Raw genomic sequence first — 72,089 nt, forward strand, 5'->3', positions numbered from 1 at the left:
CTTGGCACAACAAAGATTTTGATAAACTAAATGCACGTTATAATGTCCTTCCTCCTCTTAGATTAGTTCCAGTCTCTGGTGGTGACCGTACTTGCCATTGGAGACCCGACACTCTCTTTATTTACACAGATGCCCTTAATGATGGGTTTAGGTTTCCTTTTTACCCTTTTATTCCTCATCATTTAGCTGATTTACAAATCAACCCATGTCAGCTTCCTCCAAACGCTTGGAGGAACATTTTATGTTTTATGGTCTGCTGCCTTAGGGAGGGTTTTCCCCTTTCCGTAGCTGTTTTTAGGAAAGTCTCTCAGTGCTATAATAGCTCTTCCAGTATTTGTGGTTGGGTCTATATTAAGCAAAGGCCCAAAAGTAAACATATCTTTAACAGCGCCTCCATTCCTAACAACAACCAAAATTGGAGGAATAGTTTTGTTGGGTTACGTTGGGAGAATGGTGACTGGGGCACACTCTTCCGATCTTCCTTCGGGAAGGTCAGTGATGGTAGCCTCAAATTCATTCACTTAACTCCTGAGGAAACTATTATTTATAATGGGCTTACTCTGGACAACGGCACTACTACCAGCTGGACTCTCTTAGAGGAGTTCTCCCTCATTCACGTGGGACTATCCTCTGTTTCTCAACAGGGTATTTTTCTTCCCTTATCATCTTTATTTCATTTCATGCATTATTAACATCACTTATTTTGTTTTTTTCCTTGTTTTACAGCTGCTAAGGAGATTAACGAGGACAATGTTCCTCCTGTTGAAGAGACTGCTAGGATGAAGAAAGCTCGGCTCGCAGGCCTAGACACCCGGGGAAAGGCGACAGAGCCTATCTTCTTGAGAAAGCACAAGGAGCCTATGGGGGAGGCTTCAACTGAAGGAGCTGAGGGCCATAATGCTCCTATCACTGCTGCTGCCCCTGTTGCTGCTACAGGCGCCTTTCATCCTCTCTGGGGATTCCGTCGAGGGGATACCGTGGTTGGTTCCACGAAGCATGCTTGGGATTGGTCCTACCATAGCATGATTCCCAAGGACTTTACTGACGTGGTGGCCACCCCTGACCTTGAGAGGATTAAGCTCATGGAAGCTCAGTCTCTGGCTTCGGTATGCCTCTTCTTTTTTGAACTTATCTTTCATTCTTGTAGCATTTTCTTGCCTTATACTTTGTTGATTGCTTTGTTTCAGTCTAACGCCTATTTTCAAGGTGCTGTGAGGCAAGCCGAGTCATACAAGCCGGCTTCTAATAAGGCCGATAATGCCCTTAGGAGGCAACAGAAGAAGTATGATACCCTGGAGAAGAAGCTCAAGCGCAAGGAGGAAGAACTCGGAGAGTCTAACGCCGAGCTGGTGGTACTTTGGGCGGAGAAGGATAAAGCTATAGACAACTATCTGGACTCGGAGGAGTTTGCCCAATCCATAAGGATTAGGGATGATTCAGTCTTTCCCGGGTTTTTTAGGACTGGTTGGGACACGGCCCTTGGGACCGTGAATGAGGCTTGTCCTGATATTAACCCGGCGGACTATGTCTGCCCTGATGACGAGGCTTTACTTTTATTAATTGTGATATTGATTACTTAATTCTTTCTGTTCAGGTGTAAGATAAGCGGCAAAAATAAGCTCAGTGAATTATTTATGCGCTGTAGTTGGTCCATTTTTTGATTGTGAAGTGTTTGTAATCTCTTTTTTGATAAAACTGTTTCTATACAATTTAGTATTAAAGTATATTTTATTTTTGATACAGAGGAATTTGCTGAATCAATTTTGCATGACTAGCATATGATTCTTATGCTGATAATACACTTGGGGCAGGAGGTGGAGATGATAAAGAATTTAAGGGATCTCAATTGGATTGTATTTTTATTAAATAAATGAAAGAGAGTTAAGTTGTGTTGAGTTGTTCTAGTAGATAACTTACGTTAAATCATTAATGAAACTAGTATAATGTATTTCTTGGATGTGAGATTATGTCTCCCTGTTCTCATGATTTAATGTAACTTATTACTCTTTTCTTTTTGTTTTAATTATTATAAGTTATAAGTATGCTGCAAATCATAATATATACTCGCACCTCTCAGGGAACAGATTGTACCTGGAACATAATGCAGAAGGCACGGAGCGAAGGCAGACTATTTTTGTAACATCTATGACCAGGTGAAAAGAATATCATTTTATAAAATAAATTTGCATTTAATATGTGATCTGTAAATTACTAAATATATTTGTAGGAATCTAAATTTTTTATTTGATTAGTATTATTTAATTTGTGGATGAAATTTGGAACAATGTGAGTTTTATAAGAATGGTTGATGGTGATACTTTAAATTATTATTAAAGATAAGTTGCACTTGGGGTTTTAAACATACATGTATGGGATGGCATACATACATGTATATAAATTTGATTCATAATGATCCGTGCATATTAAAAAAAGATAGAAACTGGGATAAGTATTAAAAAAATAATTTCATATAAATAGAATTATTGAGTTAAATTGGAACCCGGAGCCCAGGAATTCCGTGTTTCAGAATTAAGTCATGTGTTTAACTAATAATTTGGAGGGTTTAAGTATTTAGTAATATTTGAACCAAAATTGTATGAGTTAGGGGTTCAATAGTATGATGGACATAATGATTTGTTAGTGACATAATAGTATGCGTTTAAAGATCTAAAAACTTGATATAATCCATTATAACGGTTAGTAGTGTGCCGGTATATTATTTTTTACAAGGACTTCTTAAATTCACTTAAACTTTTATTGTTAGACACTTAAAATTGATGCGGTTATTGTTAGCATGTGCAGGAGCACTTCTGTTTATGGAACTTGTGGGACTGGTTGGATGCTTTATAACTTCATACGTTAGAACTTCATGCTAACTTCATGAAGTTAAAACTGAATAACTGATCCTTAGGCTATTGGATAGTGATAAATTGAGTCATAATCAGGTTAATGATGTCAAGGATTTCTTGGATGACTATGTGGAACATAATCAGGTCTACCTAAGCCAGCTTCTCTACTTTTGCATTATAATTTTTTTAGTTCGATTGTTGAATACTTTTTTTGACATTCCCTGGTATTTTTATCATTTAAATTTTTACATAGCATTATTAGAACTTTGAAACACGTGCTGATTTAGATTCAGTCGTTTTGAAGAACAGCTGTCCAATTATGTTGGCGGCATAATAAAGCTTATTATTATTTTTCTTTGCACTAAATTTTAGGAGGACTTTGACGAGTTCGGTGATGTTGATGAACTTTACATTTCTTTACCGCTGGAGAAGGTGGAGGCTCTTGAAGATTTGGTCACGATACCCCCTGGACTTGTGAAGCTGGAATTTGTTGACGAGAAGATGCAAGATAATTCTTACTAGGTAAAGGTATCACAAAATCCTTCTACTTTTTGCATAAACTGTTAGCTTAATTATGTCATTGTTCATGTATATATTTACCAGTATATTTTTATATCAATTTATCTGCAGAGTGGTACCGAGATTGGATACGATGCTAAAGCACAAGAAGTTTTGGGAAAGGTTAGAGGAAGGTATGTCTACCACTGTAATATGCACAAACAGGATCAAATCGATTCTGTTTCCTTGCCATTTCTTTCATTCTTTTTGAATCTGTAAGAAGAACCAAAAAGTAATTTGTATAAAGAGACAAACAATATTTGTTTTGTCCACTTATTTCCCTTACTTTACAGAGAATTAATTTTTTTAATAACGACGTGGAAGCTGATGGAATTGGAATAATTTTGCAACTTGGTTTTTCATGTTTCCGGAGTTCCAAATTTTAGCCCCTCCCTCTGAAACACATAATAAATGGTTGAATTTTATTCCATGACAAATTCTGTATTTGGGTCCATTTGAAGTTACTTGCATAGTTGTTATACCTTTCAAATCCATTTATTAGTGTTACTTATTTACCTTGAACCAATTGAAGTGCACGCTTATGTTTCTGAAATTATTTGCTCCTCAATATGATGTACCTTTTCTGGTACATAAGTACATTCTTTAGGGGAAGACCAATTGTAGCATTGCAGGATAGGATATTTTTACTAACGGAAGGATTTAATTCTTCAAGAATAACATTGCTATATTATAAACTCCCTCTGGTCCTTTGTATAGGTAGTTTGACTTTTGACATAGAACTCAAGGTAAGAACACACAACTTTTTCCAATTAAAAATATCTAGCATTTATTCATAGAAAAATTACAAAAATAATAATTTTAATTATGTGGTCTAGATACTTTGAAGTGTGTATAAAAAGTCATACAATCTGTAATAAGGACCCAAGGGAGTACATTTCATAAAAACTAGTTTCTCTCTTGATGTACGTTTTACATAACGATCAAATAAGATGTTTTAGGAGTGGAATTTTCTTGTCGACCGCACTTTAAATTTGCTACATAGTAGGTGTAATGTTGGTTTTTTATGCCGGTCGATTGAGAAGATATAAATTTTAATTCCAGTATATGCACGAGTATTAGGTTATTTTTGACATGTTCTTAAAAAAATTAATGTGACTAAAGCTTTTCATATGTAGACATGAAAGTTGTGTGTATTTGTCTTGGACTTCATTCTTTTGGGCCTTGTATGTAGACATTCTTGTGTGGTGTACTGGTGATCAAAATTTCCAACTTTGTAAATATACTATTAAATTTATTCTATGTATCTAACAACTCTTCAATTATGTGCCTGTTGACAGCGACTTTCGACACGAGAAGACAACGAAGAAATGTGGTAGCTATAGAGGAGGAATGATACATATGTAATCTCACTCAGTAAAGTTTAATTATTCATACAAAGATTAATGCCCAACACTTTGGCTTCCATCATTCTAATTTTGTACCTCAATGAGGGGTTTTTCTTGGGTATACTTTGTTTAAATTTGTAAAAATGTAAAAATCTTTTCAACAATTTTTCCATCTAAAATTGATCGAAGTCCAGATGTTTGTCCAGATGTTTGTTTATTCTTGCAGTTAATACAGTTTACTTTTTTTTCTACTATTAGGTCTTTTCATAAGAAGTGTAAATTTATGCACTTTGTCTATAAACTTCTTATATATCACTTTTAATGAATTAATACTGATGTCAAAAAAAACAATTGTACATCAATTTTAATGAATAAATTCTGATGTCTCAAAGCAATTATACATCACTTTTAAAGAAGAAAAACTGATGTCAAAAAGTCAATGTACATCGCTTTTTGATAAAAAACTGATGTCAAAGACTGACATGTTCAAGCCTAAATTGAACATAGATATCACTTTGTTTGGGATAAAACTGATGTCTATATGCAAATATAGACATCACCTTTTACTGAATAAATCGATATTTAATAACTAATTTTACATCACCTAAAAGAAAATATATGATGTCTATGTGGCAAAAAACATAGCTCATTATAAGTTTAATCTGTTGTAATGGGTGTAATTTATTAATTAAATTATTTATTTCTAACATTTTTTATAAAAAACAATGCATGGACATCAGTCAGTTTGCCAGAAACGATGTCTAAGCAAGTAAAAGACATCGGGTTATGGCCGATGTCTAGAATAGACATCACCGACATCAACATCGGTTGCCAAACAACATAGACATCGGCCAAAAACTGATGTCTATGGACATTTTTCTTGTAGTGTAATGATTCTCTTAAGTCGCTCGAGTACCCTCGGCTCCACCATTTTTAATAAATTCACCATTACGAGTTTTAAGGCGATTCTTTCGCGAGTGTCTTACCAACTGCCTAACACACTTAACATAATTGTTTCATACTCTAATTAGTCATTTAAGGTCTTTAACCAAGGTTTCAAAGTAAGGCGAGGGGTAATGATTCGTTCGCGAAACGTCGTTACTTAAAATGGCCGTTTCTCCTAAACCGTACATCAGAATCAAACGAACCACATATCAAAACGAAGCTCGTAACATGAACTATCTAAACATGGCAATGGTCAAAACCTAGCAGGGAGTTCTCGGGTCCTAATGTTATGAACAAAAGCAGTCTAAAGTAAATCGGACATTACGACGACAATGTTTACGCGATTTCCCAATTTTATACCATTCCAATTCAACCACCAATCAATCCCAATTCATTCATACAACCAACATCCATCCACACTACATCATAACAGCCCCAATCAACTCAACATTAACAATTTATACTTATTCTTAAACTTGAATTTAAACTATACTTAAGTCCTTTAACCAATCAAAAAGATTTCAACATTCAATTCACTACCATTCCAACCCAAACTCTAAACCAACATGCATCAAGCTACTCTTTTACCATAACAATCAAAATCATCCTAATATACAAGTAAAGCTAGGGTTTGGAGATGTTATACCTTCCTTGAAGTGATTGGAGTAGCTAGGAAGCCTTAAGAAGCCTTGAGATGTCTTAGGGATGCTTGGATCTTAAAGGAAAAACAAGAAAAATCAAGTTAAAAATCTTGAAATCACTATTCATTATCTTCTTCATTGATTTCTTGGAGAAGATTGTGAATGATTTGGAGGCTTAAACTTATAGAATAGCCATAACTATGCATAAGGAGTACTAGATAATTATCTTACCAATTTAGGAAGCTTGGAACTTGAATTTTGAAAATTCTTCTCCTTCAAATGAGAAAAAGCCGAGAGCAATGTTGACGAATGAAATGATTTTGTGTTTTTGATTTGTTTTGCCTAGCTTGGTTGATTTTCTTTTGATTTGTTTTGGTTAGTTACCTTTTTAACCTTGAACTTTGTGTGGTTATCATTCATCCACACCTCCTTCCCCCCTATGTCATGCTTATGTCACCTTGTGATGTCATCATCCCTTACTTGCCCTCTTCTTATTGGGTGGATGACCTCATCATCCCTAACCTCCTTGATTAACTTCCTAATTATTTGTCTAATGACCGTTGATCTGTTATACGGTTCGCTTAACTTTCGTTCTCGTTTCTCGTTTGAGGGATCATACCCGGGATCTTATTACTTGGGTTTCCTTAACCTTTCTCAATACATTATAATCCTTTTATGATCCTTTCTTATAATCCTTTAATTTAAATCATTTTTATCTTGTTACCTTATACTCAATTCTTTCCGTATCTAGTGGATTTCCGGGAAAAATCAAAGTGTTCGGAATTGGATTCTAACGATCTTTACATACACTTATATACCATATAGAGTACTAATAAAATCTCAGAATATCCATAAAAGAAACCCTACATAGTGTGGCATGAACAGTTTTCTTATTCAGCAATATCAGCAAAAACACTATTCATAAGGGTTACAAAAAGTTCAAAATTTTGGGGTTATTACACAACTCCCCTCCAATTCCAATGAAGATTCACTTATCAAGTGGACAACAAACTATCAAAACCATAGTTTCTACAGTGAGTCAAACTGTAACACCAGTCACAGGAGTTACATCACCCACCATACCATCCATTTCCACTCAAACCTCAACAAATCCCAACCAACCATCCACTCCAACACAACCTTCGCACCTCTTAATGGCTGCAAGATGTTCAAGCTCAACCCATCACCATTAATGATCTGCTAGTGGACCAGCTTGCAGACCTGGAAAAATATAACCCAACAGCTCCTCACAACTGACATGTCTAATCAAGACTATCCAGAAATTTTGTTGTCATACAAGGAACATGTTGAAGATCAACAGACCAAAATTATATATGAAGCTGAGCAGGATAGGAATGTGGATGCATGGTTGTCCAAGGACTTCAGCATAGACATGGATGAGGCCTTTGCTAGATTCAGGGAAGTATATGTCACCATTTTGGGAAGTAATGCCAAGGTCCTCACTCCATAAGAGGTGTATGATGTCATCACAAAAGTTTATAAAGCACAACTGAAAGCTTTCTATTTTATTGGAAAAGCATTGGAGAAAACTCTGGATGGTCATCAAGAAAAAGTGAAGAAGCTTGTAAGTGACAGAATTGATCAGCTGGTGTCATCTCAGATTAAGATCAAGAACAAGTTCAATAAGTTTGTTGAGAAAATGGCCATATTTAGCTTAACTGGTGTAGAGACAAGTATCAAAAATCTCAAGCTATCATTTCTGACCATGCATGAAGTTGTTCAACTATAAATATTAAGCAACAATAACACAAAGGTCAAGTTGGAGCAGTTTCACAAGGCCAGATATGAACCTTTAGCTTTAATGATGGAGGAAATTAGAACTGCAGTGCAAAACACTTTTGGTGCTTCTCTCTCCACAAGCTCACAGACAGCTCCTTCTACTTCAACAAATTTGCAAATCCAATCTCTTCAACATCAAGTCACAAAACTCCAACTTCAAATGCTTCTCTAACCAGTCAAGTCTCTCAACTTACTTCCCTTATCCAAAGTCAATAACAGGACATCAAGTCCTTAATAGACTCCCATAAGTATCTTCAGATGCAGATTATTGTGTCATTTGGAGCTATTATGGGTGTTTTGATTATGGCCCTTCATAAATCACCTCAATCAGTAAGGGCCCAGATCCCTCAACCTTCAACTTTGCCTACTACCAAGCCTAAGGGGGAGATGATGGAGCTTAAGCTAAAATACAGCCAACAATTAAGTAAAAATAAAGATGATATTGACCTTGAAATACTCAAGATGGAAGCTGAAGGCCCTTGCTTTGACAAGGAGTTTGCTGAGTTTCTAGAAGTATTGAGAGTATCCCTCAACTTCAATCATTTTTCATACAAAAAGGCTATGGACAAAAATATAAATTTTCTGAGGGTGGTGTTGGTGACAATACAGAACTTAAAAGAAAAGAGGGTAGTTGTGAATGTCAATGATTCAGGAGTGTACAGGTGTATGCAGGTGTCCCTTTCTTTCCTAAAATCAAGATGGGCATCAGAGCTGGACATTTTTATCAAAAAAGTCAAAGTTATGAGTCCAGAGGACACTCTCATGTTGTATGAGCTTAAAAATGGAAAAATAGCTGCTTTTTCTAAAGCCTATCTACAGCCAAGTAAGGAAGTGGCCTACATCTGTCCCAACACAAGAAGATGCAAGCACTTCCAGCTACCCAAATCGTATGTAATGGGGAATAAAAAGTTGATGACGATCTTGGAGACAGACTTGAAGACAAAGAAAAATAAAACTCATGAAGATGTTGAGATGATAAAGATTCTTTTCAAATATTTGAAGAATACAGAAGCCATGCTACCAAGAACACAAATTAATAAAAAAGATAACTTGGATGATGATGAGCAGAAGAAAGATGAACATAAATCTTCTAGCTCAAATCTAAGTCAATCTAGAAAAGGCAGTGGTAGTCATGTGGATGAGAAGAAGAAATGGAAGACAGAAAAGAAGGGAAAGGAGGATAGCAAGAAAAAGAAGAGAGATGGAGGATATGGGAGAGAAACCAGAAAGTCGCCAACAACCCAAATATCCAAAACCCTACCAATCCAAAAACATAAACACCTAGCCAAACACAATCTCAAACTATCCAAACCCATTAGCCCAAGTACCTGTATAAACAAACTGTAAATTCTTAACTCAAATTCACTATCACGGCAAGCCAAACCTTTCTAAAGAAAATTTCCAAACCACCTTCATTCAAGCCTCCCACTAAAACTCATTTCAAGTCTACATGAAGAAAGCCAATGAAAATTCAAGTTGAAACTGGTGCACTTTGGGATTTCTTTAATCAGGATTACTTTCTACCAATTTCTAAAAATATTTTAGATGATGACTATGACAAACAGCTAGCTGAAGAAATAGTCAAAGTCTGTTGTCTCTTTAGGAGAAGTCAGGATCTACTTCTAAAATGGCACATTTAACTTATTGAATACAAAAGTTATTGAGAATTATACAACTGCAAAACTTGAGAGGATGATAAGTTTGATGAATGCAAGGGATTCTTTTACAAGGATGAGGAAGGCTGAGTTGGTTGGGAGATTGAGAGAAAGAAATATAAGACATGCAAGGAAAAAGGCTGAAAGGGAGATGATTGAAAGAAAATATGCTCAGGAGATTGAGATGTTTGAGCAAAGGTCAAGTGAACTGAAATCCAAATGATTGAGCAGGGTGTATCCTAATGGTGTATTTCTGCAAATAAAGACTCATAAGTTATCAAGGTACAAAATTAATTACATTGACAGTTACTCTTGGATAAATGGCTCAAATTAGGTAAAGCTCTAAGAGGAACATAAATTATTGAAGAACTTGAGATTTTAGTTAGACTCAAAGATCTTATTAGAGAACATCCAAACTATGAGAAGTTCAGATAGTCATATAACTCAATTCAAAATGTAACTACAAGAATGTATAAGAGTTGTACTTTGTAAATTTGTCTTTCTCATTTTATTTAATTTTAGCATGAGGTTAATCTTGTTATTAGGCATGAATTTGTGCGAAGTAATCTTCTCACAAATTGAGGGAGATTATTGTGCAAGACATACATGTACATAACAAGACTAAGTCATCTTCACAACGCTAAGGATAAGTTGTATGATAATCTAATTTTGTATTCTGTAATTGCATTACTTGAGTCTGTAAAAATGTTAAGTAGATTAGACTAGAGGATTTTTCTATGAACAGCCTTCAAACTAAGGAATAAACTCTGAAAGAAAATCAAATCCTTATCATGCCTCAGAGAGCACTACAAGAAAAACACAATCAGACAACACCGATTAGACAACACTCGACCAAAAAAGTGTTGCCCGAATTTTTCATACAACAGTTTTTTTGCAACCAAAAAATTGGCGTTGTCTGACGTTGATTACTACAAGCGATAAAAAAATGTTGTCTAGTAAAACAAATCAGACAAGTGTTTTTAAAATTAAGATGTTGTGTGAATGGGAAGGCTTTAGTATTACTACAACGCTTTAAAATCCGTTGTCTAGTTGATGGAGACAGACAACCCTTTCTAAGGTGATGTTGTGCAAATGAGTAAAATCGTACAACGATTTTTAAAATCCATTGTCTTAAAATGATTGAGATAACGTCTTGTTTAACGGTTGTGGAAATGAGACAAGTATTTTTTTCTACTAGTTAGTTAAGCTCGAATCACACAATGTACAAATTAGGTGTTGTCTAAATGATACTTGATAGACAAGTGTTCTACATATATTATATGTCACCTATATCAGACAATAGTCTAATTCTTAAAACCGTTGTCTTTCTTACTAAATTTAAAAACGTGTTGTACAACAAAATATTCAAATAAATCGTTGTCTAGTTTATTACAATAAAAATAGTAATAATTTCAGAAAAAATAATTTCCAAACAATTCATTTTAAATTTTTTAAAAACAAAAAACTCTAATTAATTCCACTTTCATCTAGATTAAATATTTAAATTTTATATTACAAAATGGTTTAATTATCTACTTTATATTTAATAAAAAATTAATCACAAGTGCTTCAAGTTTACATTGTTAATTGTTCAATCCAAACAAGTGTTTTTCGAAAAAGCACGTTATATTAATCTACCTTATACAAGTATTTTTAAAATAAAACACTTGTAACAGTTAGACAACGGTTATCGATATTTATAATCTGTTGTAAAATATGTAATACTACAACAATCTTAAAGAAAAAACTGTTGTAGAATTCCAACAACGACATTTCCTAAAAAATACTTATGTAAAGTAACTTACCACAACATGATTTTAGAAAAAAAACGTTGTCTATATTTTTACTAGTTTTAAATTTTTTTTGGAAAATTTATATGCCACCGTTAATTAATTTATACGAGTAACCAATAACTTACACTAAATTAATTTGTGTGTATTAAGATTTCAAATATACCTAATAATTACAACCTACTAATAACATAATACCGATAACGTGTATCAGATCGTTAATAACGTTAAATAATAAATATTTATGAATAAATAAGCTAAAAAATGGGCACATTTTTACAATGGTTTTCTTTCTCAGACGTTGTCGTATAAAACTATGCACAACAGGCTTTTTTAAAAATACCATTGTGTGATTCAACAACGGTTTTTTTCTTGAAAACCGTTATTGACATTGTTTTAAAATAACCTTTTTTGGTTATAAACCGTTGTATGAATTTGGCACTATTTATTTGGTTGATATTACATCCGACAATTGTTTTATATTAAAAACTGTTGTATGACTTTTGTTAAGACAACACATTTTAAATTTCAGACAATAATTTTTAATGCCATATATTTTTTTGACTTTATTAATATATATTCCTTAAACTGTTGATGTTAATATATATTGTTTTTATTCACTTAAAAAATATTTTAAAATTTTCAAATATATCTTGCTTGAAATTATACCGAAAATGTAATTAAAGTGGTAGTTCCTAAATATTAAAAAAAATACCCCTCCCAACAACGAGACTCGTTCCCGATTTACATGATTAATTTTTTAAAATATTTTTTCGACGATCCAACCGTACGGATGTTAAGATATATCGATTTTAGTCATAAGAACAAATTATTAAAAAATTTGAAATTCATTTTGCATGCCAGGATTAGAAAAATCTGGTAAAAGTACCCCTCCCGACAACGAGACTCGTTCCCGATTTACAGGATTAATTTTTTAAAATGATTTTTTGACGATCCAACCGTACGGATGTTAGGATATATCGATTTTAGTCATAAGAAAAAATTATTAAAAAATTTGAAATTCATTTTGCATGCCAGGATTAGAAAAATCTGGTAAAAGTACCCCTCCCGACAACGAGACTCGTTCCCGATTTACAGGATTAATTTTTTAAAATGATTTTTCGATGATCCAACCGTACGGATGTTAGGATATATCAATTTTAGTCATAAGAAAAAATTATTAAAAAATTTGAAATTCATTTTGCATGCCAGGATTAGAAAAATCTGGTAAAAGTACCCCTCCCGACAACGAGACTCGTTCCCGATTTACAGGATTAATTTTTTAAAATGATTTTTCGGCGATCCAACCGTACGGATGTTAAGATATATTGATTTTAGTCATAAGAACAAATTATTAAAAAATTTGAAATTCATTTTGCATGCCAGGATTAGAAAAATCTGGTAAAAGTACCCCTCCCGACAACGAGACTCGTTCCCGATTTACAGGATTAATTTTTTAAAATGATTTTTTGACGATCCAACCGTACGGATGTTAGGATATATCGATTTTAGTCATAAGAAAAAATTATTAAAAAATTTGAAATTCATTTTGCATGCCAGGATTAGAAAAATCTGGTAAAAGTACCCCTCCCGACAACGAGACTCGTTCCCGATTTACAGGATTAATTTTTTAAAATGATTTTTCGATGATCCAACCGTACGGATGTTAAGATATATCGATTTTAGTCATAAGAAAAAATTATTAAAAAATTTGAAATTCATTTTGCATGTCAGGATTAGAAAAATCTAGTAAAAGTACCCTTCCCGACAATGAGACTCGTTCCCGATTTACAGGATTAATTTTTTAAAATGATTTTTCGACGATCCAACCGTATGAATGTTAAGATATATCGATTTTAGTCATAAGAAAAAATTATTAAAAAATTTGAAATTCATTTTGCATGTCAGGATTAGAAAAATCTGGTAAAAGTACCCCTCCCGACAACGAGACTCGTTCCCAATTTACAGGATTAATTTTTTAAAATGATTTTTCGACGATCCAACCGTACGGATGTTAGGATATATCGATTTTAGTCATAAGAAAAAATTATTAAAAAATTTGAAATTCATTTTGCATGTCAGGATTAGAAAAATCTAGTAAAAGTACCTCTGCCGACAACGAGACTCGTTTCCGATTTACAGGATTAATTTTTTAAAATGATTTTTCGACGATCCAACCGTACGGATGTTAAGATATATCGATTTTAGTCATAAGAAAAAATTATTGAGATATTTTCCTATCAACATGGTAATTTTTTTAAATGATATTTTCGAAGATCCAACTATATTGAGATATATCGATTGTAATCATATAAAAAATTATTCAAAAAATTTTAAATTTATCTTGTATGATTTTATAATGAAAATCGAATAGAATTGCAACTCCGAAAAATAAGAATCTTTCTTGATTAAATAATTAATTTCTTAAAATCTTTCTTGGTTAAATTTTCATTTTTCACACAATTTTTGGTTTTCCCCCCTTTAATTTTCATTTCCCCCTCCCTTCTAATTTTCATTCCCCCCATTACCTCTCCCCTTCCCCTTTAATTGATAAGAACAATATTTCTTTACACATAGAAGGTTTAATTAAATCAATTTGAATTTAATTTAATTTAATTTAGTCGATAACAACGATATGAACGAAATTTAATTTTTAATAATAAATATTATTAAATTAAATTGAACAAATTAATTATTTTTATTAATACATTTTGGTTCAATATAAAAGTTAGTATAACATTTTTTTACATTTTTTTATCATTATGAAAAATATACATATATGTATAATTCAAATTATTATACTCGAATATATAAATTACTAAATATATGTTTTATTTAAATATTATAATAGATTATTAAAAATATTATAATAGAATATTAATTTAGTACTGGTTAAGTTTGCTTAGGTTTACTTTCCCTCTTTCATTTCTCAATCACAATTTTCATTTCCCTCTCTTTTCAATCGGAGCTCTCATCTTCGGGAGGAGACAGGTCTCTCTCTCTCGCACACACAGTCTCTCTCGCACACACAGTCTCTCTCTCTCTCTCTCTCTCTCTCTCTCTCTCTCGCACACACACAGTCTCTCTCCCTCCTCTTTCTCTCACACACTCCCCTCTTTCTCTTTCTCTCTCTCGATCTCTCCTCTTCCTCCCTCTCTGTCTCTCTCACCCCTTCTCTCTCCCTCCCTCCTCGTCTCTTGCTTGATTTATCTTTTTATGTTATACATGCATTAGTGTGTTTATTAGTGTATTTCCCTGTGTTTTAGTTTATGTAATTATTGGGTAAGATATATATGCATAGTGATTTATGCCTACCAAGTGTTTGATAATATGTGATTGTGATTTTTGTGTGAGTTTTGGACTTTGTATTTTAGTTTATGCCATTGTTGTGTAAGATATATATGTATAGTGATTTATGCATACCAAGGGTTTGATAGTATGTCACTGTGATTTTTTTGAGTTTTGGACTTTGTGTGAGATTTTGGACTTTGTGTATGATTTATGTGATATTTGTGTGAGTTTTGGACTTTGTCTGAGATTTATTTGATATTGAGTTTATTGTGAGTTTTTGACTTTATTTGTTTTTAAAGTTCTTACAAGTTACATTAGGCTTTGTTGCTAATTTTTTAACTATCTGTTATGTGAAAAAAAAGATCCACACTACGCAGAAAAAAGAAGGGAGCTGAATGAATACCCTCACTGCATCTCTTGCAAGGGTTATACTAACCTTGAACAAGAAATGGTTAGTAATATACACTCTTTGATTTTTTACAAGAGTCATATTCAAACGGGTTGATGTTTCTTAATTTTGATATCTCGAACATGGTTATTCATGGAGTCGCAAAGCAATCCTCAAATGGAGATAGATCGGTCAGCTACCTGGGTTCGTGCGTGACAGGATAAAGATGGAAACTATAAGGATCCTAAAGTTAAAGAGATTGTTGAAGAGATTGTAAGTTATTCATTTACCTTTTAATTAAATTTCCACATTACCAAAATATTTGTGGTCACCCTTTGATTTTTGGTTAAATTTTCAGGCGGTTATGAAACGGAGAATCAGTGAATGGTGACACCACTGTATTATTTCTGTAGTTTCTTGTTTAAGTATATACGGTTTCTCTGACACGGTGACACCACTGTATTATTTCTTCTAGTCAATTGCATTGGGAGACCAGAGAACAGGTCTAGTTGTGGATTACATTATGAAGGTAAGTAAGCGTGAATCATTTTGTTTTATATACATGCATAGATTAACCAAGATATCAAGAACTAGACATTGGACTCAAACTGCATTCAATCACTGACTAGACTGCTGTTTGGTTAGTGACTGAACTAATGACTTCTATGCTAACAGTTACGAGAAATTATAGCAACCATTGCTAGTTTCCAGAAAACAGTTTGTAGAGCCGTGTTTAAGGGTTTTTGAAACTATTTTTAGGTAATCAGCTAGCTACAAAGCAGCTGAACTATTTACGAAAAAAGAAGCATAATTATGGATTACTTTACAAATCTATGTGCCCTGGTTTACAAATTGCCTTTTGTATATGTTTGTGGCTTCCTTTTATTTGGAAATTTTGAGAATCTAGCATGTAGTTTGTCAATCTTATTTTAAGTGAATTTTATGTGTACTTCGACTTTCTCTACAGATTGTCGGGATAGATGATTTGAAAAAGGAGGTTGACAAAAGAGGAAAAGATGAAGATGTTACAAGCAGGACCTCCCAATCTTCACCAAGATCAACTGCGAGGAAAGGTGGTATCTTTAGAAAGCAGGACATTGACAGTCTCTTCATGGAAGTGAGCCAGGTGACACTATGGGCATTTGTTTATTTTCTATTATGTCTTGGTTTGATTTCACTTTATATTAAGAGATCCAGTTCTTTGTTTTTCTTATAATGTAGGAAGGAAAAGAATATTAACTTAAGAGTGGTTGTCGATTTATTTTGAAGATTGTTTGTTTTCTCCAGATTGGGAAATTGCCTATCACATGCTGTGATGATATTGCAAGGACAACATAGCTCTTGCGGAAGACGTGAAGAGAAGCTGAAAAGGCCAAGTGAGCTCTGAGTAGCCAACATCAAATCCTTGTAGACTCTATATTTTCTTTAATTTGTAGTAGAAATCTTACACTCATGAAAGCAGTGATATCAATATGCTTTTAGCTTTTGTATAACTATGTTGTTGTGATTTCCGATCACGGATTAACTTTAGAACTTTTTTTTAGATTTGCAAAGTTAATTTCATTTGATTACTTGTTATATTTTGTGTAAGACAACGCTTTTAAGAACCAAGCTTCATTAAAATATCATGTCTTTAATACTAAAACAATGCTTTCGAACACAAAACTTCGGTGCAAAATTAACTCTCACAACACTAGTAAACCATTGTCTATATAATATTAAGATATTGTATCAAAGGTATTCATGCAATACATTTGGACAAATAAACAGTTGTATGTATCTGATCATGCCATACATTAAAATCCAAAACTGTTGTGTGTAGAAATTTATTACAAGAGTTCTACGAGCTCAATTTCATTTTTGTTGTCTATCTGAATACACAACAACGTTTATACAACAATAAGTGTTGTAGGATTGGTTTTAATGTTATACCTTACACAACGGTTTTCTGAGTTTGTGAGAACCCTTGAGTAATGTAGCTTGTTACGACGAAAACAAGCAAAAAACGTTGTCTTTTCTGGATGTAATACAACGGGCTTAATCCATAATCATTGTCTGTATAATCTCAGACAATGTTTTTTAGCCGTTGTCTGATCCAACTAACAGACGGCGGCTTAATAGTCAACGGAAAAATAGGGTATCAGACAACGGACATAAACCGTTGTTGAAGCTTGTTTTCCTTGTAGTGGAGAAGTGTAGCAGTTTGGATTTGAATAATAATATTTTAGGAAAAATGTTCGAAGTCAAATTCTACAAGTCACAGATCAATGAGTATCGAGAAGTATGTCGAGAAGTCCAAAATGACTTGTAGAGAAGTCACAAGAAATATCGATAAGTCAATATGCATGTAGAGATCTCAGATATTGACAAGTCAAAAAGTTCATGTAGAGAACTGGAGATATCAACAAGACATTTCTTCATATAGAGATCTAGAGATTTCGACAAGTCAAATCTTCATGCAGAGAACTAGAGATATCGACAAGTCAAAAGTCTATGTAGAAAACTGGAGATATCAGCAAGTCATTCGACATGTAGAGAACCGGAGACCTTAATAAGTCATTAACACATGTAGAGAACTCAAGATAACGATAAGTCATTTTACTTATCGGTATGTGACATCTCTACAGAACAAAAGAGATTTCGACAAACTATCTCATAATTCAGAATGCAGACAAATTGAAGATTCAAGATTATCAGTCAACAAACAATTCTATCACTGAATTGGAAAGACTACAAATACAGTTTGAAGAATACAAGATCAAGGAACAAGATTCATTGGTCAAAAGAGGGTCACAGAACTATTAAATCTTGCACAAATTTGCTAACACTGGAAATGTAAAATATACAAAGTAGATTTAAAAACTGTGTTATTCTATTTTAATGCAAGTTTTGTAATACCGTGCATGTTGATCTATAATTTATAAAGCATGTCAAGTGTCCTTTGTTTAAAATATAACAAAGAGATATAGGAAAAATCTTGTATTCGCTCTCAAGATTTGTAGCTAATTTCTTAATTTAAAGAACACAAATTTGTAACAAAACAAATTTGATTTTAATAAATCAAGTGAATTTTTAATATTTGATTTATGTGTTCTGCATTAGTATTTTATCTTTACAAATTTATATATCTTTCTTGTTCTAAATAAGCAAACACTATCACAAATTAATTAAGTTAACCTGCTCTGTGTTTCATTACATACGTGACATTTTATAAGAAAATAGACCCTGTACAATGCAATTTTATTCACACTCTCTCGAAATATTTTTTAGTTCTACCTCCTGATTACTTATTCTCATTAGAAAAACCGCATGTATAACATAAAAAAAAGTAATAACAAATGTCGGTTTAATTAAACATATGAACATGGTAATGATTTACTAAAAAAGTACACAACATTGCAACTACTGATTGAAGAAAAGAAAAACAAAGAAAGCATTGTAACAAATTATATTACAGTGAGCTAGAAATTGTGTAACTCAAGCTCCCCAGTAAAACTCTCGGACCACCACTGCGACAATTTATGGGATTTCTTAGTCTTTGTCTTGTTCAAATTTGTCACAAGATAAGCAGTTGGAAGCAGATGATATGGTTCTGTAGCTAGTGAACGTGATGCAACAATACTCATCACAGAGACTTGTGTTCCCATATTTCCAACTGTAGAAGCACCTATACTCACCATTGCCTTTCTTTGCTCAAAGTAAGCAACATACTGGGAACAAATTGGATCCTTTGGATTCACAAACAGGTACGGAGTCCACCCCGAAAGCTTGATAAACGGGTTATCGACTTGCGATGCCTGGTGGCCTATTAGGCCTAATGATAATCCTGCCCTGATTACATCCCCAATAAGTCGAGCCCCGAACTTTAATATCTTGTTCTTGATTAGTAGCTCCAAAGGTATTGATAGTGAACTGAATGGCGGATTGAAAAGATATGTTTCCAGGAGAAATCCCATTTTTACCATGTTTCGTCCAACTAATAGTGCAATAAGTGAGCCTAAAGAATGTCCTGCTAGCCATACATTTGCAGCACCAACTTGATCAACTAGTATTTTCACAACTCTCAAGGCCTTTGCAACTCGGGAACTGTTTTGAAGTTTATGCTGAGAAAATACGTAGTGCAAATCCAGTTTAATATCTTGTTTTATTGTGCTCCATTTGATTACTGTACCTCGAAATGCAAGCACGTATTTGCATGATGATGTGTTCAGGGGGGATTCAAACTTGTAGATAGCTCCGAATATCGAGGAATCGGAGTCATCTATGAGCACTTGGGGCTGTGATTGGAAATTGAAAGAACTCCACCATGGAGGTGCTAGAGCATAATGGCCTTTTCGATTGTGTTGACGATCTTCTTCCAGAACGTAGACGCCTTGAACTAAGCTTGCAGCAATGGATCTTCTGTGCTGTGTGTTATCCCTTCAAATTTGTACATGCAACCTTTTGTTAGTACATGTAATGTAAGTTACAAATTAATCAGATGTGAACATTCTATAACTAAAACACAGTGCAAGAATGATGTAGAATAATATTTTTGGGTTAATTTGATCTACCAGTTGGTTGCACTTAAGTGTACAGGTACTGAATATTTGAACTTATCTTTCCAGGATGCCATTGTAACCAAACCAGGTCCTTTTTTCCTCCTCTTCCGCTTGTTTCCCTTTCTTCTCAATTACAAAGCATAAATGCTTTTATAAGAAAAAATATTGGAAGAAAGAAAGAACAAAGGAAAGAAAGTATGTGACTGTGAAACTAATTAATCTGGGCCGTTCAAACTTTCCGCAATAAATCATTGCGGAAGTTTCTCCAATATTTCATTGTATTTTCTTTCCACCTTTTTTTCCACATCCACCTTTTCTTTCCGACGACTTGTGTACAATTTCCCCTCCGGCTGCTTGACTGCTTAATACAATGTGTAACATCTAATACAAGCCAAGTCTGTCTTTATGCAGTCAACTAGTATTTTAAGGTATTATGGTGTCATTATCTTTGTACACTGTTTCCATACTGCATTTTATCTTTTTACTCTGTTTTTTTTCATTCTAGATTAGTTGGTAGTACAAAATCAAATCCTTCCATGCAGCCGCTTTGCCACGTAGAGGAGAGAATGGCCTTGTTGCAGTTCAAACAAGGGTTTGAAATCTTGAAAACAGCCTCTCATGCGCCTTCTGCTTATCCGAAGATCCTATCCTGGAAGCTCCAAGGAAACAAGTGTGGTGAACATTACATCTATGGTACCTGCTTCGCTAAACAACTTATTCTTTCTGTCATCTCTTGGGCTCAGAGGGTGTGGTTTAGAGCAAGTCCAACAATGTCCTACTAGATGCCTTATAAATATAATAAAATATAATGTCCTAGTGATTTAAGACATAAATTTTGCATAATAACTCGAACAATATGTCTTATATTGGTGCCATATTATTAGTATAATATTATATTTGAATTATAATTGGAGGAAAAGAAAAGATGAGAGAGAAGAGATGTGTAAAAAAAGAGGGAAAGAAATTTTTTATTGATATAAATTAAATAGGTAAAAATGAGGCATTTTATTCATGTCCTAGTGTTTTAAGGCACCACTTGTTTCCCTTTCTTCTCAATTACAAAGCATGAAGGCTTTTATAAGAAAAAATATTGGAAGAAAGAAAGAACAGGAAAAGAAAGTATGTAAATTATATTAACAAGTTGCAGTACCAATTATTTTATCAATATAGATACATAATAATAGACTACGACTTTAAAGGCCAGTTGATCTTTTTTTTAGGTAATTTCATGCCAATTTTTAATAATTTTCATATTTATTTAAAAACTAGTTGGTAACCCGTGCTTAGCATAGGCCGGAAATTTAAAATAATAGAATCTTATTATTATTTGCATAAAACTTAAATTCATAATCAGTGCAAAATACAGATTTAAATATAATATATAAAATATTGTTAAAATATATAGTTAAAAAAATCGAAATTAGATGTAATTCTAAAATTTCACGGTATAGTTTTATAATTCTGCATGCACCTAATTATTATTTACTTATATAAATGTGACATGTTAACTTACTAATATGATTATTTTAAAGTAAACTGACGCTTAAAAGTTCAGCAATAAATAAAAATTGAAGGAAAATAAAATTTACAGAGAATATCAGTTGAGATTTTATTACATAAAATTTTAAAAATAGTTGTATAATTTTCTACCCAGATTTAGTACCTAAACATGGTTTCCTATTAGTATATTAGTCCAATAAGCCGTGCTAAACATGGTTCATAGATAGTTGATAACCCATGCTAAACATGGACCGAGATTAAAACTATCGAATTAATATTTGTAGAGAATTGTTCATAATTCGTGCAAAACACGAATTAAAATTAATATATTAATATCAATATTAAATTGGTACTTGCAAAAAAATAATTATATGGTTAAAAAGAATCAAATCATTAATGAAATTTTCCACTATAATTCTAGTTTTGCATTGTTTTATTTGATATAGAAATCTAAATATTAGTTTTATTTTTGTGAAACGAATTGTATCTCTATCTTATGAACCAAATATATGTTCTTTAGATAATTTAATATTAAATAATATAATTCGATAATTATTTTAGCCTTTTCAATATAGTTTATTTAATATTACTTAATTATCGATAAAAATAAATTTACAAATTAAAAGTAAATAGATGCTATTAAAATTAATTTAATATTATTTAATATAATCTAAATACAGCCCATAAATTTGTTACTGTTAAAATATATTTTTTAATTTAAAGTAAGTAAACGCTGTGATGTACAGTAATAAATACAATCATTAAATCAATAATTTTCAGTTTAAAAGTTAATAAATGTTACTAAAGTCATTTGCTATTACTTAATTATTTTTAAAATAATATTATAAAAAATAAAGTTTACCAAGAATATAAGTCAATTCGTATTAATAATTTACTTCGTGGGTAGTAATTTTTTTCAAAATAAAAGTAAATATATGTTATTTTACTTAATTTAACTAAATCTTGCTGACAACCATTTTAATTACTCCTTGATTCCATCTAAAATAGCTTCTCTTTCGAGACTTTCACGTCTTAATCTCTCATCTTCTGTATTTTCTGGCCACATTCCTTCAGAAATCTTGAAATTGTCCAACATGACCTCTGTTGATTTCTCATCCCAGGAGAATCTTTTGAAACTCGAGACACCTCAGTTTAGAAGCCTTGCTGGAAACTTGACAAACTTGATAGAACTTAATCTCAGTATGGTGAACATTACATCTATGGTACCTGCTTCGCTAAACAACTTATTCTTCCTGTCATCTCTCGGGCTCAGAGGGTGCGGGTTGTATGGTGAAATTCCAGTTGGCATCTTCCTGCTGCCAAACATACTAATTCTTGATGTTGGGAGAAACCGTAAGCTCAGCGGTCATTTGCCTGAAATTTTTGATTCTAGTATAAAGCTTGAGGAATTAAGGCTTGACTACACAGATGTCTCTGGCAAGCTACCAGACTCCATAAGAGAACTCAAATCTTTAAGGATTCTAAATATCAACAACTGCCTTTTTTCAGGTTTTATTCCAGCCACAGTCAGTAACATGACCACACTAACTATATACCGGACTTAAGCAGAAATAACTTTTCAGGAAATGTTCCATCCCTTGCAAGCATATCACAACTCTCTTACCTATCACTTGCTCACAATAATTTCACTAACAATATATCAGCATCCTTTGCAAATCTTACCGCTCTAACACATCTTGACCTTTCTTACAATCCGTTGCAGGGATCAGTTCCAACATCATTGTCAGAGCTTGAAAATCTGGAATATCCTAATCTTTTTCATGCTAATGTCAGTGGAATTGTGGAAGTAGATATATTTCTTACCTTAAAAAAACTAACTACTCTCGAACTTTAGCAGAACACTTTTTCTTTAGTAGAAAATAACAAAACCAATATTACTCTTCCACAATTCAAGTGGTTAAATATCAAAGTGGTCATTCAACTGAAAATCATATATGAGTTTAATCATCAAACTTTACGGGTTATCATTTGGATCACTAAAGTAATAATAAATATCAAACAGATACCTCAAAATATGTGCTCGAAAATTAAAATTTATTTTATGGAGTTCTAAACATTTTTTTAAATCTTATTACAACCAAATGAAAAGTTATGAATTTATAGTATTTAAGATGATTTTTTGAGATTTTTAAAATTTATCTACTAATTATTTTTATTTAAATAAAGCAAATGACTACATAATTAAAAATAAATAGTAGATAAATTTTAAAAAATCTTATTATATTATAGAAAATACTAGAATTCATACATTTTCATTTGGTTGTAATAGAATTCAAGAAAAATATATAAAACTCCATAAAATAAATTTTAATTCTCGAACACATATTTTGAGGTGTATGTATGATATTTATTATTTATTATAACTTTAGTGATTCAAATGATACCCCGTTAACTTTGATAATTAAACTCACTACAAGAAAAACGGGTAAATACGACCGTCCAAAAACCGGTCGTATTTAGTTAAATACGACCGGTTTTTTGACCGGTCGCATTCGGTCGAGTCATATTTAGTAATCGGTCGAATTTAGTATACGGAGCGGCTAAATTCGACCGCTTAAATTCGACCGAATGCGGTCGAATTTGTTTTTCACCAAAAAATTGAAAATCCCGCCCAAAAATTTGAATTTTTTGAAAAAATTTGAAAAGTCCGCCTAAAATATAAATTCGACCGTATATGATTGAAAATATTGTTCTAAATTCGACCGTATACGGTCGAATTAACGAGCACCAAATTTTAAAAAAAAAATCTCGCCGGAAAATTTTCAAATTCAGACGAGCTTCAAAAAATTCGGCAACCATTCCGATAACTCCGATATTGCCAAAAATTGAATTTTTCGGTTTAATTTTACACATCAAATTAGTCTACATCGTTCCCACAATCCGAAAATGACCCCAACAATAACATATCAATGATATAATTCATTTTCCGATCAAAATGGTAACTTTTCCGGCCAAATTCAAAATCATATTAATCTTTGTGAAATTCGACGCTTAATATCACAAAACAAAGCTAATAACGTATATAATTGATTATCAACAATTATATTAACATAAAACAATTATCAAGAAAAAAACAATGAATCAAAAATCATACCAAATTCGATTTTACACAAATTTCAAGTTTGCACTTCGAAATTTTCATATACATACTCCTCCAACTTTCCTAAACACAAACTCATAATCAAAAACGAAAGTAAAACACAAAATTTCAAAGACCCACCTAATTTTTTGTTCGGAAAATAAAGATAAAAGATGGATTTTGGGATGCTCGTGTTTATATAAGTTGTAGAAAAATAGAAGATAAGGGGATTGGTAAATGATGAAAAGGAGGTTGACCGGAAAAAGAAAGAAATAAGCCGGAAAAAAAAAGAGGAAAGGAGCAGGGGAGGGGCGGGGGAAGGGCAGGGGAGGGAAAAGGGGGGAGGGGAGGGGTGGGGTGGGATGGGTTTTATTTTAGTTTATTAATAGTTTAGTTTTATAAAATGCAAAATCAACCTTTAGATTATTTTTTAAGTGGTTGAATTTGGTGCGTTGGATCTAAATCACGCGGATCGCTGACATGGCATTAAATTTAACTGTCATCGGTTGTATTTAGGAGTGTCAATTTATATTTGTTTCACTTAGTTTTACATTATGAAAATTAAAATTATAATACTATGATTATTTAATCATTTGATTATTGTTATGCCCGCTTTCGGTCATGGGCCCTAAACAGGTCCCTGTGGGTGTACTAAATAGCTGGACTCTCGTGTGTGGGCTAGAACCATGGATTTATATGACTTGGGCCAGCACATGCGGGCTGGGCTCATAACATGCGAGCTGGGTTCACATGCGGGCTGGGCTCGTAACATGCGAGCTGGGTTCACATGCGAGCTGGGCTCATGACATGAGAGTTGGGCTCAAACATGCGAGCTGGGCTCAAGTGAGGACATGCGAGCTGGGCTCACACATGTAAGGTGAGCTCACATTTGTCATTTGGGCTCTCATATGCGAGCTGAGCTCGGTTGTGCCCACGCGAGGTGGGCTCAGGTGCCTTCGTGCGAGGTGGGCTTAGCTTCCCACACGCGGGCTGAGCTCATGAGCCCACATCTTATAGAAACAGAGGTAAGATTATATTTATTGTTTGAAGGCGGTGCGGGCCGAGGTGACCAGGCCGGGCCGCATCGAAAGACTTTGTGTGCAACATGGAAAGTGACTCATAGATGACTGAGTTGCTCGTAGATTTCGGGATCGACACGGGTTGTTCCTACAATCACGGGAAGGATTGCGGAGATGCCGCGAGATTGTAGGAAGCGTGTGGAGCCGATCGAGATTTACGTGACTAATTGGCTGAAGGCCTGACTTTATCGTGGGCTTGGCTACACGGGCTGAAGAGTCCTAACCCTAGCCTACGTGACTTGTTCCCCAAGAACTACGTGAGGCTTGATCCCTATAAATAGGGTACGTAGGCACTTGTATGAGACATGAGTCGACACTTGACAGAGAATAACAAACCCTATTCTTTCTTAAGGAGTCCACATACAAGCTCAGCCACCACCAAACAACCTTCCTCCGCCCTCAAACACCGTCCTTGATCTTTGTTCCGCCCATTAACCTCCACAACATTGTTATACGAAATTCTCCCTATAACATTTGGCGCTAGAAGGAGGGCTACGTTCATCTTAGGGAGAAAGATGACCAAAGAAAGCAAGCAAGCAACGACACCAGGGAGCGGAGGCAAGAAGGACCCTACTTTCGAACACACGCCCCCAGAGAATCAGGCGCCACCTCCACCAATTGCAACCGTGGACGGGCAGGCTGTGATGACGTATCTCGAAGGGCTGGCCGATCAGATGAATCAGATCAACGCCTGAATGTCAAAGGTAGAAAGAAGCTCGGTCCGGAACGCCAAGCGTAAGGCACGCCGCCTCAAGGTCTCACAGCGTAGCTGGAAGGGCAGAGGCCCTCAGAAGAAGCTGATCCACGATTTTGATGACGTGGAAACCGAGACCAAACAGAAGAAAGAAACATCACGCGAAAAGGAAGATATACCCCGAGGCCATGATGAGCGGGGCAGCCAGATCTCTACGAGATCGGGGCCGAAGCCAGCTTCATCTGAGGAAAGGTCAACTAGCGTGCTAGACCGAGTGGGTAGAAAACTAAGCGAACATGACCTCAGGCTCAAATTGGAGAATAGTAAGAAGGAGAGAGAAGAGAAAGAGCCCGTGGATAAAAGAGGCTCAAAAAGGGAACGGGCAACGACCCCTCCGGAAAGACGTCAACGCACCTCACCCAGAAGGGAGGAGCGACATAGACGCAGATACAATCGTGAAGAGGAGTCGCAGGACCGAGCTGGAGGAGGGGAACGCCGCGAACGACCTCAGGGCTCACATCATTCGAGTAATGCGGGAGGTGACAGAGAAGGAGAAGTTGTTAGAGTAAGGGACCTGAGAAGGATCTTAGATGAGATGGAGCAAGAGAAGAGAGGGCCCCCTGCTTCGGCTGCCCCCTCTCCGTTTACGGCTGCTATCCGATCATCCCCCCTACCTCGGGTGTTTAGGCACAACCCCGACCTTCTATTCAACGGCGAAGCCGACCCGGCGGAGTACCTTATTCAATTTAACACTGAGATGGAAGTCTATCAGGTGCCGGAGATGACCCGTTGCAGACTCTTCGCGGCGTCACTCAGAGGTAGTGCCCAACAATGGTTCTCCAAGTTGGGACCGGCTAGCATAAGAACGTGGAGGCAATTGGAGGACTTGTTCGTCAGACAATTTCAGTCGACCCTCCACTATTCGCCTCATGTGGCCACGTTAGCCAACATCAAGCAAAGGGAGGGGGAGCCCTTGGCAGAATACTTTCGTCGGTTCAACGCCGAGGTCCCCAAGGTGAGAGGAGCCAGTGAGGAGACCATCAAAAATTTCTTGATAGCAGGGCTGAAAGAAGGATCGAAATTTTGGAAGAGCCTCCAAGCGAGTGAGCCGAGGACCTTGGCCGAGTTCTATGAGCAAGCCGAACCCTTCAAGAGGGTAGAGAAATCGATGAGAGAGCTGAAAATCAGCGAAAGCTATCGAGACAAGAGGGACCGATCCTCAAGCCCTGACGAAAGGAGGAAGACATATCGGCGTAGTTGGAGCCCGAAAAAGTCTGCCCGTGGCAAAGAGACCACAAAAGATTCGGGGAGGCCTTATACAAGCAAATGGCAGACACACACTCCTCTGGTAGCCTCTATCGACCACATATATGCTACATATGTGGGGAAGGGGGTATTCAGGAAGGCAACTCCTCTCACAGACTACAATAAAAGAGACACTTCAAAGTATTGTGCATACCATGAGGCCACCGGACACGATACAGCTGATTGTAGACAACTAAAGGATGAGATCGAGACTTTGATTAGACAAGGGAAGCTTACGGAGTGGGTTGTCAAGGAGGTTCGAAGACACAGGACGGATTATCATACCGTCCCTCCTCCACCCCCAGAAGACAAAGAAAGGGTCCCTCGGGCTGGTAGTATTCATATTATTCTAGGCGGGTCTCACATTGGTGGAGACAGCCGGAAGGCGATGGACAGATATGCCCGGGAAGCAAAGGACAAGCCGCTCACCAACGTCAATCATCTAAGCCAAAGGCCCCCGGAGCTCTTTGAAAGGGAGGTCGATGATATCGTATTTAAAGAGAATGATGCAAAATGGGTGCATTACCCTCATACCGATGCCCTAGTCATAAAAATGAAGATTGGGACGGTGAATGTTCACCGAGCAATGGTGGACACCGGGAGTTCGGCTGATGTTTTGACTTATGATGCCTACAAAAAACTGGGATTATTGGATAGAGAATTAACCTCAACAGGTGGGCACCTGTACGGGTTCACGGGAGACTCGATCGGAGTGAAAGGGACAATTCGGCTCCCGGTGACCATAGGAGAGGAGCCTCATGTGGCCACCCAGATCGCTATGTTTACAGTCGTAGACCAGCCTTGTGCCTACAATGTTATAGTGGGCAGACCCCTTATGAGGGCAATGAGGATGGTGACCTCGATCCATCATATGACGATAAAATTCCCAACCCCCACGGGGGTAGGCATCTTGAAGAGCTGTCAATACGAATCCAGGGTCTGCTACAACCAGGCACTCAAAGCGGCCGAGTCAAGAAATGCCTCAAGGGAGGTAGCTGAAGCAGGTGAGTGCGACATCCCCATGGAAGAGGCAGAGGGCAGGAAAAGAATACGTCCTGAGGGCCACGAGACTTGTAATTTGATCTCAATTGAGGAGTTGCCCGAGAACTACTTCGAGCACATGGGAATTCATGTGGAACCACGCCCAGGGGCCTTACTAATGGAAGCATCTCAGCCCATCATGTTGATACAAGAGGGGATTGTAGAGGAAGCAAGTGATGAAGAAGAGAGCCCAGAACAAATCACTGCAACACTTAGGAGAGGGAAGTGGGCACGCAAAGAAACAACAATCACTATGGACCCATCCGACGGAATCACTCGAACTGTAACTGCGACCTCTGAACGCTTGATAAACCCGACCCAAGCTCACCAAACCGAGCTCAAGGATGCGGAAGGTTTGGCAATCACGGAAATGGAAAAAACTAGCGAAGCTCGAGCAGATCTAGACCCGAGAATGCCCTCAATGGTCGAGAGGGCCGGGGCCGCAGAGGACACAATCCCGATCTTGGTAGACCCAAATGATCCCTCCAAGGTACTCAGAATAGGCTCTAACCTAAGTCCTGACTTGAGAGAGGATCTAGCCCGCTTCCTAAGGGAGAATTTGGATGTCTTTGCATGGTCACACTCCGATATGATAGGGATAAACCCAAATGACATATGCCACCGGCTCAACTTGGACCCGAAAAAGAAGGGGGTTAGGAAAAAGAGACGGCCGATTAGTGGAGAGAGGGCAGAGGCCCTCAGAGAAGAAGTGGATAGATTAATGGAGGCAGGACTTGTGAGAGAAGCCTTCTACCCCGTGTGGCTGGCCAATCCTGTGCTTGTCAAGAAGCCCAATGGCAAGTGGAGGACATGTGTAGACTTCACCGACCTGAACAAAGCTTGCCCGAAGGACAGCTTTCCTCTACCCCGAATCGACCAGCTGGTTGATTCCACGGCTGGGCACGCGCTGCTTAGTTTTATGGATGCTTATTCGGGATATAACCAAATCCCCATGTATGGGCCAGATCAGGAGCACACCTCCTTTATTACTGATCGGGGCCTTTACTGTTACATCGGGATGCCCTTCGGGCTCCTTAATGCGGGGGCAACCTATCAGAGGCTGGTGAATAAGATGTTCAAACATCAATTGGGGAAGACTATGGAGGCCTATGTAGACGACATGCTGGTGAAATCGAAAGAAGCGAGGGATCATGTCCGCCACCTGGCAGAAATGTTCCAAATCCTAAGGGAGTACAGAATGAAACTCAACCCCCAGAAATGCGTGTTTGGGGTTGAATCGGGGAAGTTTTTGGGATTTATTGTCAACCATAGAGGCATTGAGGCCAACCCAGCCAAGATACAAGCACTACTCGAGATGAGATCCCCTCGACGGGTGAAGGATGTTCAAAGCTTAACAGGACGAGTGGCTGCCTTAAACCGCTTCGTCTCAAAATCCTCCGATAAATGCCAAGAGTTCTTCAAAGCAATCAAAGGAGTGGGGAGGAACTTTAAGTGGACCGAAGAATGTGAGGAAGCCTTTCAGAACATAAAGAAGCATCTCAGTAGCCCTCCCATGTTGACCAACCCAAAAGCAGGAGAAACTTTGATCCTATACTTGGCCATCTCCGACTTTGCAATAAGTGCAGTATTAGTCCGAGAGGAGGATGGTGTCCAGCTCCCGGTATATTATGTGAGTAAAAGGCTAGCCGATGCCGAGACTCGATACACAAGCCTCGAAAAGCTAGCGTATGCTCTGATTCTGGCCTCCCGAAAACTCAGGCCCTATTTTCAGGCACATAAGATAGAAGTGCGAACCTCCTACCCCCTCAGACAAGTGATGCATAGACCAGAATCTTCTGGTCGAATGTTGAAGTGGACGGTTGAGCTCGGCCAATTCGAGGTGGATTATAAGCCAAGGACTGCGATCAAAGGCCAAGCCCTGGCCGATTTTGTGCTAGAATTTCCCCCACATCAAGAAGTGGAGCCGGGAGCCCTTGTTGTTATACCTAGCACAGAAGAAGTTGGACTGGAGAGACAAAATAGTGCCCCATGGTGGAGCCTATATGTGGATGGTGCCTCTAACGGTGATGGAGCAGGAGCTGGAATCGAGCTAATCAGCCCAGAGGCTCACAAAATCAGACATGCGACCCATCTGGCCTTTCATGCAACCAACAATGATGCCGAGTATGAGGCCCTGATCAACGGTCTCAAGCTAGCTTTGGAAATGAAGGTCGAGAATTTGAATGTGTTTAGTGACTCCATGATTGTGGTCTATCAGGTAAATGGGGGGTATCAAGCTAAGGGGCCGAGAACAGAGCTTTACCTGAAGTGCGCACAGAGGATAATCGCAAGATTCAACGAGGTGAGGCTGGAACTAATCCCGCGTGGGCAGAATGAAGGCGCGGACGAGCTAGCTAAGCTCGGTTCACGCCGCGAGAGCAGTTTGCTAGGGACCGTGCCCCTCGATATACAGAGGCAACCTAGTGTGCCCGAGCACGAGGTGGGCAGCCTCAATAATGAGCTCGGCCCCACGTGGATGACATCTATTCTAGCATACATAAGAGAAGGTTCACTTCCGGATGAAAAGAACGAGGCAAGGAGAATAAAATACAAAGCAGCCCGCTATGTGATATACGACGAGATTCTATACAGAAGGGGGTTCAGTGTTCCTCTTCTGAAATGCATACATGGGGAGGAATGCAACTACATCCTAAGGGAAGTACACGAGGGTATTTGTGGCAATCACTCGGGGGGTAGCTCTCTAGCTCAGAAAATCCTCCGTCAAGGCTACTACTGGCCAACGCTGAAAAAAGACGCCTTTGAATTCTCCCGAGCTTGTGATAAGTGTCAGCGATATGCCAATTATTACAACAACCCCGTGGCCTCTCTCACATCCCTCATGAGCCCCTGGCCCTTCTCCATGTGGGGAATTGATCTGATTGGGGAACTCCCGAAGGCCAGGGGAGGCGTCAAGTATGCGGTAGTTGTGGTAGACTATTTCACTAAGTGGGCAGAGGCCGAGCCCCTAGCCACTATCACAGCGAGAAAGCTCCGGAAGTTTGTATACAGGGCTATTGTATGTCGCTATGGCATCCCTTACAAGCTGATATCTGACAATGGGAAACAATTTGATAGCAAGGAGATGCGAGAGTTTTGTGAGCAGCTGGGGATTCGGAAGAGCTTTAGCGCAGTCTGCCACCCCCAGAGTAACGGGCAGACAGAGGCTGTTAATAAAATCATTAAGCATACCTTAAAGGCAAAGCTTGAAGAGAAGAAAGGAGCATGGCCAGAAGAACTCGCCCAGGTCCTATGGTCTTATAACACTACACCCCGAACCACAACTGGAGAGACCCCTTTCTCTCTGGTGTATGGGTGTGAAGCTATGGTGCCCGTTGAAGTGGGAGCAGGATCTTTTCGAAGGGACAACTATGACTCAGAGGCAAACGAGGTCAATCATCGGCTCTATTTGGATATGATCGAAGAAACTCGAGAAGAGGCTCAGATCAGGATTGCGGCATATCAGCAGAGGACAGCTAGGCATTACAACAGTAAGGTTCGAGCCCGATCTTTCAAGGTGGGAGATTTAGTTCTGCGCCGGGTCATGCCAAATACCAAGGTGGTGAGTCACGGAGTCTTGGGAGCAAATTGGGAAGGCCCTTACAAGATAAAATCGGTGCTCTGGGAGGGAACCTACCACCTCAATGATATGCAAGACAAGTTGATCCCAAGAGCCTGGAACGCGGAACACCTTCGCAAGTATTATCAGTAATATTATTCTTTTCAGACTTAGTATTATCTTCAAATATTCCTAAGTCTCGGGGGGTAGTGCCATATAGGTGCCTCCCTGAGACCACAAGCATGTATTCCTTTCACTTCCCATTATCTATGAATAAACGATTGATCTCTATTTGTGCACTTGATATTTTAACTTCTGTTAATAGATTAAATACCCAGCAGGGGACCCCATCCTTGGGAACCCATGCGAGGACAGAACAGTTGTTTTATTAACATGTTAAATCAAGCTGGGCCCCGACCCGCTTGATGCCAAGAACATGAAACGAGCCGGGCCACGGCCCGCTTAGACAAATACGAACACATAGTAGATAAAAGATGTGGATAGAGATATAGGCCCGCGATGCGAGCTCATACCCTGGCCCTCAAAACCATAAATGCGACCCAGGGGGCCCAACCCTCCATCAAACATACTCAAAATCGCATGATGCGAGGAGAAGACACATGCGAGCTCCTAGTGCGAGCACACCTACAACACCTGCGAGTCGATGCGGGCTTGTTCCACTTGGCATTCTCTTTCAATGGTTGTTTGATTTAAAGATAAAAAAAAAAACCAGCTAGCACTGTAAAGACATACGCGGGCACAAAAAACTTAGACATTTTATACAAACAAAAGTTAAATAAGTTATGCCCCGAGGCAGAATATTTCAAATACAAACGCGAGGCGAGAGGGGTGCCCGCTTACCCAGTCAAAAGTCTAGTTCTAATCAAAATTACATTAAGGGTTATCAGCCTCTGCTCCCTCACGATTTTCACCAGCGACCTGGGCCTTCTCGGCCGCGAGCCGAGCCTCCTCAGCAATTTGGGCATCCCTCTCCATCTCCAGCTTCAACTTGTCAGCATGCCTCGCTGTGCTCGCACCCAGAGCCTCCCAATCGAAGTCAGGAACCTTCTTCATAAAGACTTTCATGAAATTCCTGGCCCCCAGGTTCCTAGCATCAGCGAGGGCGGCCTCATGGCCCTCGGTCAGGGCAGAAACGGATCCCTCCAGCTCAAGCACCCTCTCCTCGAGGGCATCCTTCTCCTTCTTACATGCCTCAGCAGCCAGGTCATGAGCCTCCTTCTGCTCCCTTAGGGCCTTGTCGTGAGCAGCATTTAGGTTAACTATCTTCTGATTATAGTTGTTCACCAGCGTAACTTTCTCTTGCCCGTGCTCAGCGACCTTACTCCGAAGGGACTTGACTTTAGCCTCGAGCTTTGTGTTGGTCTGGCTGAGGGCTCGCATCTCTCGAGCCTTAGATAACTGACGATAGTATACTTCGGCCGCGGCTCGGGAGAGTGCATCCTGGTTAACCTCGAGAGCAGAGGAAGACCAATCCTTTAAATCATGCTCGCTGATGTGACCTTGGGCGAGCCGGCCGAATGTGGTCGCAACCGCATTGGCAGAAGAAGAAGAAGAAAGAGGAGCATCAGAGGGAGCAGCTTTCTTTGGCTCAGGCTCGCCAGTTTTTCCTTCTTTACCTCTGTGCCTCTTTAGTCAAGGAGAGGGCCCTGAATCCTTGAGGTGCTCAGAGAGAGTAGTCATGCGGGCCGGAGGATTGGCCTGAGAGCGAGCCCTTATGCTCGCAGCTGCGGGCTGAGCTGGGCCCGAGGCCGCAGCCTGCTCAGCCTCTTCCATGAAGGGGATAGGAGAGATGGCCATTTCTGAAAAAGAAAACAACAAAGCAATAGATTAGTCACAGCAAGATGCAAAGGAAAGAAGTAATGCGAGCAGGTGAAAAATACAGAGAATTAAAGTACGATGTGAAACGAGATGCATGCAGGAAAATAAACGCGAGCACACAAGCTCGCGCATGCGAGCAGCCAGGCCCGGACGTGCGGGCCCGATATTCTTACCCTTTCTGGATCTCTTCCTAGATTTCTTCTGAGGAGTCAGCCTCACTCCTTCCTTCAAAAACCCACATGCGACCAGATTGGTGGTCGTTATGAGTTTTCGGATGTCCCGGTCCGCCTTAGGAAGGTTTAGAAGATTGTCCGCGTTTATCTTTTCCTGTCCCACAAGGACTGTGCGAGGCGGGGTGGCTGGAGATAAAAGAAATTTTTGTTAAAAGGAAAGAGCTATGGTAGAAGAGACGAGAGCGGGCAGGAGAAAACTTACATGGATTATAATAAAAATGAGTCTGGACTCGAGGCACCTCGTGGATATAGAAGTAAGGGCTCTTCCACTTCCCTGAGTTGCTCGGCCCGTTGTGGATGAGGTTCTTCTTGTTGAAGCACGGCCAGACAGAGACGTAGAAATACCCAAAGTCGTTAGGAGAATGCTTCAAATGGAGGAAGTAACCCAGCTGCCTCGCGGTTAGAGAAGGGTACCCGCATTTGTGGTACATGATGTACAATGCGAGGGCGGCCCGGTATCCGTTTGGATTGATCTGAAGGGGTGCGAGCTGGAAGTACTCGCAAACATCTTTGATGAAGGGATGAAGATGAGAGGAGATTCCCAGCCTTAATAGGAAGGTGGACAAGACCATGTGAGGCACCCTGCCTCCATTCTCCGAGTGATTGAATCTATAGCATCTCATATGAGGTAGGGGCAAGAAAATATGGCCCTCGAGCTGAAACTGCTCAATGTGCTCGGCCAGATGTTTCTGAGTTAGCGAGGTAGGCAGGTCGCGGCAAGCGAGCACCTTAACCTCCTCGTTTGCAGTTGAGCTCTCCTCCCCATCAGGAATGATCTGCCTTCTGAAAACAATCTCACCCTCGAGCTCAGGCTGGGCAGGAGGCACATAAGGCTCGGGAGAGGCTGCGGGGGCATAATTATAGTTACAAATCTTGTACTGACTTGTAACATCTGCCACCTCCTCGCTCTGAGGAGAGTCATAGGACCAATGCGAGCCGTCCTCTTCACCCTCGAGTCCCAGGATGGGATATTCAGCAGCTATAGGCTCTTTTCCTTTCTTCCTGGTGTCATAGTATGCACTCCCCAGGTCGCTGTCAGTTGATTCTGAGTCAAGGTGAATGGGGTCGAGGTGGTTAGCTGCTGCTTGCCTCAGACGGGCTGCCCTCTCTTCAGCCATTTCTCTTAAAATCTCCTCGGCTCGGTCTTTATCCAAGGGAGCAGGCTCGCGGTTTAGCAGCTCTTCTACCCCAAGGGAGGCTGGAATATGAGAGAGGTCCACGGGCCTATTTCTCCAATTATATATATTCTTCTCCCTGGTAAAATCCTCAGGGTTCGGGTCGAGGTGAATATCAAGCGAGCCGGATCCAGCTGCTCGCATCGAGTTCTCAACTCTGGCAATGTTCAAAGCCCCTTGAGGGGTGATAGCTGAGCCGGGAGAGATAGGTTGGCTAAGACGACCAGAAAGAGAGGTCAGCTCGCGTTGGAAGTCCTTGGAGCCTCGCTGCTCAGGAGGGTATTGGTTTAATGGAGATGGAGTAGCTGAAGAGCAAGCCGGGCTAGCAGAGGTGCGAGCCGGGCTCGAGGAAGAGCGAGATGATCCATAGGAGCGGGCTGAAGACGCACTCGACATCTGTAAAAGATGGTGAAAATTAGTGTGTGGCCCTAAAAAGAAAAAAAAAAAAAAACAAGTATGGGATCGCACCTAAGTGTCCTCACATCTCACACGGGATCGCACCTAAGTATCTAAACGAGCGAAAGGGCTCGCATCGCGCGTTGTGGTTGTGTGTGAACTCGCATCGAACAGGTGGTGTGTGCTCGCATGGTGTGCGTGAATAAAGCATGAATAAAAAACGGGCTCGAATCGAAGAGTACCTGTGGGAGAGGTGTATGAAGATCCTGATGAATCTGGTCCCGGAGAATATCGCCGCCGGTAGACGGTTCTTGTTGAAATGATAATCTTCGCCGTGGTAGATCCTTGAGCAAATTGAGCAGCAATTCAGGAAGTGTTTTTGGAAATATGAGAAATGAATTGAAATCTCACATATTTATAGGAGATAGGAGAGAGAAAGGAGGAGGCAACACGTGTCGTCATCTCATAAGATGACACGAATCCCCACGCCAGCTGTCCAACGGCTGTCAAAATGAATGCAAAGATGAAGGGCATGCGAGGCGAGACACGCGAGGCGGCTTGGTGCGGCCTGGTGGGCTCACACTTGCGAGGCCATAAAAAGATTAGAAAATACCTAGCCTCAAGATGCGACCAGGAATTTTGGGGGGTAGTTGTTATGCCCGCTTTCGGTCATGGGCCCTAAACAGGTCCCTGTGGGTGTACTAAATAGCTGGACTCTCGTGTGTGGGCTAGAACCATGGATTTATATGACTTGGGCCAGCACATGCGGGCTGGGCTCGTAACATGCGAGCTGGGTTCACATGCGGGCTGGGCTCGTAACATGCGAGCTGGGTTCACATGCGAGCTGGGCTCATGACATGAGAGTTGGGCTCAAACATGCGAGCTGGGCTCAAGTGAGGACATGCGAGCTGGGCTCACACATGTAAGGTGAGCTCACATTTGTCATTTGGGCTCTCATATGCGAGCTGAGCTCGGTTGTGCCCACGCGAGGTGGGCTCAGGTGCCTTCGTGCGAGGTGGGCTTAGCTTCCCACACGCGGGCTGAGCTCATGAGCCCACATCTTATAGAAACAGAGGTAAGATTATATTTATTGTTTGAAGGCGGTGCGGGCCGAGGTGACCAGGCCGGGCCGCATCGAAAGACTTTGTGTGCAACATGGAAAGTGACTCATAGATGACTGAGTTGCTCGTAGATTTCGGGATCGACACGGGTTGTTCCTACAATCACGGGAAGGATTGCGGAGATGCCGCGAGATTGTAGGAAGCGTGTGGAGCCGATCGAGATTTACGTGACTAATTGGCTGAAGGCCTGACTTTATCGTGGACTTGGCTACACGGGCTGAAGAGTCCTAACCCTAGCCTACGTGACTTGTTCCCCAAGAACTACGTGAGGCTTGATCCCTATAAATAGGGTACGTAGGCACTTGTATGAGACATGAGTCGACACTTGACAGAGAATAACAAACCCTATTCTTTCTTAAGGAGTCCACATACAAGCTCAGCCACCACCAAACAACCTTCCTCCGCCCTCAAACACCGTCCTTGATCTTTGTTCCGCCCATTAACCTCCACAACATTGTTATACGAAATTCTCCCTATAACAATTATAAAATAATATATTATTATAAATATTAGAATATATATTTAACAACTAGTTATTGTACTAAACAAATGAAATGAAGATTTTGGTTGATTTAACATATAAACCACCGAAAATAGTTTGCGGTATAATTTAGGATTATAATTTATTTCTAAAAAAATATTGTAATTTGTTAATCTTTTTCATACCACAAGGGAAACAGTTTAACTTATTTCAGAACGACTCGTACAAAGGAAACATGGCATTATGTGGATCACCTCTATCCAAAAAGTGTGGAGAACAGCCAACACCTTCACCACCGTTAAGCTCTAAAGAAGACGATGATTCTGATTCATTCTTGAATGTGGTTGATGTGATCATTGTGTCAATTGAATTTGTAAGTGGGTTAATAGTACTCGGCATTATATACGGGAGCAAGCTAGCAACAAAGTGCTCCGAGTGTATAATTATTTGGTTCTTGAAAATCTATATATTATAAATTGTTTGATATCTATATTTTGGTTCGGATATGATTTTTAACTTTAATTTGACGAGTGAACTATCCATTTTTAGGTTTGGCTTTAAAGTGGTTGCACAAACATACACTATGTAAGACTTCACATCATTTACTTAGAAATAGATCTTTTTTAAGTTAATTACTAACCTAAAACCCGTGCGATATACGAATCCCACGGGAGGAGGATTTATGATTATATCTCCTGAGGCAGAGTCTGTCGCTTAAATGGAGTTTACCTTGTTTAACGTGGTTTGCAGGCTATTACGTGAACCTGTAGGGTTTACCCAGTGCGCACCCGAAGCGGCTGCGGATTACCTACGAAAAAACCCCGTGCGATGTATAAATTATTTTTATATTACATAGTTTTTTTTGAATTTAATTTGAAGTAAAAATTTAAGTTATGAAACTTATTTATTTAAAATTTTAATAATATGATTTGATAATATTTATTAATATACACAAAAGATGTATAAGTTAGTGATACTACAGTTTAAAAAATAATGTAATGATTAAAATTTCTATTTTTATTGATATTTATAGGTATGTTTACGAAATATTATTAAATTTAATTAAAAGGTAAATTTTAGCTGTTATCAATAGTATACGAATTGTCATTAGTATGTTAACCGACCAAATCCAACTAACCATATTCAGATTTATGTTAGTTTAATATATTTAAATGTGAATCAATGGTAAAATTTCATATGTCAATGGAAAAAAAAGTATGCTACCTTGCGGCCCGTTATATCAACCAAATCCATCTAATTATACTTACGATTTTGTTTAATTTTTTTTAGTCAGGGGTAATTATTATTTTATTTTAGACCGAATGGATAATGTGTATTGTTTTATTCTAGTTTGATGACATTATATCGACCCCACGAATTTTCTTTCAAATTTTTATTTTGTTATAGTCCCATCCAATAATATAATATTTTTAGCGGGATCAATACTATTTATTACTTTATTTTACCCCAATTCTTTAAATCCAACTAACTATATTTATTCTTTAAACTTCAATAATATTAATTTTTTTGAAAGTGAATAGTTATATTGAAAGGGAGGGAGTATCATTTTTCTTAAATTCCATACTCAACCCAAATATAAATATTTGGGAGGAAAGGAGAGAGCGTAACATTAATCATTCCTCGAAACCTTCGAGATTCTCCGGTGATTTTTGTTCCAAATCCCCAACGGACGCGCCATGCCCTAAAGGACACGTTTTACCCATAAACTTTGAATTCTGTGCCGCACGTGCAACCTACATATGTCTTAAGTTCTTTTTTCCCCTACTAAGCGCATCTCCAATAGTTTTTTAGTTCATTTCTTAAATTTAATATAAAATATTGAATCTTAGTAACTTTTAAGACATCAATAGCTATTCTCAACTCCAACAATATTCCGTATATTCATTCCTTATACAATATTTAATCATTAAAAAGTAACATTATTACATAAAGTAAAGAAAGAGAAAGTGTTTCTTTCAAATATATATTATAAAATAAAAGTTAGAAGAGGAGAGATGTTAGCTAAAGATAAGGAATGGGAAGAAGATCTTAGTGGATCTTAGTGATTTAAGGAATCACTAAGATACTATTGGAGTAATTTTTTTCTCCATGTTCCTTATATTTGACATTGGGTGTGTTTGTTGTTGCTGTCTGGTATTGCTGTTGCAGACAGCAACAACAGCTTTTCGCTGAAAAGCAGTTGAAAGACTGTTTGGTAAAATTTAAAAGTTGTTTTTCAGAAAAGTGTTTTTGGCCTAAAAGCTGCTGTTAGAAAAAGTAAGTCCCCCCGTACTTTTAGAAAAAGCTGCTTTTCAGCTGTTGCGGGAAGCAGATGTTGATTTCACCATCAAACCTTACAAAAACATCATTATTTTTAATTTTTTACATCAGAACATATACGTATCAAAAAAATTACCAAACAGTCATCTGATTTTTGCAGCAGCACTTTTTCTAACACCACATCAATTTTTAATAGCAATCCCAAACAGAGCTTTTAAGACTCTAAAGAGCTAAGCTGTTGGAGTTGTTATAAAAGGTGTGTTTGGGAACAAAATATAAGTTACTTATTGACTTATAAGCCCGTAACTTCTTATCGACGAGTGTTTTTCGACCCAACTTATAAGTTAGATTTTCAACTTATAAGCTAATAAGTTGAATGTTAGTAACAACGTACTTTTTCTTAACTTATTTTGATTTTTCGCCTTTTTATTGACTTAAGTTTTAAAAAATATATTTTTAAATGTTAATCTAATCTAAAATCCACGAATTAAGATAATTATATTTAAAAATTATTTATTTTGATTAATTTAAGTAAAAAAGAATTCTGACTTATAAGTAAAATTATCCAAACAATGTAACTTATAAGTTATAATTGTTATCTACTTATCACTTGTAAATCACTTATTCATTTTAAGTCATAAGTTACTTATTTTAAGATTTTCCAAAAATGCACTTAATTACGAACGGGGTAAGTTACTTATTTTAAAATTTTACTTAATCCACGCCAAAGGTAGAGAGCTCAATTATTTAAATATCCCTTAGATCATTGCACTAATCCTAATAGTAATATTGAGAGCGAGTTCAAATAGTGGCTTCCAAATTTATCTTAAAATTAAGCATATTATAAAAAAATATTTTCTTAGTTTATCACGTGCCTCATTTTTAAGATGCTATCAAGTATGCCATATTTTATTTATTTTAGTTAAAAATTATTTTCCTCCCTTTTTACACATCTTTCTATTTTCATCATCTAATTTCACTGCTCATCATAGTTTATATATTATTATTTTAATAATAAGACACAAATACAAGTTATATCGCATGAGTTTATATATAAAAAAATTCTCTTAAATCACTGTAACATTATATTTTATTATATTATAAGATATTTTTTAGAACATTGTTGTAACCCATTTCATATTTGGAAGTTACTCTCTTTGTTGAGTAGTATAAGTTACGAGACTGAGATTTTACAAACATTATAATGCTCTTTTTTAAAATATACTTTTATAAGTTATTTTATTTATTTTTTTCTTCTAATAAAATTTTAATATTCAAAATTTTATAAAAAAGAAAATTTTAAAAAAATTATATAAATATACTCCCTCTGTCGGTATGAGTTTTTAGCATTTTTGATTTACACGGAAACCAATGAACTGAGTAAAATAATATATACGCAAGTGGATGAAGTTATGCAATGGCAGAATTGTGTTTCTAATGTGCTATAGCCTATAGTAGTACTCACAATTATGTTAGTAATTTAGTATTATTAATTTGATAGGAAAAAATCTAGGGGCCATATCATATACTGTGAATCTGGTAATGCAAATCTAGTGGCCATATCACATACTAACAAGAAAATGAAGTTTCCTGCTCACAATTCAGTTTTGCATCTTCCTGTTTTATTGTTTTGTGTGATAATTACATTAAAGGGCTGTTGAAAATCAATAATGCAGGGCACACTTCACAGCTTCACCTCATGGGGTCATTATCTTTGTATACAGTTTCCATACTGCATCCTCTCTTTCTGCTATTCATTTTTCATTCTAGATCAGTAGTTAGCACAAAATCAAATCCTTCTATGCAGCCACTTTGCCATGTAGAGGAGAGAATGGCCTTGTTGCAGTTCAAACAAGGCTTCGAAATCTCGAAAACAGCCTCTCATGCGCCTTCTGCTTATCCTAAGATCCTATCCTGGAAACTCCAAGGAAACACAAGCAAAGATTGCTGCTCGTGGGAAGGAGTGTACTGCGACCAACAAACAGGCCATGTTGATAGTCTTGATCTTAGTAGCAGTTTTCTCTATGGTTCCATCGACTCCGAGAGCAGCCTGTTTAGCCTTAATCACCTCCGCAGCTTAAATCTTGCTGACAACCATTTTAATTACTCCCTGATTCCATCCAAAATAGCTTCTCTTTCGAGACTTTCACGTCTTAATCTCTCATCTTCTGTATTTTCTGGTCAGATTCCTTCAGAAATCTTGAAATTGTCCAGCTTGACCTCTCTTGATCTATCCTTTAATGTAGGTTTCTCATCCCAGGAAAATCTTTTGAAACTCGAGACACGTAATTTTAGAAGCCTTGTTGGAAACTTGACAAACTTGATACAACTTAACCTCAGTATGGTGAACATTACATCTATGGTACCTGCTTCGCTAAACAACTTATTCTTTCTGTCATCTCTCGGGCTCAGAGGGTGTGGTTTATATGGTGAAATTCCGGTTGGCATCTTCCTGCTGCCAAACATACAAGTTCTTGATGTTGGGAGAAACCGTAAACTCAGCGGTCATTTGCCTGAAAATTTTGATTCTAGTCTAAAGCTTGAGGAATTAAGGCTTGACTACACAGATGTGTCCGGCAAGTTACCTGACTCTATAAGAGAACTCAAATATTTAAGGATTCTAAATATCAACAACTGCCTTTTTTCAGGTTCTATTCCGGCCACAGTTAGTAACATGACCACACTTACTGCACTGGACTTGAGCAGAAATTATTTTTCAGGCAAGGTTCCATCACTTGCAATCATGTCACAACTCTCTTATCTGTCACTTGCTCACAATAATTTCACTAACAATATACCAGCATCCTTTGCAAATCTTACCAGTCTAACTTATTTAGATCTTAATCATAATAGGTTTTCAGGGATTGTTCCATCTTGGTTTATGAACCTAACTCGTTTAACACATCTTGACCTTTCTTACAATCCGTGGAAGGGATCAGTTCCAACATCATTGTCACAGATTGAAAATCTTGAATTTCTTAATCTTTTTCATGCTAATCTCAGTGGAATTGTGGAATTAGATATATTTCTTAGCTTAAAAAAACTAACTACTCTCAAACTTTCGCAGAACTATTTTTCTGTAGTAGAAAATAACATAACCAATATTACTCTTCCACAATTCAAGTACTTGGCATTAAGTGGATGCAAAATGACGAAGTTTCCACATTTCCTTCAGTTTCAAGATGAGCTAGAGGATCTGTTCCTTGATGATAATCGAATTCAAGGCCTCATACCAGAATATATTTGGAACAGAAGCAAAGAAAGTATGGATTCAGTATGGCTTGGAGGGAACCAACTAACAGGATTTGAGCATAATCCAGTTGTTCTGCCATGGACTCGTTTACGTTTATTAGCCCTTTGGAATAACATGATGGAAGGTTCACTCACAGTTCCCCCGGCATCAACTCTAGCTTATTTTGCATCAGGAAATAGAATGACAGGGGAAATCTCGCCTTTGATCTGCAATGTGAAATCCCTCATTGTGTTAGAACTGAGTGACAACAACTTCGTTGGCAAGATTCCTTCCTGTCTAGGAAACTTCAGCAATGACTTGATGATACTGGATCTGAAAAGGAACAACTTTAAAGGGAGCATACCTGAAATGAGTTCAAGACTGAAGAAAGTGGATTTAAGAGAAAATCAATTCCAGGGAAAACTACCAAGATCATTAGCAAACTGCACCGTGCTTGAAGTTCTTAATCTGGGAGAGAATCAAATTGATGATTCATTTCCTTTGTGGCTTGGAACTCTTCCAGAACTGCAGGTCCTAATATTGCGATCCAACCTGTTCCATGGTGCAATACAGAATTATACTACCAATTCAGAGTTTCCAAAGTTGCGAATCATCGACCTCTACAACAATTCTTTTGCAGGAGATTTGCCACTTGAACACTTCAAGAATTGTGATGCCATGAAATTTAAGGTAGACAAGCTGGAATATATGAATACCATAATCCTGCCATTAATTGGGGGTTGGATACTCTCTCAAGACTACGATATTACAATCACAAACAAAGGTACCACGTTATCGTATGAGAAGGTCTCTAGCCTGATTACATTTGTTGATCTCTCCAGCAACAAATTCACTGGAAAAATTCCAAACTCCATAGAAAGCTTTAAGAATCTTCACTCCCTCAATCTTTCAAACAATTTTCTCAGTGGTTCTATCCCAACAGTCACAGGAAACCTCACTGCTCTAGAGTCATTTGATATTTCCAAAAACAATCTCACAGGTAAAATTCCTCCACAGTTAGCAGGTCTGGGATTCCTTGCAATATTCGACGTGTCTTTTAACCATCTTACTGGACCCATACCACAAGGGAAACAGTTTAACTTATTTCAGAACGACTCGTACAAAGGAAACATGGCATTATGTGGATCACCTCTATCCAAAAAGTGTGGAGAACAGCCAACACCTTCACCACCATTAAGCTCTGAAAAAAACGATGATTCTGATTCATTCTTGACTGTGATTATTGTGTCAATTGGATTTGGAAGTGGGCTAATAATTGGAATTATATATGGGAGGAAGCTAGCAACAAGGTGCTCCGAGTATATAATTATTTGGTTCTTGTTGAAGTTGAAGAAAAAGACCAAATGAATGTAGAGCTAACGGATGAGCATCCTGTAAAGAACTCTACTTGAAATGAAGATGAAACAGTTATCTTTACAAAATTGTTAGCATCCTTTGTAGCTGAGAGTTTCTGCAAAAATTGAAATTTTGAAATGAAATCAGAATTGTGTGCAGGTTTACCAAATAAAAGAAGAGTAAAATGCAAAGTGTGTACTTATAGCTTAAACAATGCAAATTGTGTACTCGTTGTTTACAGAAGTATGCAACTTGTGTGAAGCCGTTAAATGGCTGTTAACTCCGTAAGTACTAAACTGCAAATTTGAAAAACCATAATGTAATTTGACATATTTGAATACATATAACCTGGTTATTTCATCCCCAATTCGAAATGTATAAACCCTAAATGTCAAAAATCATTGTGTACTATAGAGCTACGGCAACCAAACACTATAATGAACAACATCATAATCTGGTCAGCAGCCTGCAGTATTACAGGTTTTTTCTCCTCAACACTACCAAGCTTCTCGATAATTACTTGAAGTATACCACAGAGAGAAGCGTGCAAATCTCCTTGTTTTTCCCTATCATCTCATGATTCAATTTGGAGCTCAGCCGTCTTTACCAACTTAGACATACATAATAGCAGGCAGAAGTTGTGCAATGATTTGAAAAGATTTTTCAAGATTTGAACAGCTAACCACTTCATTCAAGGTCTCATACGCAGAAGACCTAAGTTTAGAGTCACCTCCATCAGTTCTATCAGCAGTTTCAACTAGACATTTTATAATGTTTGAAAGTTGCTGTGTGAGGAGCATCCCTTAAGCTCCCTAACAATACCTCAACAACTTGCGGGAGGTTTGCCTGAGTTATCACAGAAAATCCTGTAGCAGGAGAGTGCAAACTCAAAGATTCGACTAAGAATCCATGCAGTTGTGTCTTTCACGTGACTGTTTTCATCTTTCATATCATGATGAAGTAAAAACTCAATCATGTATTGACCATGGGGGAGAGTTTATCAATGCTTGGGAGTTTATCATTGCTTGGGCCTTCCAGGATTGAGCCAAAGGCATATGTAGCCGCTTCAGGAGACCGTCAATCAGATTTCAATATGTTGGATTCGACAAAGGGCATTACAAGAGGTCCTGGTCCTCATCCTGCTTGAGTAAAGTTTCTAGCAACACTGAAACTAGAGATGAAAAAGCCTTCTCTATGAAGCGGGAGTGAGGCACTTCAAAATCACCAGAATCAGGGACCTCATAATCTTGAAGTTCGAGCTCTTCATCACGGCAGAGCTCCAAAACTCAATTGCTTGCAGGGCAACACCTTCTTCATCTCCTTTAACTGCATTAGAGTGAGCTAAAAAATTGTCTGCATATACGGTTCAAGCACATCATAATACATTGATGCTATTGAAACAAGACACTCAAAAGCAGCCTGCCTAATTAGAGTGTCTTCTGCCATGGCTGCCTCACAAACACCTTCATGATGAAATTCCGCTCCATCTCATTCTGAAAGTTAGTCTGTGCAAAATCCAGGGCATTGTTTAATGCCCTTGTAGCTGCAAGGCGAGCATTTACAATTTGCTCTGCTCCATTCATTCTATGGACTACAGCAGTAAGGACTGAGTTTACACTGTTAACTCCCGTTAACTCTGTTAAGTGTAACTCTGAACTCGAGTTACACACCTTGCAGAATGTCCAAAGTACAGGTACTCACTTCGCATTTTACTCCAAAGAATTGGCATTTTCATCCTAGCTGAAACCAGTAAAAAAGAATTACTGCCCTGTACTGTGCCTATCTTATTACACTTTATTTTAGAGTATGAGTAACTGGTTCCAGTATTCTGCTTGTATTTGCTCATTTAATAATGTAGATGACTGATGAAATATATTAATTAGTGAGTTTCATATTATTATTAAAACCTTTATCAAGAGCATTACCAATGGTTGGCACCTGTCCACTTTTCCACGTAATTAAAAATATTATTTTTAATATTTTCTATCTTTCGCATCAATTTTGACATTTTTTTTTACAAAACACTGCAATAATTGGCATTCTTAGATAATAACTTCACATACTTAAGAAAAATAAATCTAAAATATAAATATATTAGAAATATAATTATTTATTCATTATTGGATCATAAAGGAGAGTATAAAGGAAGTTGACAGTCAATGCAAAATGAGTTTGGCACGTCAATGGCATTGAACACTCATGTAAGATGGGTTAACACCCCTCTTGACACAACCATTTGAGTTACTCTAAGTATATTTATACTCTTTATTAAGAAATAATATCCAAAATATACTATTTTCAACTCTAAAATATCCAAAATGTTAAAAAATTCTAACAAATTACTAAAATTTGATGTAATAATAAACAAAATATTGTAATAATAAACAAAATATTGTACCCTAACAATTATTGATTACATTTATAATTTTTACTAATATTTATTAAAATATATCAAGTACATATATTTAATATTTTCAATTCATGCACTGTAGTCCATTATAAGTGTGAAAAGAGAGAGAGGACAGTTAAAAAAAGGTGATATGCAACGAATTTATTTCTAAAATTTATTATAAAATTAAAACTAATGTTTAAATATATATATTTAAAAAAATATTTTTGTGAAATTTTGAAATTAACACCATAAAATAAAAATGAAATTCAAATCAGTAGTATTACTCAAAAAATTAAAAATATGATATATTTAATTTTTAATATTTAAAATATGTAAAATACATAAAAATTAGTTTTTTATTTTGAAATTCATAGTTTACACACAAAATTAAGCAAAAGGGACGCAAACTACAAAATGTAAAAATAGATATTCAATTTTTTATTTTGGTCAAAGTTGAGTGCTGCATTTTCTGTCTTTTATTGGACAACGAGAAAAACTGTTAATGCATCTCCTAATACAAATTTTGTTGCATATACAGCTAGTAAACCTTCATGTATTAGTAATATATATATTTTGTGGCATACACTGTGGAAAAAACCCAAATAAAGTAGGCAAGACAAAAATGGCATGTGCAAAGATGCCTAGAGGTTAAAAAACAACTGAAAAATTAAGCAGGAGATATGGCATTAGGAGTTGGGACAGTGGCAGTAGATTCAGGAACATCATCCAAATTATTAAGCTTTTCAGTGGTACTAGTGAATTCTCTTGCTGATTGTTTAAGGGGGTCATTGGTAGGATCCAGCAAAAGCTTCTTATATCTCAAGCCCTTCTCTTTGGCCTTCTTCACACACTTATTGTAGCCATCAACCTCTGCATTTGAAAGAGCATCGTTAAACCTATTTGTCTCTTCAGTTTTCCTTTTTAAGCAAGTTTTTTCACCAGTAGATTTCAACTCTGCAATGTACTCTTGTTTGAATTTTTCAACTAATCTCTCGGCCATCTCCTGATTTATCTTTTCCAAGTTAACCTCGCTTTGTGCTTCCTCCAGTTCTTGAGTCAACTTCGATATTTGGGCAGCATCCTGTACACACATTTCCTGGAGACTCCGAGCCCAAGCTAACGCCTGCAAAACAACCTGCAAAACAACATAAAATTGGGTGTTCCACAACTGAAAGGGACATAACTTTACTTTTTTCAGTTCCCTGAAAGTACTGACTAACCCGAACTATATTCATAGCCACCATCTCGGATGATTCCACGATGCCTGATTATTTGGAACGCCTTAGATCTACATATGAACTGACAGCCTTGGTTACCTCCACAGCAGCTTTTCAGGACTTCACTGTGTCAGCATCCGACATATCAGAATCGTCATGGAGGTTCAGCAGATGTTTGTTGGCTAAAGCAGAGAAATACTGTTGGGTTGTCGACTCCAACGTGGGGGAAGAAAGATGTTTCTTGCTAGCGGTCATTGGAAATGTCCCTTTGCCAAGTGCAGATGGAGGAGGAGGGTCTTACAATTTTTCTCCTTTTTCATCCATGAGACGGCGTCTCATTCTCAGACACTGCACAAGAAGAAGAAACCTATCAGCAAACCAAATTTTTTTAACCCCTTCTACATTGAATCTAGTATCCTAAATTATGACATCAACTTTGTATTTCCATACGTCTCAATACAAAAATATGAGAGATGCTTTTCCTGCTCATACATTAACATCTGTTTAGTACACTACTATTATAGCTTAGCAGTTATGTGTAACACTGTAAGCATTCAATATCCAAGATATGTGCATGCACATATGTTTTTATTAGATTAATTTTTCCTACTCATTACTTACAAGAAAATGTTTAAATACGGTTTTATGTACTTGTGAATATTTGGAGAAGTTTATACGTACGTGCACACCTCCATTTATTAGTGCACACCCTTTCATTGGGATTAAGACCAAATTATTCTTATCAAACATAAAGAGCTTGGAGTTAATTTGCAAGAGTATACATCAAGGGTGTGCACATATTAACTCCCATATTTAATGGTACTTTGTCCTAACAATGATTGCTTAGCATATTTTGTCGTATACTTCTAATTCTAATTGATTATCACTTTAATTTAATTATGTAAATAAATTTATAGTAAATTTTGTCGATTTGCTTGTTTAGTACCAAGTTAAAAGAATTAGTAGATCACATATGCCAACAACATACTGGACCACGTGAAGATAGCAAACAAAGAAAAAAAATCATGGTTAGGAAGGTGCTTTCTTCGAGTAAACATAAAACTACACATCCTCCCTAAAGAATCATGGAAAATAAGTACAACATCTTACGCATATCACTAAAAAAATTAATGTCTAAATTACAAATTACTATAGTATCGTCCAAAACTAACTAAAATAGAGTACACAAGTTACGAATACAAGCTACACAAAGTATCACGTACGTAAAATAATAAATAGTTTCTTAAAATAGAGTGAAGCCAAATGTGACCTAATATTTTGAATAAATTGAATTTATATCATGGCTCGAGATTGCATATTTGCTTATTCTAGATCCCATTTTTGGTCAAGCTGATGGTCATTCTAGTCAGCGGTGCTACATAATATATTGATACTTTACTCCGACTTGTTTTGTAAGGTAAACAAAAGCCGATTACATAACGTTGCTTTAAAACTAGGAACAAACAAAACTATATCCTACAACTTCTCCCTACCAGAAACTAGGTGGTTCGTGATTTTTTTTGGTTGGCGAGGGGCGTGAGAAAGAGATCCCTGTATAACAGGGTACATTACACGCGAGAAGAACTAGTGGAAAACATAAAAGAAGAAATCACTTTCTCCTAGAACATCTCGACTACTCTTAGACTTTTTTAATCTAATTTCTTTTTACTGAATTTACTTTAACACAAGTGTACATTAATACGAATTTAATTCCAACAAGGTTCAAAGCCTATTTTGGAAACTAGGAGGTTCATGATTTTATTTTTTTGGGGAAAGGGGTGAGAAAGAGATCATTCTATAACGGGGTACATTACACGGGAGAAGACGTAGTGGAAAATATAAAAGGACAAATATTTTTTACACATGAGCCACATGTCAATCTTGTGTGAAACTAGGAGGATTAACTAAATGTCTGTGTTTGTTTCAGATAGAGGATTAACTACAAATAGATTTCACACATTACATAACTCTCATTATAATGAAATATTTCACTATTTTAGATGTTTTAACAAATATTTGATACATTGGTAGCATTAAAATGAACTTGCAAAATATTTATTGCTGACAATGTTTGTACTGACATTTAATATGATATTCCTTTAGTTCTAATGATCACACTAATAGCAAGCTGATAGGAGATCAAAAGATTCCTATTTATTGGCTTGTTTTATACTAACATTGTTTTGCAGAAACTTGATTAAACTTCTTACCAGCTAAAATTTAGACTTAAGTTTAATTTTACTTAACATCAAGCTCTTGGTGATGATTGACAATGATCTCACATGTTTTGAGCCCAAAAAAGAGCAAAAAAAAGATTATCTGCTATTTCAAGGAGATCATTTAGGACTTCATTTATGAGGACTATTGTATTCACATGTATGCATACAATATTATAGCGCAGGTTACATGCAACATATCCGTATTATACTTCCTATTTATCCTTAATTTTAAAGAAACCAAAGTGCCTACTTTCACACGTTGATTCAATTCAAGACCGTTGGGGTTATCCACTATTTAACAGTTCATATATTCTATAGTGTGTACTCATTTTAGAGCGCATTCGATGAATATCATTTCATGTTAAATTCTAGTAGTATACACATGCAATTGTATTTGGGTTCATAAGTTTAATAGTACGTTTCATGTAACTTGTATTTTTCAAAGGTGCAATATTATTACAACCGAGTACTATGTTTGGAAAACAAGGATTTAGGGAATTAGTTTCATTTCACCGAAGTTTGTGCTTGAATAGTATAGTTTGTAGAGAGCATTTGATTAAGGAAACACGGTTACGAGCAAGTTACTATGAGTGATAAATTTTCGAATCTTGTGATCCTATCAATTCAATAATTATTATATATTCTCCTAGCAAAATCCTACCTAAATTTCTCTGTTTTGCTTATTTGTTAATATTTATATTGTGGGTTTCATAACGATTCTAAACTCACGAAAAGCATATAATAACAAATAGTTAATAGACCATAATAACAAGTATTCTCGACAGTTTGACAGTTTAACAAATAGTCAGCAATAACATCTATTCACCTCTCCATGTGTGCATTTTAATATACAAGTGAAGATAAAATATACCAAATAAATGAATAGTGAATGAAAATATGAATGGAGTATTTTGTAAAAAAATAAATTTGTAAGTACACTACCTGCAGAATAGAGAACACCGGTGAGGCTTGCATTGTAAATTTATGGAGCATGTTCTGGAGCACTTTCTTCATTGTCTATTGGCAAAATTCGATAACATGTGTAAGAAATTTGATATAAAAAATTTGGAAAAAAAAATTAAAATCAGCACAATAGACTAAAAGTGTAGGAATAGTTTATTGGAGTGTATTCGTTTTCATGTTGTCTACAATAGCTCAATCAACTAAGTTTTCAATCATGTTCAATCCATATCCAAAAACAAAAAAAAAATCAAAATTATATATGAATAAAGATCAATATTCACCAAGGAAAGTGTCTCAAAGGGTCTACATAAGTTGATAGTATTCATAGAGAAAATGAATCCAACTAGTTCAATCCATTATAAATCATATATCACTATATGGCCACATTTATAGGTGTATATATAACTTATCTAATTTGGACATTATCCAATGAATAAATTGAATACACAAATTTAGGTATGACTGATCATTAATGATTGATACATAATTATTTCTTTAGGCCGTGAATTACCTGTACTTAACAAAAAATTTGGAGAAAAATCCCCACGGCTTGTATAATTCTTGTTCTCAATAAAACTTAGTTTAATACCATTACACAAGAAACACACACTAGAACAAACTTTATAATAGTATCGTCTAAGGGAACCTCATATTTTAAGTGAATTATAACATATTAAACATTACAAAACTTTCATAACCATATATAAAAAGTGTTGATTTCTTTCTAATCTCACTATCTCACATAATCAAACTCGATTCTTATTTCCCCCTTCTTATTATTATTACCTAACTTCTGTATCAAGCTCGTAAAACATACACCCCACCACTTCTATTCTAAAATTAAAACTAGTGTTGATTGAACAGAAATGAATGAACAACTTTTAAAGAATTACAATAATTTATTATAATTCATACTTCATAAGACACTTTCATCAACATGTAAGATATAAACAAACCTGGAATTTGTCATAGTTTTGCTCTAAGAAAGCCCAAGCCATTCATCGGAGGATTAGTTTTGCTTTTTTAATTAGTTTACGGCTGGGGTGGGTGGAATGAAGTCTTTAATCATCTTTATTTATAGATATAATTTAGGGTTTTGTTTTGCTGGTTGCCATTAGATATTGGGCCAAAATTAAAATGTTGTTGGGCTTATTTTAAAAATTAGGTAAATATACTAATAAAAATTAGGTTTTGTTGTATGGTGGGCTATTTGTGATATGCTTGGCCCATTAAGGCATAATGAATAAATAAGTCTATGTGGGTTAAATTGTTCTATGCACACTCAATTTCAATTTTAGAGATCTTAAACTTCTGTATTCCTTAGCAAGTTTGGTTGATCATTTATTTAAATTATTATTTATGCACTCTATTTAATTTATTTTAATACTAAATTATTATATTTTCACATATTAAAATCATTGTTGTATTTTTTTAAAATTACTGTAAAATAATTTTAATTTGTGAGGTTAATATTTGTAATGGTAACTAAAATTAAAATTTATTATTATTCAAGACTTGTGCATATATTTTTTAATTTGTTCTATACCACATTTCAATTTGTATTAAATAAAATTGTTCTTTATAATTTAGTTTTTCATGCACTGTCCTTGGTCTCTAAATTCTAATTGTTTTCATTTACTCGAATACGTTTAACAGGCTTTCAAATTTTAATGTACCAACTAAATTTTAATTTTTATTGTTATATTGATTTTGGTTGCTGAAAATATTCATAAATACGACAACTTCTCGTTTGTTTCATGTTTTCTTTTGAAACAAAAAATAATTTAAAAAAAATTGAAGATATTCATATATTATTTAGATGTAAGGTGGGATTTTTAAAAATAATAATTTTTGGTTTAAAATTAGTTATAACGATATTTATTTATTTTAAAAAATTTACTTTGATATGAAAAATTGAAGATATTAATGTCATATTTAAAACTATAACTTTATTTACACTATTATAGCCTAAATTTGGTAATTCTCATTTTCCGGTCAAGAAGGGTAATTGGATAAATCATGAATAATTGAGTTTTAAGTTGCACCATGGGCTATGGACCCCTAACTTAGGAAAATTCAAAGTATGTCTAGTTGAAGGAAAAGAACAAAGTGCAAGCTTATCTTAGCTCAAGGTAAGGCAACAGCAAGGCAAAAGGCTTTTCGTAGGAAAGGAAAATATGGAAGTCACATAATAAGAAAAACATAGGACGCCTCATGATTTTAAAAAGATGACACGAGATATTTACTAATTTTTTTTTTGTAAGTACTCTTTAAAGAATTTCTTCATTTTGTAGGGAGCACGAGAGATTTCTGTAAGCGTGAAGGCTACCGGGAATAGGCTTGATCTTGGAGTCCCCCTGATGTAGTAAGTGGGTGTCCTAATTGAGAACGTGGGGCTAATTTTGGTATGTGATTTAAGAGCTCAATTGTTGATAAAAATGGATGTACTTGTTAGAGAAATTTGGAGTATTCCTTCATTTTGCACCCAAAAAAAATGGGATCACCTGACGTGTTATTTGACAGAGACTTATAATATAAGAGAAATATATGTGTCCGACACTTGGAGTAAACGGGTGGCTATATGTCGTTCGTAGTCAAAGGAAATAACCGGAAGAAGAGTGTTATTATTGGTGACAGAGATGCATGATTGGTGAAGTCCTACAATTATAGACGATCACTGGGCCTTTGCGGTTGGGCCTCATAATTGAACATTCCTGACATTTGTAGGAGAAGATTTCCAGTGCGTATTCAACTAGGACTCGGGATGAGAAATTTATGTCCATTAGGTTTCTTGTTCCTTAAGAAACCTTGATTCATTACAAATTAGAGAATGTACGGAAATTGAATTGGGTTGGAAGTGAAGCCTTATATGTAACCACCGAAAATCCCTAAAATCTCACCCATGTATTCATTACAACCACAACTCTCATATGGTCTTTTTGAAGAAGAACCACCATCGTAGATCTTGATTTCAGCGACAAATCTCATACTTTGTTGTAACTGAATTTTCTCGTCAATAAATTTACGCTAGAATAAGTTATCCTGATCAAGATCATAATTGCGGGAAGAAGAGATATGTTATAGTGATGGACGCTCTTTGGAGAAAAAAGATAAGACCTGAAGGATATCCATGACTAAGGTTGTATAATGGTGGCAATGACGGAGATCCATAAAAGATGATTTTCATCCAGGGGTCGATCAAGATTCGAAGGATGTAGATGCGGGCACGATTGAGATCCACATATGGCGAATTCCAATCATGAGGATCAAACAAGGGTTAATGTTGCAACTGTAGCCAAGAAGGAGCTGAGATGGATGCAAACTCGGATTTATTCGGTAGACAAGTTGTTTATATTCGGTAGACAACTCGTACACCTATAAATACATAAGATTTATTCGGTAGACAAGTTGTTTATATTGTTTTAGCTCATTCTCAATTTCCATAAGTCTGAGTTGTACGATTTTATAGCCTAAATAAAGCTTATCGAATTCCCTTAATTCTGAGGAGATCTGGTAACAAAATACCAAGTCTAACAGTCCAAATATATACGAAAAACTAACAACAAATTTTTATTAAAAATAAATCTTTATGGTTTAGAGGAGTGAAGAAACCTATTTGAATTAGAAGATTCGAGAAACCTATTTGGTTTAAAAGATTAAATAAGCCTATTCAACTTCGAAGATTGAATTATCCAATTCGATTTAGAAGATGAGAATCTTATTTGGTTTACAAGTTTAGAAAATTAGATTTGGTTTAGAAGATTTGAGAATTTTATTCACTCGAGATGACTTAGTAGGGGAAACTCAAAGGATGATCAAGAGGAGAACTCTCTTAGAAGAAGACAGTATAAAAGACATCTAGTCATCGTCCTTAGGTCGATCCCTCAAGATTACAATCAACTATTTTTGTTGTGCTCTCAGTTATTTGTTTTTTAGACTTACGCATGAAGAAGACTGTGAAGAAGATTCTACATGGAGGAAATCCCACAAACTCTTGGGACGCACCTTGACTAAGAGATCTGATGCCTAAATGACTTTCAACAGTTTACAGGAGAGTTAGCTGATTGGACATGTCTGTAGATCTATGTCGCTTTCTCGAGGTAACACTTAAAGTTCCATACTAATTGTGTCTCTTATAGAAAGAAAATATTATCTAAAAAATATCAAGAGTAATCGGGTGTTATATTTCAATCAGGAAGAGCACATCCTACACATTATTAATGTTCTGAGGTGCATTTCCCCTCTTAGAGCACGCCCTTGAACAAATATTTATTCAAAAATTTCCAATAAAGATATACTCATGATCATGCGAGTTCCACAAACTGCTTGAAGAATTTCTTGATTGGAAACCATTTCCTCGTCTTTTATAACACACCTTTTCCACTGTGCACGACTTTAGTACAATAATGATTATGAGGTAAACTGCAATGACTACAAGAGGGTTTGTATATTAATTTTAAAATTTCAGAAGAAAAGAAGATATTGGAGAAGCGAGGTACCCTAATCCACTTCAGGTGCCCACAAATTTCCAAAGAAATTCTAGGGAGAGGCACTTCAGACACTAGCGAGCCGTACAATAAGATACAACTAAAAGGTAAGACCAAAGTTGTAAGGCCTCATGAATCTTAGTATACACCCCAAAACATGAGTGAGCTATCTCTCTTATGTTATATCCTCAACAATTAAAATTAAATGCTCAAAGGCCATCTCTCTTAGGGTGCACCCTGAAGACGGTGACCATCTTTCATTTGTTCACACGGTTTATAAAAAAAGGGTATTACGATAATGATCTTGTGAGCTTAGCGAGATCTTAGCTTCAGGTGAAACAATCTCAAACTCTCAATATTCTGAGAGTGGTCATGGATCGCCGTAAGCATATACACATGTTTTTTTATTCTTTCATTTTTAAGGTATATATCATCAAGCTACTTGGTTGGGTTGGGTTGTGAGGAGTTTTACATCATGTTTATATATTATGGTTGCATCGTGAGCAACACAATATGTAATCCCTTACTATTTACATCTCATTAAACAACCCACAACAATCAAAAAATTTATGTAACAGCCCAAAACCATCCAAAATTTTTATACAAATCTAAAAATAAATTAATTTAACAATCTCATTTTTCATTTTTCAAAAAGGACTCAAGCGTATACGTAGCAGCAACTAACAAATAATTTACATTATTTTGACCTTCTCAAAGATTGCTTACTACACCTATAAATATATAAGATTGATTGAAAAGGCAACACAAAAGCACACACCTGGCTTCAAAAAGTTATATTATTTTATAGAAACATAAAGCTCCATGTCCTAGATTTTTATTATCTCTCACACATCACCGAACAAGACTACTACTCTATCGCCTTACAAATCAATTACGGGAAAAAACAAGATGAACACGTCTTAATTATTAATAAACAAGGCATATATCATCATTTATTATTTTAGGTATCCAATAAAGAGATTAAATTCACACCATTAAATGAAATGTAATATGAAATCATGCAACCATAAGGTATGATACCAATATTGATAACAATAAGAAACAACAAAGGTACTGTTATAGAAACAATAAAAGACTTCAACAAAACAGGATCATAGAAGATAAAATCCGGACTTGCTTGACCCTCCTCAATCTTAGACCTTCAATCGTACTTATAATTAAGCTGTATTTCTTTCTTTTTCTCCAAAATTTTGAACCAAACTAAAATGCAAATTATAACTTAATCTGAATTTTATTGACTTCTTGTTCTTCTCTTCCTTCATGTTCACTCCACTACTATATTTATATACATCGCTCTCGCTCTATTTTTGGAAAATAAATCCCTAAAGTTTGGTGACCATATCTTAACTAACCAATACTCCCCTAACCTTTTTTTTTTAAAAACCCATCATATAACAATAATTAAAACTTAAAAAAACCTAAATATAGCTAAAATTATTAACAAAATAACAATAAACGATATTACATAAATATATATCCCTTTATTAGTATTATTACTAAAATGACAATTTGGAATGTTAAGTTAATTTAATACCTAACATATTTTCACAACCCTAAATAATTTAATTACTATATTTAATATAAAAGTATTCACTATTACCATTATTTATAAAAGCCAAACTAACTTGAGGTATTACATCCTTCTATGCTTAAAAAATTGCATCTTTGGAATTTAATAGTAGTTACATTAACTTCTTCTTATTTTCATCTTTGGATTCTTACCTATAGGTCGATCTTTCAACATGACCTTCAAATATGGAATAATTCTATTTTAAGGTGTAAATTCTTTACTCTCTAATACTTTAATTGGAATTTTATGATATGTTAAATTTTCTGAAATTTGAGGGTATCATATGTAAGCACATGTTTATCATCATGATGATATTATTTGAGTAAGGAAAAACAAAAGGTATTGTGAATTTTGTATTAGGAGGCAGGTCCTACTCATAAGCAACATGGTATTTCGTAGTCAAGTTATAAAATCCTGATTTCTTTTTCAAAATCTAAGTTCTTATTAATTGTTTTTAACTATTATGATTATACGAGATTGTAGAGGTTCTAAGGTTCGGTTGTAGACCACATATTTTTCTTGATCGGTTTTGCACAAACGAAATTGTAGACTTTTAATTCTGTGAATTTTTCTTTTTCAAAATATATTAAATATATAATTTCATTCCAAAAATTGATTCTAAATTCCAGTTTATTTGATTAAATATTTTAACTAATTCACTAAATTCCTTTTAATTCCTAAATCTTCTTTTGTTTTTTATTTTGAAAAATCCTAATTTGATTTATCTATTTGTAATTTATTTTAGTTAAGTATTTATTTATTTAATTGGGTGATTAAATCATTCGTAAATTTAAGGAAATTTTATACAATTGAGTTTTGTAAGGAATTTGATATATATTTATATGTATCATATTATATTAGAGCTCAATTTTGCTCGAATTATCTAAATAATTTCCTTATTATTGGTGGTGCAAAATCACAAATATGAGCCTGACTGATAATTGCTAGAGACCGTGGAAGGGTTGGCTCAACGAGTTCCTGTACATAAACTGGAACTGGAGCAATAGAGATAGGCTGAATTAGTGCTAACAAGACATATATACCAATAGTGGTAGTGCTAATCGATATCTCGGTATGAACTTTGAAAAGCTGGATCTTATCAACAGGCTCAAATTTAACTGGGCTTGGATCTCAAAACGGTATCTGTCAGCAGTTCGCATCTGGACCGGATATAAGTCATCAGAAATAGGGTAAAAATGTTTGAGTAGCTGATCTGGTTCAACAATATTATCTCCCTCTCTCGGGTCAGTATAGGAGTAAGTAGCTGATAGAGTCATAGTAGTAGTAATGGATACATGCAGGAACACTACGGAGTCACCTCAGTTAAAGAAGCATAAATTGAACTCTCAGGGTCGGCTGGAACAGGATCCTCAGGGATGGCGGCTCCTACAGGTGCAACCATAAGTGAAGGCTATATGTCAATGATCTCGGGTGGAGAAAGTGGCAACATTTGAATTGATGAATCCTCAGAGTCACTATCTACAATTATAATCTCCTCAGAGGGATCACTATCAGAGTCAAGTCCAAATTCTACCTGCTCTCTAGGGTAATAAACATAGGATCTATCTCGGTCCGTGCTATGGTCTGACATCTGCAAAAATTACATATATAGATATTTATATTATTCTGTCGAATTATATTCTTAGGGGATCACATTCTAAGAATATAACTATTGCTCTGATACCACCTCCGTAACGCCCCTGAATCTGCCCTTCCGTGAATCTGGGTCATCATGTCGTTTAGTGCATCAAACACCTATATTATTAGTACAACTTAAGCAAAATACGGAAGTCCATACATAAATACTACAACTCCCCCACAGATCCAAAGATCCGTACACCGTCACTTACATCTCTCCAAACCTTAAACAACATCACTTTTATTTTACTTATACATAATACTAAACATGAGATAGTAAAGTAGCTTCAGGAAGTATATCTGATAAGGAGAATCTAACAATCATCACACATGCTCTGGAGTTTCCCCTTCCCCTTCTTCTGCCGCTAAGAAAGCTCACCACTTTCAGTCTTAACTTCTAAAAATATATGATGATAGCAAGAGTGAGCATTCAAATGCTCAACAAGTTATCTACTTAACCACATCGATCATATATCGACAAAAAATAGAATAAATGATAAAACAAGATAAATCGCAAATCCAGATATCACAATTCAAAGTAAATTATTCGACTAGACAATAAATCACACTCATCAATAACACTTCAGACCAATCAAGACAAAAGTTTAAGAATACCGGTCGTCCACCCCGATACCCCATCATGCAATCAAATATTGGGACTCTCTCACTTTAAAACATATTATTGCAAAATAATCTTATTAATAATAATTTAATACTTTAAATCCGATATTTATTTAGATGTCGCTCAAGGTGATTTTAAATATCCGCAAAGGCTTAATTAAACGATGTCACATGCTTCCACTAACTATAATCATTACCATACTTTAATTTTATTCATGCACTTCATCTAATTATCATTTCTCTTCATTATAATTTATTATTTACTTTACTCTCCAAATAATCCACTTCGATTATTATTATTTTATTCCTCATTTACCATTTAACTTATTCCCAATTATAATCTCTAAATCCTTGTATTATTTTATCTTTTATAAATAACCAAGTTATTTGAAAATTATTTATGACAAGATATTCCACTATCTCACGTCACCCTTTTTATTATCCTCCTTTATTATTATCAAAAACCATTTATAATTCTATATATTTTAATATCTTCAAATTTTCTTCTGCTGCATCTTCCCGACATCATCACAATTTCTCGGCCATGGTAGTCACCGGCCGAAAAAGTCACCGGCGGCGACTCACCATCACCGTCACCACTGTCCTTCTCTCTCTCTCTCTTCCTCCGCCTCTCTCTCTGCCTCCTTCTCTCTCGGCTGCCACACTGTCATACCATATCCACCACCGCAGCGCGTGGTGGCTCCATCGCAGGAAAAATACATACACACACGCTCTCCACTCATCTCTTAATCTCTCTCTCCCAATCTCTCATCCTCTCTCAATCTCTCCTTCTCCTCCCGACATCCGTTCTCGCCCTCGCCATCACCAGAATGGTGGTGGCTTCGTCTCACACACACAACCGCACACCACATACATCATCCTCCCATCTATCTCAGTCTCTCCCTCGATCTCACTCTCTCTCTCCGCCACTCTCTCTCTCCAATTAATCACCAAAAAACACACAACACAATACTAACCACCAACTCCCCTCTTTCCTTCCCTTTTTTCCGATCAACCCACTGCCTACCACCACCGTCGAGATATCATGGCCAGTAATGGCCCTGACCGAGCCCCCTAAAACTCTAGTACATAAATAATACCAAACCCCCAAATGTTCTAACCCTAAAACCGATTATATGTAGCTTATTTTTTGTGTTAAAAGCCCAAACTTGGAAGCTATGTTAATAACCCTAGTTTCCTTAATGAGTTTAACACCAAAATTAATATGCACAATATTTTTATCATTCAAACAACTCTTCCCATTTAATTTGAGATTAATGGTCATTAAAATGAATCACTATATATTCTACAAAAATAAATCACTACTAAAAAGGACATTAATTAAAAAAAGTTATCTTAGTTGGTGAAGATGTGATTGGGATCTTATAATAATTCCTTCTTTCCTTTAATCCTCCAAAATTTTCTTAAATTTTTCTTCCTCTTTACTTCCCAAAATTTATCCCTGTAATGTCTCCCATTCTTGTCTCTCTAATATGAATTTTAAGTTTTAGGGATAAGTTGAGTTGTGGTCAAGTTAGATTATTATTAATTTAATCAAAACTAGGCTTCTACTAGAATAATCCTACCAAAATATCTCATAATATAAAAATATCTACACCACAAATATCTTACTTCTATATTATTCTTAAAGTACATATTTATTCAATCATAAATATTTTCTTCTTAAATAGTAGATTCTACACCTTTTTTACTTTAAATTAAATTTTATAGATTTCATATTTTCATTTTCTGAACTACCAAATATAACTTATAATAATTAAGTTATTTACAAGAATAACTCAATTTTTACCGAATAATTTATTAGCACAAAAATTCAAAATTAATTCAATATAATAGCAATAATATATTTTTAATTAGAAACGACACTCATGACACTAGAATATTCTTTTCTAGATCAAGACATATGCTATACGAAGAAAATAAATTTTAAATAAACGGTAACAATTCTAACGAGAAAATAATAGTGATAATTACTTATTCACCTAAAGTGTGGTCGTTACAGTCTCCCCTGCGGCGCCGTCCAAACCCGGGTCAGAAGTTTGGGGTCCACAACATACACATACCATATATATAAACCTGCTTATAATGATAATAAAGAGAGTAATAATAATATGCAGTGACCCTACTTACCAACATCCACGGATTGCAACAGGTTTAAGTTTGCACACAAGCCACACACACACTAATATTACAAACGCCCAAATCTCAACTATTCAAACTTATAACTGAATATTTAACATTCTTACAAACTTCCAAACTTAATTATTACAAAAGTCTTCAGCTAGCTTAATCCGCTTAACCTGGAATCCTAGCTCGTGCAATTGGTTTGGGATCCTCGCTACCAATAGATTCTTTTTTAACTAGAAAAGAACATAAACAGAATTACACAAATAAGCTAACTAGCTCAGCAAGTCACATTGACAATACTGAGATTAAACAATGATCAAGTGATTTAAGGTATCAAGTTTATGGCTAAGCAATGATTTAGAATTGGATATTAAATTTTCATTTTAAAAACCAAGGTTAGGCTGCTGATCAGTCACGCACTAACCCTGAGCAAGGCACACAGCTCTGCTCTAACTACTGGATCCAAGGCACACATTGGCCTAACATGACCACCAATCTGGTCTGACCACGAATCTGGTCCATATTTTATAAAACAATCCAATTCTATCATAATAATAGAATGAACAATGTAAAGTAGTAAACAGAATCATAAAAAACATAAAGTGTCAAGTATAAGATGGTTCACAATATTCACAAGGGAACAATATGGTAGATACAAAGATTTACTGTCAGCCGGCATAAAGGTTTGAGTGTTTAGCAATTTCGGTTCAGTATTGGTATTTAGTTTGTATGTATTTATGAAGTAGTATCGTATATTTGTGGTTCGTATATGGGTGTTCAACAATCAATGGTTCGGAAACAACAAGGCTTATGGCTTAAAGATCAATAACTGGAATCAAGGTTTAGGGTTCAGTGCTTCAAAGCACTTCACTGGAACACTTATTCGCAATATATCTTGAAAAGGTTCGGAACACTTCACTGGCTTTCAATCACTACCTCTTATTCGCCAACTATCTGCTTCCCTTTCTTACATCTTGCTTCTTCTACCCAGACACCACAAGTATCTATCAATATATATCTCACTTGATTTTATTCGGTATAACCTTCTATCTACCCTTCATTTCACCTAAATCCGATTTACGGATTGAAATTTACGATTAAAATAGTCAAACGATACACGTATACGCATATAACACATCAATAAGTTCACATATAGCACATAACACGTAATATATTTGATGAAAATACTTTTTCAAAGAGGATTTGGTGTTAAAATGATTTTTCAGATATTAAATATGAATTTTTGAACATTTTTCAGAATTAAAACGGGTCGTTGAATCATTTTAAAACAAATAACAGGGTTCGATTGTCCTATTATGGCTTTAAAATCATTTTATAATAATTATCGAGTCTTGAAAACATTTTAAAATAATATTTTAAAGCTCGAAACTTTTTTTCGAAATTTTTAAATCAAAATAAGTAATTAAATCTAATTAAATAATTAATTAAAATTAATTAAAATTAATTAAATCAATTAATTTTCGAATTAATTAACCAATTAACTAATTAATTATTAACTAACTAAATCAGGTTTAATTTTAACTTAAAATAAATTTTTAGAATTAAAAATATTGATTTTTGACATTTTAAAATAATTAAAACAATTTCTGAAAATAAATATAAAAAGAAATACAATTTTTGAAAATAAATAAAACAGAAATCAAATTTTTATAAGTTTTTAAAACGTGAGGGACTAAAATGCACTATAAAACCTAATTTTGAACATGTTATTGAACTCCAAATCAGTCATATAATATAATAAAATCATCAGAAAGAAAGAAAGATATGACAATTATTCTAATACTTTATTTTGGACATATAAGAATTAAAATACTCATATTATATCATATTTAAATCTCCAAACACATATGTCACTTAACAAATAGTTCACTGAATAAATAAAATAAATACAGAATATACATTTATTAGCAAAAATAATTACACATTATGTCCCATATATCACATCCTCCCCTTAAAAAGGATTTCATCCTCAGAATCAGTGCTCGTCACTGCATAGTTAGGGGTACTTATTTCGTATTTTGTTTTTTAACTCCCATTTAGCTTCCTCGATATCGTGGTTCTTCCATACCACCTTTAATAAAATAACTTCTTTGTTCCTTAGCGCTTGTACTTTCTGATCCACAATTTCCACAGGTTATTCTTCATATGTCATATTGGATATATTCTCAATTAACTAATATTCAAGAAAATGCTTGTTATCTGGATGGTATTTCTTCAAGACTGATATATAGAACACGTCATGTATATGTTGAATATCTGGAGGTAACATAAGTTGATAAGAAAGAACTACGGATTTCTTTAAGATTTCAAAAAGTCTAATAAAACACGGGCTTAACTTTTCTTCCAAATCTTATCACGCCCTTCCAAGGTGATATCTTTTATAAAACTTTCTTCCTGACTTTGAACGTCCAGTCTTTTCTTCCTTGATCCGCATACTTTTTTTGACAATCTTGGGCAGTCAGTAATCTTCTTCGTATACCTTTAATGGCTTGTTTGGTTTATTAAATCAATTTGGGACCTATCATTTTCCTTTCTCCGATTTCATCCCAACACACAGGTGATCGATATTTTCATCCATATAGTTCTTTGTAGGGCGCCATACCAATGCTAGCATGATAACTATTATTGTATGCGAACTTGACTAGAGGTAGATGATCATCCCATCTTCCTTTAAAATCCAAAATGCATGATATTAACATATCTTCGGGTATGAATTGTCCTTTCAGTTTATCCATCCTTCCACAGGTGATAAGCGATACTAATGTTGATTCTCGTGCCAAGGCATTCTTGAAAGATTTTCCAAAACTTTGATGTGAATCTTGCATCTCTATCTGACATAATCGATACGCGCACTCCATGACGAGTCACTATTTGCTTTAGGTACAAGGTCACCAATTTCTCCACAATATATCTTTCACTAATTGGCAGAAAATGAGCTGATTTGGTGAGACGGTCCACTATGACCCAATTGGAATCATGATTTGATATGGTTCAAGGTAGCCCTACCATAAAATCCATGGTAATGTGTTCCCATTTCTACTCGGGAATTTCTAAAGGTTGTAATAATCTTCTTGGTCATTGGTGTTCAGTTTTCACATGTTTGAAGGTCAAATATTTACTGACCAACTACGCAATCTCTCTTTTCAAGTTTTGCCGCCAGTAATTTTATTTTATATCTTGATATATCTTGGTCCTTTCGGGGTGAATCGAATAGCGTGAATTATGTCTTTCGTTCATGATCACATGCTTTAATTATTCAACATTGGTAATCTAAATCCGTGAAGCAAACCTCTTGATTCCTTTTTCATCTTTTGAACTTCGAAGCTCTTCACCGGTCAGCTTTGATCTTCTTTCTTCCATAATCTTCTCTTGATATCTTCGTATTTTATCAAGTAGCTCTGGTTATACATAAATCTCGAATACGTGCTTGTTGACTTGGATTGGAATCTTGACTTCTATCTTCATCTTCTCAAACTCGTGAATCAACTCTTTTAAAAAAAATTAAGATCTTAATTCTTTCCTTTCTGCTCAAATCATCAACCACGACATTTGCTTTTATTGGCTGATAGTTAATTGTGCACCCATTACCCTTGATAAGCTCCAACCAACGTCTTTTCCTCATGTTCAATTCCTTCTGGGTAAAGATGTACTTTAAACTCTTGTGATCTATGTAAATTTCGCACTTCTCTCTATATCAGTATTGTCTCCAAATTTTGAGAGTGAAAACTATAACAGCTAACTCTAAATCATGAGTTGGGTATCTAGTCTCGTATTTCTTGAGTTATCTTGAGGCGTAAGCTATCACTTTTCCATTTTGCATCAAAACACATCCCAATCCTTTATGGGATGCGTCACTGAAGATAACAAAGTTTCCGCTTTTGTCTAGAAGAGTTAAAACTAGAGCAAAGATTAATCTTTTTTTAACTCTTGAAAAATTTCCTCATATTTAGGAGTCCATTCGAATTTCTCGCTTATCCTCGTAAGCCTAGTCAGTGGATTTCCTATCTTGGAAAAGTCCTTAACAAATCTTTGATAATATCCTGCTAATCCAAGAAACTTCTAACTTAAGTCGAGGTATTTGGTCTCTCCAAATTTTCTACCACTTCCACTTTCGCGGGGTCAACTGAAACTCCTTCACTATACATGATGTGGCCTATGAATTGTACCTTTTATAACCATAATTTACATTCTGAGAACTTAGCATACAGCTTTTCTTTTCTCAAGGTTTCCAAGTCAACCTAAAATGTTCCACGTGCTCCTGTGGTGTCTTTGAATATATTAAGATGACATCAATAAATAAAATTACAAACTTATCCAAGTATTTCTTTAATAATCTATGCATCAAATTCATAAAAGCACATGGCGCATTCGTCAATCTAAAAGGCATTACCAAAAATTTGTAATCTCCATAACGAGTTCAAAAAGCAGTCTTAGGAATATCCCCGGGTTTAATCTTCAACTGATGGTATCCGGACCTTAAGTCAATCTTTGAGAAATAAGTTGCCCCTTTCAATTGATCAAATATTCGTCGATCCTAGGTAATGGGTATTTATGCTTGATTATCATCTTATTAAGCTCACAATAATCAAAGCACAAGCGCATCGATCCTTTTTTTTTCTTCACAAACATGACTAGTGCTCCCAAGAAGACACACTAGGTCGAATCACTCCTTAATCAAGAAGGTCTTGTAATTGAGGGGCAAGTTTTTTCATCTTAATTGGGGACATCCTATATTGTACTTTTGAAATTGGTTGAGTTACTGGGGCAAGCTCTTTAGTGAATTCAATCTCTCTATCTGGTGGTAATCCTTTTAACCTTTCAGCGAAGACATCTTTAAATTCATTAATTATAGGAATTCCTTCAATCCCAAGGGTTTACTTTTCTGTATGAATTACATGAGCAAGGTAATATTGACACCCTTGCCTAAGTAACCTTTTAGCTTGGATCATCGTCAAAGATCTTCTTTTCTGCTTCTGACCATGTATCATGAATGGCTTGCTATTGGGCTTCTTTAAACTCACTCGTTTATGTTTCCAGTTAATCTGAGCATCATATATGTTTAACTAGTCCATCCATAATATCACATCGAATTCTCCTAACTTGAAAGGAATAAGGTCCGCCTCAAATTGTTGACCTTGAATTTCTATTTCACAAATAGGGAACACATGTCCTATGTTTATCACTTCCTGATTTTCTACTTATAAGGCAATAGCTTCTTCAAATGGTAAATATTCAATATTTAATTTATGCATGAAACTTTCAGAGATAAATGATCCTGTAGCGCCAAAGTCAATCAAAACATAATCATTCTTAGAATTGAAAGTATGCGCAGTTGGTTTGTTTACAGGAGGTTCTATGAGTCTTCGAACTGGGGTTTTCTGCGCTTTTTACAATCCTTAGCAATATGTCCATTTCGTTCATAACTTTAGCAAGTCACAACTTTCTCTTTCCGCAGTTTTAATAATTGACATTTGCTTGATGCCAAGGTCTGGGGTACTTTCTTCCACAAGTTTGCATTAAGGTAGATGTGTCCCACCTTGAATCAAGTTAGCAGTCTGGGGTAGTCGAAATCTTAGGTTTTCTCTGTTGTGATTAACATTTCCAATTCCTAACTTCACGCCTCACAAATGGTCGCTTTTCAGTCTGGTTTACTAACTTCCTCTCAAAGTTGTTTCCACCTTGATTCTAAAACTTTCTCTTCTTTATGTTTTTGTCTTTTAGGTACGACTCGCTTCCACTTTCCACCATGGCGAACTTTTGAAACTAAGGTGGCATAGTTGGTGATATCTAGCATAGCCACACGATTCTGAATGTATGGCTTCAGGCCTTGCTGAAAATGTTTGTCTTTCTTCTCATTAGTGTCCACATGGTAAGGTACAATTCTAGAAAGTTTAGTGAACTTAGCCTCATATTCGGCTACAGACACGTTTCATTGCTTTAGATCCATAAATTGAGCTCCATTTGATTCTCCAAATACTTCGGAAAGTACTTTTTTAGGAACAATTCAGTAAACCTAGTCCAAGGTATTGGTTTAGTCCTCTCCAACACTTTTTTGGCTTCCCGCCAGTATTTAGCTTCGTCTTTCAGCATATAAGGAGAAAATATGGTCTTCTTTTCATCCTCCACATCTACTATCTCAAAGGTCTTTTATATTTCTCGAATCCAAATTATGGCCTTAATAGGATCAGTAGTACCTTTGAACTCATAAGGGTTCAAAGAATTAAATGAATTGAAAGTAACAGTTCAGGAAGTCTGTGGTTCGAGATTCCTCCCCGTTCTAGGTTAAAGATTCTGAGTGTGTTATCTGTGAAAGTCCACTAACAATCTCATCAGATCATCAGTGTTATGGGGTGGAGCCGAGTCTTTATGTTATTGTTGAGATGGAGTGTTCTGGATGAAGGTTATCTATTCTTTGGGGGTCGTCTTCTTAGCATCTTTTACTATTATAGGGGAACAAAGAGTTTGATTAAAATATTCCAATACAGTCATGCTTGTAGTTGAAAGGTTTGTTAAGTAAACATACATGAACCAAAAAAAGAGGTTTGTAATAAATTCAAAAATAAATCTCAGTTTCAAGTTTAAATATTTTCAAGAAATCCTTTTTCGAAATATGTCTCTTGAATCTCAAGTAGTATTTTAGAAAATCAGTATAAGGTAAATGTTGTGGTTAAGAAAAATTATTTTTCTCTTTTTTTTCCTCATCATAAAACATGGTTTATCACTTGTCTTGGAAAAACATGTTCTATTTTAGCTGGTTTTTATAAAAATGGTTTCATCCTGATCATTATAAAAATATTTATAGCTTAAGCTTTTGAAAACTCTTTAAATTCCTTTTTTTATCGAATAATCCTTGAAATATCATTAGTTACATGGATAACTATAAATCGTAGAATGATAATAAAGTAAGGTACGATAATCATCCAGAATATATAAAAGTCATCATTTGATGATGATAATGTGCCGACATAGTAATACATAACCAAAGTATCACCCCAACAGGCTGAGCCAAATATAAGTACATAACATCAGTTTGAATACATAAGCATAAATTCCCACTACGTAATAGTCACTACTGAGTCAAGGTACTCGAAACCATGCCACAATAAAAGTTTGTTGGTCTCATCATTATCAAAGCTATCAAAAACTCCAATTATACTGAGTCGACAATCTAGGTCATCAAAAGATAGAGATTTACACTATATTTAAAAGTGATATCCCACTCAAAAAGGAAAAAAGCTGCACACTACTCACAATCACATGTAGGGTTGTTCACGAACCGAGCTGTTCGCGAACAAGCTCGAGCTCGGCTCGGTAACAACTCGGTTCGACTCGGTTCGTTAAGAAAATGAGCTCGAGCTCGAATACAAAATTGTGTTCGTTAAGAAAACGAGCTCGAGCCGAGCTTTTTGTATGTTCGGCTTGAGTTCAGCTCGAACTCGTTCGGCTCGAGCTCGGCTCCTTAAAACTCAAAATAAATATAATATTTTCAGAATATTTTTACAATACATAACCCAAGTCATATATATATATGGAAAGATGGAGAAACACAGGCTTTGTCACACAATGATGGAGAGAAACGAGGACATAGGCACTAAGCCATTCCCCCATATCACAACCAAATTGTACTGCTTCAAATCAATTGATACATTCAATTGACAAACATGAATAACACTCCATATACTACTTCCTGTTCTTCATATAACACCGCACATGATTGACACAATTGTGTATATTTGGTGTTTAAGTGTGTGTGTGTGTGTGTTCAAGCTATTTATGTCGGGGATGTGTCTATCTGTATGTGTTTTTGTTTATAGTTTTGTTTATGGTTTTGTGTGTTTAATTGAATCCAAGGATGTTGATAACTCCGGTGAGCGGGGTGACTCCGTCCGACGCCGTTCCTGGACCTTCCTTCTGAGAGCGGGGTGTAGCTGCTGTTGGGTATCTGTAAAACAACACTGGAGGGGGGTTTCGTCCCCGCGGCGCCTCCGATGTGAGAATAAGAGTCCGATTGGGAAAGATGAAGATAGAGAGGACAAGGGTGGCTGTGTGTGTATAAGTTGTATGTATGAGAGTGTGTGTGCTCAAAATATGTCTAACCCCTAAACCCTTCATCTTTGGGGGTATATATAGCCCAAAGGTAGGGTTTAGGGGTTGGTACCTCTAGATCAGGGTCGTTGGTTGCTGGAGGCGGAGGACGCCTAGCTTGGGTAGATTGCATACACGTGTCCAGGCGAGGACCACCTTCAGGGTGTCCTAACGGTACTCTGACACGCATCGCGTTTGTCTGATATGTTGGTTGTTGATAGCTGTCATTGTCACGTGCCCACGTACCCCTCCTTGGCAGGTTATGGGGCGTGCATGATCTCGTAGGGCCCCCCGGGGTCTAACCTATCTGGGTGATCCTGGGACTGGGACGGATCTAGGTCGGTAGATGATCCAGGTCCTGGTCTGGGTCCTGGTTGGGGGATGATTCAGCACCTGGGTTGGCACCCGAGCGTGGGTCATTTCATTTGGATGCTATAGGTGAGGGGGGTCTTGGTCTATCAGTTTAGCCTGCCTCACCCTAGATCTGGGTTGGGCCCTAGCCAGGTTGCTTATACCCTATCATTTGCCCCTACTTCCTTATGCAGATTTTCTGGATGAGGGAGTAGAGTAGTTTCACATAGCTGTTGTTTTGGGAAAAATTTCTACTTATTTCTTGGCCCCCAATCCGGGTCTGTTGTTATAGAGATCAATCTGGATTCAGGTAGAGGAAATTAGTTTCCTTTGGAAAATTTCTGCTCCTTGGTTGCCCCCAATCCGGGTCTTGTGTAGTAGAAATAGATCCGGATTAAGGTATATGATATTTGCTTAGAAAATTTTTTGCTTCTTTTTTAAAGAAGACTTTCTGATAATATGATATAACAAAAAGAATGAACATTGTATGTGCCTATATGTCAAGGGAGAACATTGTAGTTAGTTTGTACGAGAACTCCTTGGAACCAAAATAAATAATAATATGGGTTAGAAAATACGGGTGATACCTCCAGGATAGTAAATTTTCTTTACTCGATCGTGATTTGAAAGAAAGTAAGGTATGATGATACGTTTGTGCATTAATCGTGTCCAGTTGAGATTTTCTAGTTAATTCTTAACTCTAGTGTAACTTCGATAACGTCGGACATCGAATACGTCATGGCCTCAGTATATCATTCGCAAATGGAGAAGAAGAATAAGAGAACGATTAAAGAGCCTCGGATGCGATTGGAAGCGATTACAAACTAGGGTAATTGAACAAAGAAACATATGGGAATGAGGATCAACAATGAGTAATGATTGGAAATGTTCCTGAGCATGAATTACTAGATTTAGAAAGAAAAGAAAATTTATATATGTTATGTTGGTCCTTTTGAGACTGTAAAATAGGCAGAGTAAGTGTAAGCGAGTGGGTGTCACCGCCTCATGTAAGCAAAATAATAGGGTGTATATATATGTATACTCAGGAAGAGTAAATTTGGCTCCATTATATATAAAATGGAGGCTTGAGTTGAGATATATGAGCAACTAATAGAATATAATGTTAGCAAGAGGCTATTGAGTAATGACTAATGTTGCGAGATAAAGTTTATGAAAAGTCATAAGGTTGAAAGATTCACCTGAGCAAATAAAAGTGAGATACTTTAATGTATCAATATCTAATCCTTAGTGTGATTCTAAGGACATAATCCTTTTAAGGGGGAGGATGTAACATCCGGGAAATAACGTGTAATTATTTTATCAATAAATAATTGTTAAGTGATTATTATGTGCTTTTTGGTAAATTATCTGATGATTGGTGTTGATATGTGAATATATATATATGTGATAAAGTATAAGTATGTTAATTTTATTATGTCCAGAATAAAATATAGATAATTATGGTATTTTTCTGGTAATTTTTGGAGTGTTATATGACTTTATATTGATTTATGAATTTTATAATTATTTTATGAATAATTACAAAATTATTTTATAAAGCCGGGAATCGTTCCAACCTCAACCGTCTTTACGTTTTTACAACCCGAAACTCTTCCGAAAACTCCTTCCTAACCTAATCTGGTAATCAGGACATTTTCCGTATTTTAACTTTTTTGATCCGGATTACGGTTTGACCCGTACGTGTCCCGGTGCAAAATTTTTGATACGATAATCATTTTAATAAAGCAACAAAACCTGTATTCTCAAAAGATGGGATAATATTACATTATTTTCGTATAAAGTGTTTTATAAGAAGCCCGGTTTGGATAATTATCCAATATGGGTATCAAATCGGATCATTTTTGCAGTTACTTAGCGGCTAAGTAACTAATTTATCGATCCAATACGATCCAAAATGAACCAATATTCCATAAATATAAATAGCCTTTTTCTTATTTCGTTTTATTATTCGTATAGTCATAATCAATCAGTAAAAATATAGAAAATACAGATAAAATCCTAATTATTTGTTACGTTCTTGAAAATCAACTCTCGAATGAAGGCGTTATCGAACTTCGATTCGGGCGTGCCATATACCAAATCGAAGCTCTCGAAAAGTACTTTCTGAATCAATCAACCGTTTTAGTGCAGAAATCAAGATGAT

General features: G+C 36.1%; 3 protein-coding genes, 1 long non-coding RNA gene and 1 pseudogene across 5 annotated transcripts; 2 read left to right on the forward strand and 3 right to left on the reverse strand.

Annotated features, from left to right (window-relative positions):
* Positions 1 to 2,839: 2,839 nt before the first annotated feature.
* On the forward strand, positions 2,840 to 3,829 carry LOC141705147 (uncharacterized). Its single transcript, XR_012568224.1, has 3 exons — positions 2,840 to 2,993; positions 3,222 to 3,371; positions 3,480 to 3,829. It is a non-coding gene; the product is annotated as an uncharacterized LOC141705147 (long non-coding RNA).
* Positions 3,830 to 18,592: 14,763 nt separating this feature from the next.
* LOC141705151 (GDSL esterase/lipase At4g10955-like) lies at positions 18,593 to 19,974 on the reverse strand. Its single transcript, XM_074508220.1, has 2 exons — positions 19,817 to 19,974; positions 18,593 to 19,682 (listed from the first exon to the last, which is right to left on the reverse strand). The coding sequence occupies exons 1-2, from the start codon at positions 19,876 to 19,878 to the stop codon at positions 18,725 to 18,727; spliced, it is 1,020 nt and encodes a 339-aa protein (XP_074364321.1). The 5' UTR covers positions 19,879 to 19,974; the 3' UTR covers positions 18,593 to 18,724.
* Positions 19,975 to 41,144: 21,170 nt separating this feature from the next.
* LOC141705148 (receptor-like protein 7) lies at positions 41,145 to 44,378 on the forward strand. Its single transcript, XM_074508217.1, has 2 exons — positions 41,145 to 42,180; positions 42,253 to 44,378. The coding sequence occupies exons 1-2, from the start codon at positions 41,304 to 41,306 to the stop codon at positions 44,202 to 44,204; spliced, it is 2,829 nt and encodes a 942-aa protein (XP_074364318.1). The 5' UTR covers positions 41,145 to 41,303; the 3' UTR covers positions 44,205 to 44,378.
* Positions 44,379 to 44,552: 174 nt separating this feature from the next.
* On the reverse strand, positions 44,553 to 45,802 carry LOC141705149 (importin subunit beta-1-like; annotated as a pseudogene).
* Positions 45,803 to 47,117: 1,315 nt separating this feature from the next.
* LOC141705150 (uncharacterized) lies at positions 47,118 to 52,037 on the reverse strand. Of its 2 annotated transcripts, none has more exons than XM_074508219.1 (4): positions 51,940 to 52,037; positions 50,963 to 51,037; positions 47,805 to 48,149; positions 47,118 to 47,707 (listed from the first exon to the last, which is right to left on the reverse strand). In XM_074508219.1, the coding sequence occupies exons 3-4, from the start codon at positions 47,826 to 47,828 to the stop codon at positions 47,252 to 47,254; spliced, it is 480 nt and encodes a 159-aa protein (XP_074364320.1). In that variant the 5' UTR covers positions 47,829 to 48,149; positions 50,963 to 51,037; positions 51,940 to 52,037; the 3' UTR covers positions 47,118 to 47,251. The 2 variants fall into 2 exon arrangements, with proteins under 2 accessions (XP_074364320.1, XP_074364319.1); XM_074508218.1 differs by having other exon boundaries at positions 47,118 to 47,719.
* Between the last annotated feature and the right edge of the window lie 20,052 nt (positions 52,038 to 72,089).

This window comes from Apium graveolens, unplaced genomic scaffold (genome assembly GCF_009905375.1).
Source record: "Apium graveolens cultivar Ventura unplaced genomic scaffold, ASM990537v1 ctg8602, whole genome shotgun sequence".
NCBI classification, from domain to species: Eukaryota; Viridiplantae; Streptophyta; class Magnoliopsida; order Apiales; family Apiaceae; genus Apium; species Apium graveolens.

Coding starts and splice junctions, on each gene's coding strand:
- LOC141705151 (XM_074508220.1), bottom strand. CDS start 19,878: ATGGCATCCTGGAAAGATAAGTTCAAATATTCAGTACCTGTACACTTA. Junction 19,683..19,816: donor CACTTAAGTGCAACCAACTG/GTAGATCAAATT, acceptor ACAAATTTGAAG/GGATAACACACAGCACAGAA.
- LOC141705148 (XM_074508217.1), top strand. CDS start 41,304: ATGGGGTCATTATCTTTGTATACAGTTTCCATACTGCATCCTCTCTTT. Junction 42,181..42,252: donor TGACTACACAGATGTGTCCG/GCAAGTTACCTG, acceptor GCCTTTTTTCAG/GTTCTATTCCGGCCACAGTT.
- LOC141705150 (XM_074508218.1), bottom strand. CDS start 47,828: ATGGTGGCTATGAATATAGTTCGG. Junction 47,720..47,804: donor TGGCTATGAATATAGTTCGG/GTTAGTCAGTAC, acceptor GTTGTTTTGCAG/GTTGTTTTGCAGGCGTTAGC.